The following is a 72089-nucleotide window of genomic DNA, read 5'->3' as shown; positions in this document are numbered from 1 at the left end:
TTGTTGAATTCCTTTTGGATCATTCCTCCTTCAAAATATTGCTTTCTGATTGAGACAAGCAGTGTTATGGTATGACCCTTTGTTGAAATAACAAAGAGTCTGGTGGGACGCCACTTAATCATGTATTGTATGCCATATAGTATGAAAGACTGGCCATCTTGAATACAAATATGGTTGTCTCACTCATATCTAAATCATCATTCATTTTTCTTCTTCAATTTTGATTTCTTGATTTATGAATCCTTCCGATTGTTTCCTTGTACTGTTATCCCTTACAAAAAATTTCCAATCATAATCATATACACAAATTCCTTCTTGTGTAAGGTCCATTCTTTGAATATTTCAAAAGGAAGTGAAATGAACCCGTGTAGCAGATGGGGTTATATGATAAGTATGCATAATTGCAAGCCAATAATTGGTGGACATATACGTGTCGAGAAGAAACCCTTATACCAACGACGTGATTGTTACGAGGACATCAAATTAGAAGTGGAAATTTGTATACATGATACGTTTCAAGTCTAAGATTTTGGCGTGAATTGAAGTGGTTAGTAAACCGTGTGAGGTAAATTAACTAGAAAAATAAGAAAGTAAAGCCGCGCATAACGGATAAGGAAAATGATTGATTGGAAAGTAGAAGTGAATGAAGAAATTCTTAATAATAACCGAATAATCGATTAATATATTGTGAAGATGAAGCATACTTTAATCATGTGAGAGATACTTGTCATGAAGGTTCAAGATCGAAGAAATGCTAGTTACGAATAAACTTCAAAGGTGTTCTTCAAGGAATGGTTGGATTTTCCTACTTAAGTAAATGAGTTATGGTAAATTTGATACTCGTAACTGAGTAGTGAAAGAAGTTCAGTATGAAAAGACATAAGGGGAGATGAAGATATGGTGATTCAGCTGCAAGGATTTTTAAGAAGTGATGCTTTTAAACCAAAGGAATTCTTCCACAAGATTATGAGAGTGTTGGCTGAGACCATGTATTGGTTATTAGAAGTTGAACGAGTTAACTAATAAGAACAAGTGTATATGGTCAAGGATAGATGAATTGTTAATGAGAGAGCTTGAATTGAAACATGAACTAGAAGAATTTTTTTTATAATAGTACTCAATAGTTGTATTCGGGTATAATCAAAGGATATGAGAAAGGGTATGATATAATAAGAATTGTTCGCTATTATCTTAAGTTGAACTAAAATATAGGTTGTACTGGTTAGTATTATATGTGATGGCGAAATGGTGAGTTTAGAATATGGATGTTGATTGGTCTACTTGTGAGTTGATTGTTGTTTGATTGATTGTTGGTGTCGGGATGAGTCCGGCTGGTAGTCAATAATATAAAGGAGATGCTGCCCCAAATTTTTGGAACATACCCTACTCTTAAAGATAAAAATTATACTTCCGTATGTTATTGATATTCATGTTAATACTCCAAATGATCGTGATCTCGGTTCTTGAAAGAGGTTGTTACAGCCAATCCGACTATATATAATTGGTCTTTGATGTCATTTAGCTAGTCATCACTTGGTATAATTGATCAATTAAGTAAGTTAATTGGTTAATTTTACCAATTAATGGTCAATTAGATGGAAATCGAGTCCAATTAGATTAAGTCAAAGTTTGATTTGATTTTCAAATCCGAAATCAATGCAATAAGGAATTTGGAGAAGGTAAGGACACCAGTGTAATTCAGAAATTGCTGAAGTGTGTGAGGTTTTACTTGGATGAATATGCCCTTTATAATGAACAAGAAAAATAAAAACTTATTTGTGTGGACAAGTGAGAAGAATGTTTTGAAGAACTAAAGATTTAAGATAAAGCAAAGAGAAGGAAAGAAGAATGAAGGTGGAATAAAGAAGAGATTGATAACCACACCAATATAGATTTTATTAGACAATCAAAGAGATTTTATCATCTGCAAAATTTTTTTATTGAAGGACGTCTTGTTTCCAAATTGTTTTGATAATCATACAATAAATGATTTATCAAGTATTTCTATTTTGGATAAAATGTGAGATACAGTTTTAGTTCAGTTTCTGATTGATATTGATACCTAGGTGGTTGTTAAATATCAAAAATGGTATTAATATAGATGATTGATGTTTACTTCAGTATGGGATATTGTGAGCATTAAAGTTCGTATTGATATCAAATTTGATTTGACATCAAAATGAGTATTAATATCAGGAGTTCGGTTGTGAATATGCTATGAGAATGAAGAACAAAAATAGGAAAGAAAGTGGAATCAAAAGGATGATAAAGAAACTTTATATGTAAGATATGGGTAACATGAGGGACAGAAGTAAGGTGAAAAATTTAGGAAACATTTGTAAATTGAGATAAGGAATGTGTCCCAGGAGTACGATTAAGTACCGAGGGCTAAAAGAAGATATCTAGTGACTAGACATAAAGATAAAATGGGGGGAAAACATGTAGATAAATATTATACCTACCCAAGAGTTAAGGCGGGACATCAAAGACTAGATGGATACAATTCTCCAGGAAACGTCGTAGTGAAGTCACCTGAGAACCAAAGTTTGTCCAATAAGTGGGTTAGTTGCTGCTGGAAGAAATGGTGGTACATCATCAGATCCAGAAATTGATTGTAAATGATCGATATTATTTGATTTGAGATTTGACATGAGTATTCAGACTATGATAAAATTATGTTGAACCAGAATAGTATATACCACTCCTAGATGAACGGGCAGTAAGTAAGGAAGAAATAAAAGATAGTAATTATGGCTACGATAACTCAAGGGATTCAAGCTACTCCGAGAATATGATACGAGACATAGATGTCAAAGAAGACTTTCTGATAGTATGGCATAAAGAAAGAATAAGCGTTATATGTGACTAGACGTCAAGGAAAAGCATTACATTCAGTTTCATATTAGAACTCCCTCGAACCAAAATAAATGATAGTATGGGTTAGAATATGTGGGTGATGCCTCCAGACTAGTGTATTTTCTTTTAAGAAATAAGAGTTTTCGCTCGACAAATATACTCGATTGTGATTCAAGGAAATTAGGGTATGATGATACGTTTGTGCGTCAATCGTATCCAGTCGAGATTTCCCTGTTAATTCTTAACTCCAATGTAATTTCGAAAACGTCAGCAATCGAATATGCCATGGTTTCAGTATATCATTCGCAGATGAACGAGAAGATTAAGAGAACGACTAAAGAGCCTTGAATGCGATTGGAAGCGATTACAAACTAAGTTAATTGAACAGAGAAACATGTGGGAATGGGGCTCAATAACCAGTAATTATTTCAAACGTTCATGAGCACGAATTACTATAATTAGAAAGAAAGGAGAATTAATAGGCATCATGCTGGTCCTTTTCAAACGGTAAAATAGGCAAGATAAGTGTAAGTGAGTTGGCTTCACCGTCACACGTATATATGATTTATAGGGTGTTTATATTTGTATATTCAGGAAAAGTAATTAAGCTCCATTATATAAAAAATGGAGACTTGAGTTGAGTTATAGTAGTAACTAATAGAATATGATATCAGCAAGAGGCTGATAGGTAATGAGTGGTGTTGTGAGTAAAGTTTCTGAAAAGTTGTAAGGTTGATGGATCAACCTGAGAAAATGGATGGAAGATACTTGAATATATCATCATCTGATCCTTAGTGCGATTCTGAGGACATAATCCTTTTAAGGGGGAAAGATGTAATATCCGGGACATAACGTGTAATTATTTTTATTCATAAATAATTATTATGTGGTTATATTGTGATTTTTGGTGAATTATCTGATGATTGGTGTTGTTATGTGGATGTTTATATGTGGTATAGTATAAGTATGTTAATTTTATTATGTCCAGAATAAAATATAGATAATTAAGGTATTTTTCTGGAAATTTTTGGAGTGTTATATGATTTTATATTGATTTAAGAATTTATTAATTATTTTCTGAATAATTATAAAATCATTTTCTAAAGCCGGGAATCGTCCAGCCTCAACTGTTTTTACGTTTTTATAACCCAAAACTCTTCTGAAAACTCTTTCCTAACCTAATCTGGTAATTTTGGACATTATCCATGTTATGACTTTTTCAATCCGGATTACGGTTTGACCCGTGCACGGTCCGGCATAATATTTTCGATACGCTAACCCTTTTCGATAACATTATCTTCGTACAAATCATTTTATAAAAGCCCGGTTTTGATAATTATCCAAAACAACATAATGCTTATCCAAAACAGGATAGTGCTTATCCAAAACAGGATGATGTTTATCCAAAACGTTATCCGATAGGATCGTATTTATAGTCACTTAGCGACTAAGAAACGTATTTATCGACCCAACACGATCCAGAACATACTAATATTCCGTAAATATAAATAGCCAATACAGTATTGTATTTTGTAAAAATAATCATTTACAAACAGTAAAATTATATAGTTTCCAGAGAAAAACCTTAAAATTCATCGCGTTCTTCATAATTAAACGCACAAACGAAGGCGTTAACGAACTCCGATTCGGGCGTGCAATATATCAAATCGAAGCTACCGAAAAGTTCTTTTATAATCAATCATCCATTTCAATGCAGAAATCAAGGTGATTTTCTTATTTAATTAATTTAATTTGAATTATTTAGTAATTAAAATAGGAATTTTTATTCTTGATGTTGTTTGTGTGATTTGATGTTAGAATCATGTAGATCTTTTCTTCCTGGTCATTTTGGTATATTATATGTCAAATTTGGAGTTCAATAACATGTAGAAAAGTTGGTTTGATATTTGGATTTGAATGTTCTTGGTGTTCTTGAATAAAGTCACCGCAAAAATTTATGTTTTGGCCGGATTTTTAATCCGTTAAATCTAAGCATGTTTGGAGACTATAGGGATGTAGATCGTCTCACCAACAATCAAACCATGTAAAATATTTGTCTGTTGGAGGTCGATTGAAGGTCGTCGGAAAATCCAACCTGCCGGCGACGTAAATTTCCCGTCGGTTTTCCGGCCGACTGGAATATCGTTTACGACCTTCGAAACTACGATAAGGTTCCTGGTCTCCAAGGCTTTTAATCTGTATGTTTTGAAGCATTTCTGGGCAGTTGACAGGTCACCGGAAAAGCTCATGGCCGGGGACCATGGCTTCCCAGCGACGAGGGGGAAGACTGTAAAAATTACAGATTAGCCCCCGAGGTTTTGCACAGTTTATATTTCTGATACTCTAATTTTAAAATTGTGCAAAAATCATATTCCTGTTTAGATTATTTATAAAAATGATATTTTATTTTTATAATTATTTTCAGAAAATGTTTTTAATTCCAAAAATTAATATTTTTAATTTTGAAAATAAAATTTAGTTGATAATTAATTATTTAATTCGTCAATTAATTTAAATATTAATTGATTAATTATTTTAATTAGTTATTAATTAATTTTAATTTATTATTTAATTAGATTTAATTATTTATTTGGATTTAAAAATTCTGAAAATTAGTTTCGAGTTTTAAAATATTATTTTAAATTATTTTCAAGGCTCGATAATTATTATAAAATTATTTAAAGTTAGATTCGGGTGTTTGAACCCTATAATAAAATGATTGGGAGGCCCATTTTAATTCCGAAAAATGTTCAAAAATTCGTATTAAATACTTGGAAAATTATTTTAACCCCGAATCTTCTTTGAAAAATTATTTTGATCGAACATCTTGTGTGTTATGCGCTACGTGCTATTTGATTGATATGTTATATGCCTATGTGGTTATTGTTTGACGGTTTTTGCTGTAACTATCAATCCGTAAATAGGATTTGGGTAAAACGAAGGGTAGATAAAAGTTTATGACGTCTATGTGACGATTAGAATGATATGAGATTGAGTATTGATAGATACTTGTGATGTCTAGCTGAGTAAGCAAGGCATAGAAAAAAGAAAGTCAGTGATCCGTAAATAGAATTGAAGCGTAGAAAGAGAAGGAAAGTCATTGTCGAATAAAAGCAAGGCATTGAAAAATAAGGAAAGTGATTGATAAGAAGAACTGTTAGATGAGTACAAGTAAAGTTGGAAATCATATATGATAAGGCAAGTACTTTTGCACCTTTCTTCGAGATATATTGTAAATATTTCTAAACTTTCTCATAACATGTTGCTAGTATTCAAAATAAATCTTGTTTGATATTGCAAGCGCTTTAAACTATTCAACCTTGAACCTTGATCGTATCATTGAGCTTGAGCCGTAAGCTTTATTTCTTGTAAACCACCAATGGTTGATTTCCCAAATATTAAACAATACAAATACAATACTACCCCACAAATACATACACACCATAAACCAAGGATTTCAACAGAATTTCTTGAGTATACAGAAACTTATACACCCTGGAATACCCTATCACATCAAAGATCAATACCCTGTATTATCATTGAACCATTGTTCTTCAGATACCTGATTCTTCATCAGGCTTGAATCCGTTCTTCCTATCTACACCTTGATACACCCTGGTGATACCTGTGAAATGTTTTATGCTCTGAGATAAATGTTTTATCAATGTTAATCATGATTCTATTTTTATTAAATTGCCATGGTTATCATATTGAATTGTTTTAGAATTGGATGGTTTTATAAATGTGGACCTGATTCGTAGTCAGACCTGATTCGTGGTCAGACCAGATTCGTGGTCATATTAGGCCAATGTGTGCCTTGGATCCAGTATATAAAGTAAAGGTGGGAACCTTGCTCGGGATTAGTGCGTGACTGATCAGCAGCCTAACCTTGGTTTCTAAAAATGAAAAGAATATCCAATTCTATTCATTGCTTATCCAGAAACTTGATTCTTATTAATCATTTCAACTGATCATTGTTGAACCTCAGTTATTGCTATAATGACTTGCTGAGTTGGTTAGCTAACTCTTGCAAATCTGTTTATGTTATTTTACAGTTGAAAAGGAAATTGTTGGTAACAAGGATTCCAAGTCCAGTGTCCAAGCTAGGATTCCAGGATAAGATGGACTGAGTTAGAAGGAGCTTTATAATGTAGATGAGTTATGTAAGATTGTTAGGAGTATATCATTATCAGATGTAAGCGGAACTAGTTGGGATTTGGTACTATAATAACTCGTGTATTTTCTTTTTATTTTCAATATTTAAAAGTGTATTAATTGAATAAATAATTAAATAAAATGTGTGTATTGATTTTTGGCAATAGTGTGTATATTTTTATTAATTATCTCTGATATATTGATATATGGTATGGATTTTTTGTGATTATTATCGAGATATGTGGTTTTGTTATTACTTGTAAAAGTGATTTTATTACAGTTTTAATTTCATAAATATTTGGATTGTCTCTAAAATTTGTTTCATAATTTTATAATTTCAATAATTATTTTTAGGATTTTATAAAATTGAGAAATCAATATTTCACTAATTATTTATCTTTAAGTAATTTTCTGTGTATGTTTATTTATAAATTCCATATTTAATTCCCGAATTCTTCAAAAATCATGAAATTCATATTTTATTAAGTTTACAATATTCTGGTAATTTTAAAATTATTTTAGAAATTTTCGGGATTAATTTCACCCGCTCGTTGTTTCATTTATTTGTTAAAAAGCGGATATAAAGTGTACCTTAAAAAAATTATTTTGAAATTTCGAGAATTATGTCTTTAATTACTTCAGGATATTTTTGATATTTTAAGACTAGTTTGGATTTATTTTGATATGTTTAAATCGCATTTTGTTTCGTTAAAATAAGAATTCGGGATAAAAATCGGGTCCCTCGGTATTCAGGGATACGTGTTAACAACTTATAATAAGAAGTTAACACGTATCCAATTTTGCAGGACACGTGTTAAAAGCATTTTATTCCCCAAAACATCAATCTCTTGTCTCGGCTGTCTCTTGCTCTGTTACTCTCGGTTTCTTCTTCTTCTTCGATTATCGAAACAACTCCTCCTCTTCATCTCGTTTCTTTCCCTGTTCTTCTTCTTCCCTTTTTCTCCGGTGTTCTTCCGGCCTTCAGTCCCGGTAATTACTTCCGGCTACTTTTGTTTCGATTTCCAATTGGTTCGTTCTTGTAGTTATATATATATATATATATATATATATATATATATGCGATTGCATGTATATATGTGTGTGTGCTCATGTGTTTTGTGTGCTTGTGTGTGAGTTCTGTGTGTGTGTGGTGGTGGATGCGGCTACGCCGCTTGTGGCTCTGTTTTTGCTCCGTTTGGTTCTGTTGGCGCGTTTGGCGCGTGTGCTTGTGTTGGTTGACTGATTTTTTTTGTTACAAATTTTTGCAGAGAATAATTTGATTAAGGATTCGTGAAATAAATTTATGCGGGAAAATTTTGGTAATTAATCGGCGAAGTTTTTGGTTGGAATCTGAATTACCGGGTACCCCGAGAATTTTGTCGTCGTACCGCGATGACTCTTTACGAGCGGACGGTGGACGGTGGACGGTGATGACTTTATTCTGAGTCCTAAATTTCATAAATAAATAAAATGATTTGTATAAGATGTTTTCGGAAATAAATTGTATGTTAGAATTGTACGTAAATAAATAAGTGATTGTGGAATTGGTGTTGTAATATCGAAACTTGTGGATTGATGTGATTGTTGACGTCGATTGTAATCGACGGGTAGGCTTATAAACAATAGAGTTGTTGCCAAAAAATTTCTAAAATTTACTTTAAATAAGAGAAAACGTACTTTATTATATTAAACATTGTACCCCTATTTATATATGGACTACGTGATCATGTGATTGTGTGTATAATAGCTATACGAGTCGGGTTATCGGATTGGGTTAGTAGGGTTGAGGATATCAAGCATGTCGGTATAACTGATTAGGGTATTCTGTATTTGTAGATCCCAGTCGAGTTTCACCAAGACCGAAGTCAGCATAAAAGCTACTTAGGATTCCCGAAAGCATTGCAAGGCAAGTACCCCTGACCATTCTTTTATGGTTCAGTACGTACGAATAGCTAATGTTTTAATCTCATAAAGGAACAGAAATGTTTTAAGTTACGTATCCCCTGTAGTTATAAATCACTGTTTTCAATTTGTTTTGGGGAAAAGTAACTTCGAAAGGTACCTATCTCGAATGAAATGATTTGCGAACTAGATTTTATATGTGTGCTGTTAAAATGAATGGTTTTGAAATGAGATTGGTACATGTGTTTTGAAAACTGGATAAAATGATCAGATATGGGATACATAGGGCTAGAGTAGGCCTATTGAGGTGGCGTAAGAGGCTAATTCGGTTGCGCGCAAATTATAACCGATTAGTCCAGCAGTTCAGAGACCTAGCTAGTCTCTGAGTTCCGGAACAGGTAAATGGGATGGCAGTTAGAGCCGTCTGGTGTTGATAGCCTGATCAGCTGTCTTCACATATCCATTATGTATCTGATTTGGCTTTGTGATTCCCGTAAGGGTATAAGTAATTGATACAGTGGTTTTATAAATGTGAATAACATGCTAAAATTAGATTCTGATACTTACACAACACACTACTATGTTGTTTTATTAAAAGCATGCTAGTCAGTGATATCCAGTTATCTCAGCTTTTCATTATATACTGTTGTTCACATGATTATAGCTCTGTTCTTATCTTTGGCTACACTACTGTTTTTATTCTGTTATTCATATGTTGGTATTGTTGAGCGACTATGCTCACCCTTGCAACCTGTTATGTATATATGTCATAGATTCCTAGAAGACCAGTCAGACAGACCCGTGTTCCCGCCCCTTCAGGACTCGGCTCCTCAGAGTGTTAGGTCACACACACTGTAGAAGGGGGTTGAATACAGTGTTTACTACAATCAAATCGAATATAAGAACTCAAGTAACAGAACACAGATTTTATTCAACACAATAAACTCTGTTACAATATGGAAATGTCCTCTCTCAGTGATGAACAAATTATCACGAGAGCTGCTAGGGTTATATTGAATAATAACTTCGATTAAGATAACACATATAGTGTAAACCCTATGCCTGTGTTTATATACTACACAGTTACAAGATAATGTTCAAATTGATATAGAATATAATTCTGCTTCCTAAAATATATCAACAAGTTATCTTTTCTTCCAAGTATTCTATTCTTTATAGAATTCTTTCTTCATGCATATTTCTTTCTGTCTTAGTCTCGATATTCTTTCCTTTCAATCAGCCGTCTGCCTTATCTGAAAGTCTCCTTAAATCCTGATATTATCTCATGATAAATATCTTCTGATAACTTAAGTTCTGATATCTTAAGTCCTGACTTCAGTATAAGTACTAATTTCCAGTTAAGTACTGATTTGTCCTGTTAAGTAAGATCTGAAAACTTAAACACAAATCATATTAGACATGAAATCACAAATATATCTAACAATCTCCCCCAACTTGTAAATTAGCATAATATACAAGTTTAACAGATATTTGATGATGTCAAAAACATTAAGTACAAATACATGAGAATTTGACTAGATTACTACAACTTACAGTCCTTTCAGTTTTTCCATCCTTAAGATCTGATAACAGCTCCAGTCTGTATACACTTCAGAATTTAAGCAGTTGTAGATCTTTGACTTGGCTTCAATTTCTGATCTCTTTGATGTTAGAAGTTGTTCTGAGATAGTTCTTCAAAAGACATCTCTCAGCATATTCAAGTTCATTGACCATGCTCCTTTTATCATTTATCAATTCAGCTGTATCTTCACCAGTTTGAAAAATAGCTGCTCTGAGATCATTTATCTTAGCTTTTCTTATCTCCTGATCTAGTCTGATCAGATATGCCTTGTCAGACTCTAAATTGAATTCCACAGCTTTATAACCCAGAAAAGTAGTTATGATCTTAGCAGAGTTAGGCTTCATTTCGACAATATCACCTTTGTGATCTCTGTACTTGGGACAATATGTGCTGTCAGACTTTACAAAATAAAGCTTCTTCTGTCTTTGAATTTGTGACTTTAAATAACATGCAGCACTATCTGTTAATCTATCTTTCACTTGAAGTAGGAATAGAACATGTTCCAGTTCCTCAAAATACTTCATTGGTATAGCATTCTGCCTGATATGGTATACCCTTCCATCTGTCATAAAATATAACAAGATATGTTCTTTCAAAAAGGTATGGTAAACCATTTGTACAGATTCAAGTCGATTCAATCTTTCAGGAGTTGCTCCAACACCTGGTTCACTTAAGGAAGTTGGATCATTGGTAGTGTTATGTACTCTTCTTTCATCAGAACTACCCAATCCAGATTTATATCTCTTGCTTCCTTTCCTGTAACAACTCTTGCTTCAAAACCACTTGTTGCAGTCTTCAAAAATTGAGTATGTTTAGCTTTGGTGAATCCTGGTAGGAGTTTCTTTGAAGGTTTAACATGAGCAATGTCAGAGGTATCCTTTTCCTTAACTTCTGATATCAAGTCAACTTAAGCTATGTCAGAGGTTGCTTGCTTCACTGTCATATCAGAACTTATTACATCTTGACTCTGAACAACATGAGCCATGTCAGAGGTTGTTTGAAAAATCTTCTTTGAAATCAGAGTAAGACTATCATAATCTTCTTCATCAGTTATTTCTTCATCCATGACTAGCATATAAACCTTTACAGGTTCATCAACTTTTTCTTTACCCTTGGACATTGGATCAATTTCCACTTGTGATTTGGCTTTGGTTGCCTCATAATTTGTTCTTTCCTTTATCACAAGACCCTTAGGCTTTGGAAATTTCTTTTCAACAACAGAAGCTTTAGATTTTGTCTTGACACCTTCTGCTTTGAGTCTAGCTTCTTCTTCCTTTAGACTCTCAAAGTCTCTTTAAGAAATAATTGCTTTGAAATTTCTTCATCAAGTTCCAGATGTTCACCAGAACTTATCCTTTTACCGGTATCAGAACTTATTCTTCTCCCAGTATCAGAACTTGTTCCTTGACTTGTAATTCTAGCTTTACTTGATGAAAATCCTTTGCCTTGACCTTGACCTCTACCCTTATCAGGGTTTCCCTGGTCATCATTTCCATTATCCTTTCCCTTAAGTGTCTGAATAGATTTGCATTTGGACTTAATCATTTTCTCCCCCTTTTTGGCATCAACAGGTAAAAGAAGAGAGACAAGCAATTACACTGAGGATTGGATCTCATTGACTTGAGTTTGCTGAGAAGCTTGATTCTTTAAAATTTCATCAATCTGAGTTTGTTGCTTCTCCTGAGTTTTCTCAATGTAGGCAATTATATCAAAGGATGGCTTGAAAAATCTGTTCTTTTCAAGTTTCACATTCATATCTTGCTGGATCAAGGTTTCTTGAATTTTATTCACCTTGGCATGAGTTGTTGAGTGTTGACCCTGAAGGTGCCTAGTACTCAATGCAGTAACTCTCAGCTGTGCCTTGAAATCATCATTTAACAGCATTTCATCAGCCTTTTCCAGATGCTCAGCAAGAATCTTTTCAGAAGGAACAAAACTAGCTGAGTTCCATTCTTTAGTCCACTCCTTTCCTCTAGGAGTTTCACTCCAAGGTAGTGGTGCTTCCTTAACAAACTTCTTGATTAGATCAACTTTATTAACTGTTTGTTGAGTTGCATGTCCTGATGGACCAGCTGCATCAGCATTTAGATTGGTAGCAGCTTCACCGGTAGTTTCCTCATTGGCAGCATCAGAACTTGCAGATCCTGTAGTATCAACATCCTCTGATAAAATAGCAGTATGTGAGGCTATAGAAGCTTCACCATCATCCTCTAAATTCTGATCTGCAGCTAGGTTCTGATCAACATCCAAAATTGGTGTTGTTAGTGGAGTGAGTTGAATTGGTGAAGCTTCCAAGTACAAAACCTCAGGCACAATCAAGTTATGAATATCAATTTCAGCACTTCTACCTGGGTCTGCAGTATGTACTTGTTCAATTATAGGTGACATAGGAGGTGTGGGTACTTTATCTTGAGCAGTTTCTGGTTGTGCAGAAGGAAGTGATTCAATAACAATTAGTTCTGTTGAGATCAGAGATTCCTGATCCCCTTCCTTAGCTGCTTCCACTACATCCCTTGAATCTGACTCAACTATGTCCCTGTGAGCTCTCTGTTTCTTTAATTTCTTCAAAGATGGAGACACTGTATGAGCTTTATCATCAGAATTTAACTTTCTAAGCCTTTTGAGGGGCCTAGAACTCCCAGTTACAGTATCTTTCTGAGAAGAAACCTTCTCAGCTTCTACAACAACAGGTTCTGATGTTTGAACCTGTTCCTCAGTATCTGATTCATCTCTCAGAATCATTCTCCTCCTCTTCTGTTGAGACTGAGGCACAGCCTTTGTCCTCTTTGGTTTGGAAGATGAAGGCTTCACAGTATGTAATGAAGGTTGAGGTTGAGAAGTTTGAGGTGTTTGTGTAGAGGTTGTAGGTGCTGATGGTTGAGGTTCTGATGGTTGGACATCAGGATATAGTTCAGTGTATTTAACTGGATCATAGGTTATTAAGGCTTGTTTGACAGATAAAGGAACTTGGAGGGGTCCTAACACAACCTTCTTATTATCAGTAGATAATAAGTCATTAAAAGCTCTTTTAGCTAGTCTAAATGATGAAATTAATTCACTAGCTGATTGGGGCTTATCATCACAACAAAAACTATAGATAAGCTGACAGAATCCAGCAAAGTAAATAGTATTTCTGTCTTCTGTCATTCTATCCCCAATGAAACCTAAGACATCACTTGCATAATCAAAATCGGTTTGGTTAATGAGAGCATACCCGATTTGTTGGCTGAATATGGGGATTGCATCAAAATTAGAACATTTATTTGTAAAAGCCTTGGTTATGCAGTCAAAGAAGAAACTCCATTCCCTCCTTATGTAAGATCTCTTCAACTGATCCAGCTTTGCCAATGTCCTCTCATACCCCAGACTGGCCATCATGTTTTGAAGAACTGGCTCCTCAACAGTAGAATAAACACAGTTCTCAGGCAGCTGCAGTGCTTGTCAAACCGTGCCCAATGTCACGACATGCTCATCCTTCCCTGATGAAAAAATTATGCTTGGGGACCCTTGAGTACCACCATCATCATATACTCCGTTTCTCCATAACTCCAGCACTTGAGTACCAAAGTCTTTATTCGGTTCGGTTAGAGCGTACCCAATATCAGAACTAGTACGAAAGTCTTGAATGAAGTGAAGTTCTGACGGGGCTTCTGACTTGTTAAGAATAGCGGAGAAGTTATTAGGAACAAACTTAGCCCCATTGAAAATTACGTCTTTTGGTGCCATCTCTGTAAGAAATTAAGTGAATAAGAGTATGTTTGCAAAGTGTTTGTAAAAAGTCCTGAGAGAAAAACAACTTCAGAAAATAAGAGAGAGAGAGAGAGAGAGAGAGAGAGAGAGAGAGAGAGAGAGAGAATAAAAGAGATTTAGAATAGAAAAGTAAGTAAAAGATTAGAAAATCTTTTATCTCTCATATATATACTCTCTCCACTCAATAGTTGTATTTTTGAAGCATGGGATACACTTTACACCTGGCACCATGTGAACAGTCAGTAAATGGTTAGAACAAGAGTTAATGGACACGTAAAATAAGCAATAATTATTGTGCACATGCAGTTTTTCAGGACATACACGTTAACCACTAACCCATAATGATTATGACCATTTTATCTCACATAAACCAATATTCTGTAAAAATATTATCATTCAAGTAATGACCAAAAATAAACCAAGTAAATAAATACTTCCACGTCAGCATCAGAACTTGATTATTATCAGGATTTAAAAGTCATCAGAATATGGCTCATTAACTCGAAAAGTGAATGTTTATTCATGTAATTCTTCACACAAATACTGATATGGTTACATCAGAACTTAATCATCAGAACTTCCATCAGAACTTGTCCTCAAAATTTATGCAACTGACTCTTAAACTGTTCATCAAAAATAACATTGATCACCACAGTAATTTTCATCATTCATATGGAGTGTAAGTGTGTGCATTAAGCTAAATATCAGACAAAGAGTAAAGTCTGATTCACTTCAGTACATCTAAGAAATAAGGCATAACTAAGAACTTTACTCAAAATTTGTCATTATTCTGAAGCCTACTATTGAATGAGTTCATGCATGAGTCCACCTCAACTGTTTTGTGCTCATTTTATGCATCTTTTGAAATTCCATTTTACAGTGGCTTCTCGGTGTAAGTGAGTCACGACTACTTATCAGAATTTATGTTGTTATCAGAGTATTTCTCCGGTAATCATAGATAGTGAAAAGTCACCAAGAAAATATTATTGTGCTTTTCTAATGCATATTACTTAATACCAGCAACGCACTTGGGTCTTCCCTTCCATATTTTTACTCTAGATCTCAAAGGAGTATCTGATATTCATTTATTTTCTTTTTATTTTCTTTTTCTTTTGATAAGTGAGGCTTATCAGCACTTAGTACATCCATCAGATTTACTAACATCAGAGCTTAACAGATAAGAAGCACTATTCTAGTTTTTGACTTAGTAATAAGATACACAAAGTAAACTTCAACTAAGCTCAATATCAGAATTTGCTTGTGTTAAAAGATTTCCACATAAACAATTACTTCATACATGGGATGTTTAGTATATTAAAGACTACTAGGTCAGCATCTAGCACAGTTATCCTCATTGGATTGAATAGTCACAGAAACATTCATATCACTATCAGAGTTTAGAAATTCACATCAGACAACAATCAACACTTAAGCAAATTTCAATTTAAGCACAGAATACACAAAGATAGTAATATCTGTAAATACTGATCATAAAGTCTGATGTATCAGAACATAAACTAGGCAGATTTAGAGAAAGAACTTGAAACCATTCCAAGTTCATTTACCAATCTTGTAAAAGTAGCTTCACACAGTGGTTTTGTGAAGATATCTGCTAGTTATTGATCTATTGGAACAAAATGCAATTCCACTATACCTTCATCCACATGTTCCCTTATGAAGTGGTACCTAATGCTGATGTGCTTTGTCATTGAGTGTTGAACTGGATTACATGTCATAGCAATAGCACTTTGATTATCACAGTAAATAGGGATTTTAGAAAATTCTAACCCATAATCCAGTAACTGATTCTTCATCCAAAGAATATGTTCACAACAGCTTCCTGCAGCAATGTATTCTGCTTCTGCAGTTGATGTGGAAATTGACTTTTGTTTCTTGCTAAACCAAGAAACCAATCTGCCTCCAAGAAATTGGCAGCTTCCACTTGTGCTTTTCCTGTCAATTTTGCATCCTGCAAAATCTGCATCTGAGTAACCTATTAGCTTAATGTCTGATTCTCTAGGATACCACAATCCCATGTCAGCTGTATCCTTAAGGTACTTGAAAATTATTTTCACAGCTGTTAAGTGAGGTTCTCTTGGATCTGCTTGAAATCTTGCACAAAGACAGGTAGCATACATGATATCAGGTCTACTTGCAGTTAGATAGAGTAGAGAGCCAATCATACCTCTCTAATCAGTAATATCTACTGATTTACCAGTATCCTTATCCAACTTTGTTGCAGTGGCCATAGGAGTGGATGTATTTGAACAATCTTGCATTCCAAACTTTTTCAACAAATTTCTAGTGTACTTAGATTGACAAATAAATGTTCCTTCTCCATTTTGCTTGACTTGAAGACCTAGAAAATAGTTAAGTTCTCCCATCATACTCATTTGATATCTTGACTGCATCAGCTTGGCAAACTTCTTACAAAGTCTGTCATTTGTAGAACCAAAAATGATATCATCAACATATATTTACAACAAAAGTAAGTCATTTCCATGGTTGAGGTAGAACAATATTTTTTCAATAGTCCCTCTATTAAATCCACTTTCCAGAAGAAACTAAGCTAAAGTCTCATACCATGCTCTTGGAGCTTGCTTAAGGCCATAAAGTGCTTTATCAAGCATGTAGACATGATTAGGAAATTTGGGATCTACAAAGCCTGGAGGTTGTTCAACATATACTTCCTCTTCCAATTCTCCATTAAGAAAAGCACTTTTCATATCCATTTGAAAGACTTTAAACTTCTTGTGAGTAGCATAAGCCAAAAATATCCTTATGGCTTCCAATCTAGCAACTGGTGCAAATGTTTCATCATAATCAATTCCCTCATGTTGAGAGTATCCTTTTGCAACCAGCCTTGCTTTATTCCTTGTAATTATGCCATCACTGTCAGTTTAGTTTCTGAACATCCACTTTGTACCAACAACAGACCTGTTCTTTGGTCTTGGCACTAGGGTCCAGACTTTATTTCTTTCAAATTCATTTAACTCTTCCTACATTGCTTGCACTCAATCAGCATTTTGAAGAGCTTCTTCCACTTTCTTTGGTTCAGTCTGAGATAGAAAAGAATGATAGAGACATTCATTTGATGTAGTTTTTCTAGTTCTGACACCTGCATTAGGATTTCCAATAATTAAGTCAGGTGTATGTGCTTTAGTCCACTTCCTTGCAGATGGAAGGTTATCTCTAGAACTGGATGCTCCCCCATAATCCATGCTGTCTCCATCAACATTTTCTGATGCTCCCCCTGAAATTATGCTCTCTGAGTTGGATCCTTCAGAATTTGAGTTTCCAGAACTTGGCTCATCAGAACTTGATGAATCAGAACTTAAAGAGCCTGTTATAGGTTCTGATGCTTCTTGAAATGTGGTTGGATCTTCAGTATGCTCCCCTTGCACAGGTGCATCTTCCTTTGGTGTAGTCACCACAGTTTCAATAATATCATAGTTTAATCCATCAGAGTTTGCAATATCAGGATTTAGACTGTTAGGATTTACAGAATCAGAATTTAACACTTCATTTTCGAATCTCAGCTGATCATGATCATTGAAATCTTCAAGCCCAGTAATTTTCTTATCATCAAAAGAGACATTGATAGATTCCATGACAACCCTTGTTCTTAAATTGTAGACTCTGAAGGCTTTTGTGGAAAGTGGATATCCAACAAAAATTCCTTCATCAGCTTTTAGATCAAATTTGGATAGCTGTTCGGGATGAGTCTTAAGAACAAAACACTTGCATCCAAATACATGAAAATACTTCAGATTTGGCTTCTTTTTCTTCACCATCTCATATGGTGTCTTTCCATGCTTGTTAATGAGTGTAGCATTCTGAGTAAAATAAGCAGTCTGCACAGCTTCAGCCCAAAAGTAGGTTGGTAACTTTGCTTCATCAAGCATAGTCCGTGCAGCTTCAATAAGAGTTCTATTCTTTCTTTCAACAACTCCATTTTGCTGTGGAGTTCCAGGAGCAGAAAATTCCTGCTTTATTCCATGGTCTTTGCAGAACTCTTCCATGATCAAAATCTTGAACTCAGTGCCATTATCACTTCTTATGATCTTCACAGAATTTTTGACCAATTTATCCAGTTGCTTGACATGATAAATCAAGATAGATGCAGTTTCACTTTTTTTGTTCAAGAAATACAGGGGTGTATCTGGTGAACTCATCCACTATGACCATAACATATTTCTTCTTTACAATAGACATGACATTTACTGGACCAAATAGATCAACATGTAATAGGTGATAAGGCTCAAGAATTGATGATTCAGTCTTGCTCTTGAATGAAGATTTTCTTTGTTTTGCTTTCTGACATGAATCACAAAGGCCATCAGGAGCAAATACTGATTTTGGCAGTCCTCTCACAAGATCTTTCTTGACTAGTTCATTTATATTGTTAAAATTTAAATGAGAGAATTTCTTGTGTCAATCCCATCTTTCTTCAATTGATGCTATACTCAACAGACAGATTGCAGAACCATCATTACTTGTTGAAAGCTTGGCTTCATAAATGTTATCATGCCTGTATTCCTTCAGAACAACTTTGCCTGTAGATTTGCTTACAACTTCACAGTGTTCTTCAAAGAAATTCACATGATAACCTCTGTCACAGATTTGACTAACACTCAGCAGATTGTGTTTAAGTCCTGAGACCAGAGCTACTTTTTCAATGATGACATTCCCAAGATTGATATTGCCATATCCCAGAGTTTTTCCCATATTGCCATCCATAAGAAACACTTGGGTCAGCTTTCTCCATAAAGTCTGATAGCAGGGTTTTATTTCCAGTCATATGTCCTGAACATCCAGTGTCCAGAACTAGGATGTTCTTCCTGTTGCCCTGCAATCACAAAGACCACTAATGATTAGTTTTAAGGACCCAGACTTGCTTGGATCCTTTGGCCTTATTAAGTTTGTTAACATTTGCAGCGGATTTAACATCAGAGTTTATGTTAACAGTTTTCTTATCAGAATTTGCAATATCAGACTTTGCATCAGAACTTACACTAGAAGGAATAATGCTAACTTTCTTTACAGAAGGTTTTATTTGATAATAATCATAGTACAAACTATGATATTTCTTACAAGTATAAATGGAATGCCATAAACTAGCACAATGAAAACAAGGATTTTGTGGCTTATATCTAACAGACTGACTCTTAACTCCTGACTTTGAGGGTAAGGAGTTTATGTTCTTATTCTTCCTGCAAAAAGAAGCCAGATGGTTAGAGTTTCCACAGTTATGACATGTTTTTCTAGGAGCATTAGGAACAGACTTATAATTGTTACTTTTGTTCACACCTTCCTTTCCATTCCTATTTTTCCTAGGTGGCTTTACCTTGTTTACATTTTTACCCTGTTTCAGCTTATGCTTAAGCTGCTTCTTAGTCATTAAGCCTATGTTAACTTCAGTTGGCTTATCCTGTTTAGGTTTTTCAGAAGTTAATTTCTCCTTAACTTCTGATTTCTCAATATTAGTCTTTGCAGTTACAAACTTAACAGGATTTACCTTTGGTTTTTGTTTAACAACTATAGGCTCAGTTTCTATAGTTCCCTTACTGTTCTTATCATCTCCATAACCTAAGCCCTCTTTCCAGTTTCCACTACTCAACAAATTCTGAATTGTTCGGCCAGAGTTAGTTCAAGTCCTGATAATCTCTCTTTCATTTTCTAACTCAGTTTTTAGAGATTCATTCATTTTAAGCACTTCATCCCTAACATAAAAGGCATCATCTCTATCTTTCCGAGTTTGATGGAGCATGACTAACTCTTTTTCTAAATAATCATTCCTTTTCTTAAAAGCCAGATTTTCAGAAGTTAACCTATCACATGTTAAAGTCTGATCTCTATAACTAATGAATATGGTTTTAAGATAAGATCTCAACGCAGTAATATTATCAGTATCAAAAGCAAGTGTTGATAGAGGTACCTTCAATTCAGCAGTTTCAAGTCTGCTATCAGAATATGCCATTAAGGCATAGTTTACCTCTTTTTCAGAATCTGAAGTGTCTGAATGGTTTTTCTTGCAATCAGGAGAGATATGGCCTTTGTCAGACTTTCCTCCTTTGACTTCAGTTTTTCTGAGCCCTTTCTTTTTAGGACTTCCACCTTTCCTGGAAAGCTTCTTCTCAGAATCTTGTGTCTTAGTGGGCATGGATGGAGTTTGTGTTCCTTCAGACATGATTGTTTTGGGTTTTTACTGTTTGTGTGTTAATAGATAGGCTCTGATACCACTTGTTAGGTCACACACTGTAGAAGGGGGTTGAATACAGTGTTTACTACAATCAAATCGAATATAAGAACTCAAGTAACAGAACACAGATTTTTATTCAACACAATAAACTCTGTTACAATATGAAACTGTCCTCTCTCAGTGATGAACAAATTATCACGAGAGCTGCTAGGATTATATTGAATAATAACTTCGATTAAGATAACACATATAGTGTAAAACCTATGCCTGTGTTTATATACTACACAGTTACAAAATAATGTTCTAATTGATATGAAATATAATTCAGCTTCCTAAAATATATCAACTAGTTATCTTTTCTTCCAAGTATTCTATTCTTCATAGAATTCTTTCTTCATGCATATTTCTTTCTGTCTTAGTCTCGATCTTCTTTTCTTTCAATCAGCCGCCTGCCTTATCTGAAAGTCTCCTTAAGTCCTGATATTATCTCCTGATAAATATCTTATGATAACTTAAGTTCTGATATCTTAAGTCCTGACTTCAGTATAAGTACTGATTTGTCCTGTTAAGTAAGATCTGGAAACTTAAACACAAATCATATTAGACATGACATCACAAATATATCTAACAGTAGTGTATATCAGGCCACATGCGGTCTGATGAGTTGCTGAATAAAGTTAGAGTGTGTCAGACGTTGAATAAAGGGTTTGTAATAATGTGAACCTGAATCATACTTGAACCTGGATCGGATCTTGGTTCGGGGTCAAGTTAGTATATATTAATAATAATCTTGTTGTTTATATTTTTGGTAATTGTGTTGAGTGACGTCAACTCCTGACCCCGGGGTTGAGGCCGTCACAGGTATGATGTAATAAAAGTTAAGGTTGTGGCTTGTTTTCATACTTTAATCTGTTGTGATCCTTGTTTATGGTAAGTAAGGTCTTTACATATATTACTTTCACAAGCAGGTATATATAATGAGTGTGTGTGTTGTGAACCCCAAATTTCTGACCCGGGTTTAGAGGGCGTCACAATTCAAATTAGCATGTAACATCTTACATCTCTTAGGCTATGTTTGGAATTGTTGTTAAAAATTGTTGTGCTGTTAAAAAAAGTGCTGTTGAAAATCAGATGAATGTTTGGTAATATTTTTAATTTCTATATGTTTTGATGTAAAAGACTATAAAAAAATATTTTTAATGAGATTTGATGGTTAAATCAACATCCGTTTCCCGCAAAAGCTGAAAATCAGCTTTTTTGAAAAGTACGGGGGACCTTACTTTTTCAAACGGTAACTTTTAAGTCAAAAGCACTTTTCAGAAAACAGCTTTTTAATTTACCAAACAGTTTTTAGTCATTTTTTCGGTGAAAAATTGTTGATATCTGCAACAACAATACTAAACACACCATCGTAATTAACTAAGCAAACAGTTCCATTATTAGGGTTAGAACCGATCAATTTGTATCGATAAATACACTTAGACAAATTTGAATCATCAATTTTGTCATAATGATCCCACACTAGAAAAACATTTTTTTCTTTCAAGGTAAGAATTATGACTCTATTATTATAGTATAATTTATAATTATTTGGAATATGCCTAATCAAAGGAACCTTTTTGGTTAGATGTTCATATTCCCCGCAATGTATTATATAGTTTTTAAATTTTTTCTCTCTATATTTTGTATATAACTATATAAGTAGCGGTTATTTTATTTATAATAGAAAGTTAGTAAATTTAGTTGTTATGATAATTAAAACTAATTAATTTTTTCACTTGTATGTGATTTGCAGTTTTATTTCGGACAAACAACATTACTTAGTTATTGATTTTCTCTTTTCGATCATTATATATTTATTTTCTAAATATTCAAAAATATTTATACTATACTATAATAACCGGAATGGGGTATAATTTGGTTCAACTGTTATTCCCTAATTTTGGTTATGAAGAAAATAAATAAATAGTGTTATATATCTGTTAAACTACTAAATTATTAAGCTAGTACACACATAGTCTACTTATCCTACTAAAATAGAGCTTATCTTATTATTAAAAAAATAAATATATAGTGTTATATATCAACTAAACTACTAAATTGTTAAACTACTAAATATAGTATACTTATCCTAATAAACTACGACCATTATCCTATTATTTTTATTATAAATTTATAATTATTATATAATTATATAATTTTTATAATATAACGGAATAAATAAAAAATTTAAATATTATCGTGAACCCGTGCATCACACGAGATTTAAGCTAGTATTTATAATAACAAACTTGAACGAAAGAACACCCTGAACCTGGCAAAATGGGTCTGGATCCGAAGAATCGAACCGAAATTCATAAAACCGAGATCCGATCCGAGATGCGAATCATACAATCTGATAGTTATCCAATTTTAATCCGAATTAGACCTGAACCGAATCACATCCGATCCGAACCGATCCAAATGGTCATCAAATATATCATGATCCGAAAGCGGATCTGACGAAATTAATTCGATCCGAAACAGAACCGGTTATCCGAATTAACATGTCTCCCCGAAATATCTCGAATCTCGATACAATTTATCAACCGGAGACGTGTAAAAAAAAAAGATTTCCCTCCACGTTCAGTTGTACATCGCTACTGCTCTTTCAAATTTCCTAGGGTTTCTCCGCCAAAATGCCACCACTCATTTCCGCCATTTCCACCACCACTCGACGTCGCATTTACTTCAAATCTATATATAAGGCCTCTAGATTCATATCCACAGCTTCGATACCACTAGAATACCCTCTTTCCCACCCAATTTACACCATATGGGGCTCCAACACTGCCGTTGGCAAAACCCTAGTCTCCGCCGGCATCGCCGCTTCATTTCTCTCTAATTCCGCTTCTCCTTTCAAATTCCTCTACCTTAAGCCGGTCCAAACCGGTTTCCCCTCCGATTCCGATTCTCGATTCGTGTTTCGAAAGTTTTCCCAAATTTTTCGACATCGGAAATGTAATCGGACTGTTTTCGCGTCTGATTCGATAATTAGAGTGTCGGCGCCGGCTGCGGAGGTTGTGTTAGGGAGTCGGTGGAGAGATGAGAGCGAGAATTTTGCGAAATGTGAGAGTGGATTTTGGGAGTTAGGGAGTCATGAGGAGAGGAAACTGGAAGGTGAGGGCGGAGAGGAGAGTCGAGCGTCAGAATTAATTTGTAAGACAATGTATGCCTGGAGGGACCCGGTTTCGCCTCATTTGGCAGCTGAGAGGGAGAATGCTGTGGTCGAGGATGCGGATTTGTTGGAGATGTTGAAGAAATGTTTGTATATTGGTTCGGAGGAGGGGAGTAGTGTGGCGGGAGAGGATGAGGTTGGTGTTTTTAGTTTGATAGAAACTGCCGGTGGTGTTGCAAGCCCCGGGCCTTCTGGTTCGCTTCAATGTGACTTATACAGGTGGTGATATCTAATTTTCCTCTGCGGTTTAGTATTTTGCTGAGTAGTGGAGATAGTTTAGATAATTAGTGGGTTTTAATTTTAATTTGTAAATAAACCATAATATACTGTGTACAGAAAATCATAATGTTTTTTGCTAAATCAGAATAATTATGCAGTAATAATTAAGTATATGAATAGCGTATCATGCTAAGGGAGAATGATTTTTTTTGATAAAACTGTCTCTACTTTAAGGTTCATTGACTAACCTAGCTTCTGGATTTTTAATGATGCCTTTTAAATTTTAGATGATTAAATATCTAAAATTTTCATGTTTCATATCAATTTTTTTGTTGGCATAGTTTTCTTCTTACTTTCTGTAAATTTGCACATGTTTGGTTTAAAATTGCTGGAGTTATCTCCATATGCTAGTGGACCACTGAAGTGGCAGAATTTATGAGCTAAGTATCAAAGAACTGAAGTTGTACTTCTCTTTGCATGATTCCTGTGTACGACAGCTAAGGCAATTATGCAAAAAAAAAAGGGAACTAAAGCTGACTTACAGGGTAGAAAATAGAAGTACAGATTAGATATATTTTTTATGTAAAATAGGAACATACTTTTTATATCGTTATCATTTTTACGTGGTAATCAAATGACATGTTTATGCAGGCCATTCCGCTTACCTGCAGTCCTTGTCGGGGATGGCCGATTAGGTGGTATTTCATCAACCATTTCAGCATATGAGAGTTTGAAGCTTCGAGGTTATGATGTTGTTGCTGTAGTTCTTGAAGATCAAGGTCTTGTAAACGATGTCCCACTGTTATCTTATCTGCGGAACAGGTATGATTTTTTGTCAATTTAATATGATATGGTTGATAGTTTCAAAGCATATTAGAATTGGTATGTAATTATCTTTCTGAACATTTATATATATAATTGGGAAAGTTTGTGACAAAATCTACTTAATGCGGCAATACATTTCTATATGTATTTTCTTCCCTGATTCCTGCTGGTTTGTTATATTAATTGTACATCGGTTTATTTTTTTATAATATTTTAATATTCGATGAACTTCATTCTTCATGAATTTTCAAGGGTCCCTGTTCTTGTCGTTCCACCCATTCCAGCAGATATGTCAGACAACCTAATGGCATGGTTTGACGAATCCTACAGTGTTTTTGGTTCTCTAAAGGAAGTAATGTTGTCATCATTTTTGGAAAGAATTCAGAGATTACATGATATGCCAAAAAAAGCACTAGAAGTTTTTTGGTGGCCGTTCACTCAACACAAACTTGTACCTGAAGATAATGTAACAGTAATAGATTCTCGTTGTGGTGAGAACTTTTCAGTTCACAAGGTATGCATATTGTACAGGCTAACTAATTGTGCACTACTATGTCTTTACTAACGAACCGAACTTATCTGTTCAAATACTTTGACTGTCCTCTGCTTCCTCCTTTTATAATTTACAATAGCTTTTGTAACATCTCATAGCAACATTAACATTGATATGAATATAGGCTAAACATCAAGATGTCATGATACAACAGTTTGATGCTTGTGCAAGTTGGTGGACGCAAGGACCCGATGCTACTTTACAGGTCATTCTTTGACATCTGTTCACATATTGTCACTTCCTGCAGTTTACAAGATTCTTGCTGTCCTAATACCTCAATTTGAGTATCGATTTGTATTTGTCTTGCGATATATGTGTACCTATGCACATGCGTATGTACAGTTCTCTGCGATTCTATTCTTCGTGAATTGTGTCCATTCCAGTTCTAAAGAATGCGGCTATCTTGTCATAAGAACAATTATATTATATAGTGATTTTTAGAAAGAAAATAAAAATCATCTTATATTGTAAATATTCACGAAATAAAAATAGTCATACTATTATCTGGAGGACCTTGATCAGCTCATCAGCATGCAAGTTCTTTCGGTTTAATTCTCGGTGTTTACTCTTTAGATCAAAATAAAAATTAGGTATAGCCCATTAGGCTCCAAGGAGCTTGGGCGGCCCAATGTTTTTTTAAAGGTCAACAATGTCATAACACTGAAGCTTCATCTTTGTTTTAGATATCTCATCACCATTATACTATCAAAATTACTGCCTATTATGTATACCTGTTAGGCAATGAAGATCTTCTATCATTCTCACTTGTTTGCTTGTCAAATTAAGAATGAATACCCTGTCTTTATATATTCCACGGGTATTTATGTATGTTCTGCTTTATTATTGATGTGTTTAGGTGGTTTCAGATTGAGTTGGCAAGAGATATGGGTTATACTGCTGCAAGATTTGGGCATGTAATGTTTCCTAAGAATGTATACGAGCCTGTTCTAAAATGTGCAGAACTCTTACTTGAAGGTGTCGGAAAAGGTTCGTTATCTTATTCCTTTTTATACTTTAATTATGCGAGAAAGATGGCGGGGGCATTACCTTATCAACCATTAAGCTTTTATAATGCAATTTGACTAAGCTTGTGAATTAGTGTTTTTTTCCTCGTGATGCTAGCTATTCTCGAAGTAACGAAATGACACAGATGTCCAATTGTAGTTAGCTGTTCATCCTCTTACAAATATTTTAATTAGTCACCTCGTAACCTTTGTACATTAGTTAAATCACAAGTTGGATATAGATGTATTAATGTATCTAGAAGTTCTATAGCATTTCCAGTTATATTTAGTCATTGGTTCTCTAGTACTCTAGTCTCCGAAGAATGCTACTGACTAAAACTTCAGCATAATATGCTTTCTAATTGTTACTAGACCAGACACTTAGTTGTTGACTTGTGGCAGCAAGTCCTCTCTAATTTATTGACTAGCAAATCGCTGTTTGAGTTAGATGGTTAAAAATGTCATCAATAATAAAATTTCATATAATAGGAAGGGAAAGACTTGAAACTACACGTATCAGAGTTGTGAGGGAGAAAGGTCATCCTAACAAGTCATGGGTTTTACGTGTTGGTGTTGTATATATTGTTCAATTCTGTCGCATACTTTGTAGTGAACCTCATGTTTCTCTTATTGATGTGCTTGGGTCATAGTCAAATAGTCACCATCCGATCAGTCTATAGTAGACTCAAGGTGTCGTGGCAACTCAATCATAATACCTAGTGTCAATTTAAGTACATGGTGACGGTAGCTCCATTCGGTATAAAAATTTGATGTCAGTATTTTTTGGTTGCAAGACTTTGCTAGTTTTGTATTAGTTTATGTTATTGTTGTTGTAACTGTTCATATATATAATCCCTGTATTAGTGCCTCATACTACATTACTCCCTTTTCTGTGTATTCCTTTGTTGACTTTTGTCCTCAAAAAGGAATGTCTAAAATGGAGAAATATTTCTCTCTGACAATTTAAACAAAAACAAAAGAGAAGTACCAATATCTTTTCTTTTGGCTGTCTTTTGCAAATTGTAAAAAAATCCGTATTCTGAGAAGTACCAATCACTTAAGAAACTTCCTGGTGTCCATCTTGAAGAAGGTTGATTCATTATTTTTTCAGCATTGCTAGAATGGTCAACTAAGTTTCTAAAGTAGTCCGCTGATGCTTTGTTTACAGGATGGGCTTCTCGTGCCTACTTTTCAGACAATGGATCTACAGCAATTGAAATAGCTCTCAAAATGGCATTTCGGAAATTCCTATTCGATCATGAAGAACATGTGGCTTCTTCGGTGTCTGACATGACAGGAACACATGTTGAGCTCAAGGTAAGTCTACTTCTCCCTCCAATTTTTACCTAACCAAAAAATACCTAATACAACTGCTTGGTTCTATCTCCTACTTCAACGCACATGCTGCATGATTATTAATGACAATGAGAAAACCAGAAAACCGAAAACTTGTCTTTATTTTTCATATTTTTTTGTATCTTCTGTACAAGTGACATGTCTGGAACAAATTTAAGGCGAAAAAGGTGCTTTCTGATTAGAAAATAAATCTTTTCATTTAATTAAATTTACAGAAGTGCCTAACTTGAGGAAAATACTAGTTTAGGGTGGTATGTTATGCACCTTGACCTTCGCAAGGGCTATTGCTGGTGGCAACTAGTCATTTATTACTTTAAGAAAATCAAGACCATATTCTCATTTAATATTCTCCATAATTATCTTATTCACTTGATGTTCGTCTATTTCAAAAAAAATTGAGTTACATTCATTTAAGGAGTTTACCATTCTGCTGTGTTCTTTTTATATGTCTTGTAAATATCATGCATTATTGAAGTTGATAAGAATAAATTTCGAGTTGTAGGGAAATAGATTACTGTACATTTTACATTGATAGCACTAATGCTTTTGAATATTTGCAAAATGCTTAAATCAGGTTTTAGCACTCAAAGGATCTTATCACGGGGACACTCTGGGTGCCATGGAGGCTCAATCACCGTCACCGTACACTGGTTTCCTCCAACAACCATGGTATGGGCTTTCATTTTTGAACGTGGATCTTTTACTGCATATTTTGGGATTTGAAATAAATAATTTCTGCCCATTAAATCTTGTATGTGATTAAATCCTGTTTTTGCAGTGTAAAGTGATTAGGTATCTGATTATTTTTTTACTCTTGTTTCTGTTCCATCAATCAATTTCTTCAGTATAGGTTTTATTCACCCACAAACTTTAGTGCTACTTGACGATGTTGGTCTGCTTGAATTGCTCCAGGAGTTTTCTTATGAATGTAATTTCCTAAACATACAATGGCATTTTAAAGCATGTTTGTCTGCATAAATAAAAAAACTGTTTTTCTATTTTAAAAAATAGAAAATTAACAACAAATGAGGTTTTGCTCTCTTTTCTGAAAACTGTTTTCAAAGAACAGAGTTAACAAAAGTAGCAAAACAGAAAACATGAAAATATTGTTTCCGGAATATGTAAAATTGTTTTTTAGTTCTAAAACTCTATAGATATAACTCTTAAAGCTTCCTCTCAACTATTCTGCCAATATAACTACTTTGCATCATTCCAAACAAAACGTGACCCTTGTTTTCCAAAAACTGTTTTTGGTACAAAATTTGGCAACACCTATTAATTTTTAAACCTACAAAAAACATTTTTTACGTTATTATATCTAAAAACATAACTTTCAAAAGTAATAGCAAAATGCAATACCAAACAGCTTTAGTCTTCCGTTTTCTACAATAAAACTATAAAAGCCAACCCATTGCAACTAGAAAATTGATATCGCAGAAGGTATAATCACATTTACAGAATCACCACCAGGAGCAAATACTCTTTACTTTATTGTGAGACAGAATGTTAGGCTCCTAAGAGAAGTCATATCATCAAATTGAGTTCAGTCATGTTTAGTTGGATGTGTGTCCACACAAGATGAGATAGAATGCAAAACAAAGACATTAAGACTTAGGTGGAGGTAGCTCTCATAGAAGAAAGGATGCACGAGCATTTTTTGTAGTGATTTCTTTGCAAAAATTGTGGTGGACCAATGGATACTTAGTCGAAAGTTGTTCGCAAAATTTTGAAGACAGGGAACTAATTATGGACCTAGGCGAAGAGAAGCCTATAATTGATTATTCGCATGACCAAATTTGTGTGATCTTTGTGTGTGGTTCATTTTAGCCCACCCCAATGTTGTCGGAAAAAGGTTTTAGTTACTAGTTACTTGTGTACTTAGGTCTAATTTTTTGTACAAGATATATGTTGCAAGCAAAATAATTTCTTTGATGAGTGTTTGATATAATTTAATTAATTTCGCAGGTACTCAGGAAGAGGGTATTTTCTAGACCCCCCATTGGTTCATATTTGTGACGGAACTTGGAGGCTGTCCCTTCCTGATAGGTTGCAATCTTATGTAGGTGAAGAGGCAGATATGTGTAAGTGTAAGTAACTGGTGTCTCTTCAAATTTTATGGTCCATTCATCATACTATAACTTGCAATCACACCTTCTCCACAGTTTTTGGCTCTCGTGATGAAATTTTTAGCAAGAACAGGGATGATTCTAGTCTTGCTCGCTTTTATGCATCACATATTTCAGAAGAATTACTGGTTCATTCGGGAGAAAACCTGTCATATCATATTGGAGCACTAATTCTAGAACCAGGCAAGTCTGATTTTGTATACTACTCAATACTCTACAACAGCTTTGGTTTCAATAAATAATTTTCAAGTTTAAATATTATGTTACGTAAACTTTGTCAAGTGATATACTCTTCAATAAATTTCTTCCCAGTACCTGTGTTGTTCAGTTCATTATTGGGTACATACCATATACCTAAGACCCGTATAAGAAAGGAAAGAATGCAAAATATTGCATTTGATTAATTTTTTTTGTAATGCTATATTTTAAATTTTTGACTGCCTCCTCTTTGTCAGTGGCTCACACCACACGTTAGAAGTTTTGACAGTGAACTGTATATGAAGGGTTTTGCACATCTGAGAAAAATTCTCTTGCAACAGAGGTAAAACTTAACAATTATAAGTATCCCATTCGTAACCTGAACTAGTTGTTCACCTTTAACAATTTCATGAATTAACTCGAATTCTGATAAATAATTCCTACATATGTTTACAAGATAAAGTTATAAAGACTTGTAAATGGAGTATACAACCAAAAAATCAGGGCATATATAACTACTTATTCTTGGGTTTTGGTACGACTATTGAGATTCCACATACCGATCAATCCGGATCCATCTAGCATTTGATTTACTCTGTTAGGCTCTTTGTTAATAATAAAGCTTGTTTACAAATTAATTTTGCATATACAAAAAGGATCTAATCTACACAGGGAGAGGGTTGTAAATATAAAATTTGGGTATGACCTCATATGCCATGTACTTGTATGAAAGGTGTTACCAATTGATAAATGCTGTGATTTGAATATCCTTATTTATATACAGATTCTTGCATTCAGAGTTTTGGTGAACGCTTAGATATACAATGCTGTGTTCATTTTATTTTGTAATTAGTACTTCTTGAGAACTTTTCATTCGTTGACCTTATGTTACTTACATGGTTGCATTTGTTTGGCAGTAATACAGGGAGCTGGGGGAATGCAAATGATCGATCCCCTCTTTCAGCGTATTCTTGTTAAAGAATGCCAGTATCGTAAGATTCCAGTTATATTTGATGAGGTTTTTACTGGTTTCTGGCGTCTTGGAGCAGAGGTTGGTTATCTACTTTGATGGTATATGTTAATGGTTAAGATGTGTTCTTTGTCGGGATAAGTGTAGTCTTGCTTCAGAAACAGAACACCTGAAAACTCGATTTAGTTTTAAAAGAGTCACCGTAGTTGTTTTCAGTCAGCTATGAGTTTAATGCTTATCAGAGCTAGGAACATTCATCCTCGTAAATTGCAGTGGACATGCACCCATCAGATGCCCCCCTGTAAGAAATTGTATCTGTGTTGAGCTCAAGAATTACGCAGCTATGAGGGGGGCATGTAAAGATATATATATATAGTTCTACACAGGGAGAACAAATCTAGACGCTCACTGTATGACCTTGATGAGAAACGTTTTCATATTCAATTGGTCTTATATCTTACTCCCTCCGTCCCTTTCAATTGTTTACATTTTTTAGAGAGTGTCCGACACGCATTTTAAGGTGCATATAAAGTATAGTTCTGTAATTTTTTTTTACAATTTTGTTTTTCTGAATAAAAATTAAAACATTCAACTTTTATTCAGAAAAAGAAAATTGTAAAAATAAGTTACGTAACTATAATTTTTATGCACCTTAAAATGCGTGCCGGACACTTCCTCAGAAATGTAAACAATTGGAAGGGACCGAGGGAGTATTTATTTTTTAAGTTTTTGTTTTGACATGATGCTTTTGTGAATTTTAGCAATCTGATAGGAAATCATCTTTCTTTGCAGTCTGCTGCAGAGCTACTTTTATGCAAACCAGATATAGCCTGCTTTGCAAAGTTGATGACAGGTGGGATCATACCCTTGGCAGCTACATTGGCAACTGAGGATATTTTTGATGCATTCGTTGGTGATTCGAAGGTAATTTTAAATTTCTTTTGCAGGTAGAATTGTTTGCTCAAACAAGTGAGAGACTGATAAGAAAGCTAAAAACTGATTCGATGACTAAAATACAACTACTACTAAGGGTATTACAACCTTGTAGAAGATATGTAGATCCTGAAATTGTCTGTCTTTCACTAACATTACCGTGGATTATTTTCTGAAGTTGGGATTTGAATGTCGAAATACATAGTCTTTCCCCTTTCCCCCTTGGTCAGTTTTGCATGTTTCCCTGAAAATTATAGCTAATAACAACAATTGATTTAATAAATTTTAGTGCTTGGTTGTTCTTTCTACATTGCATAATTAAGAAAATATTAGTGCTTGGTTGTTCTTTCTACATCGCATAATTATGATGCTTGCATTTGCTTATGTGATGGTTGCAGCTTAAGGCTCTTCTGCATGGGCATTCATACTCTGCACATGCTCTGGGTTGTGCTGCTGCCGCTAAATCGATTAACTGGTTTAAGGACTGTCGGACAAACCATAATTTGAACCCAGAAGGAAGTTCTCTGAGAGAGGTATGTGTTTAGCACGTGTAATATATGTCTCCTTGTTGCAGATATGTTTCCCCGTGTTATATATGTATAAACTAGTTTTCGACCACGAATACTTAGTGCAATGAAAAGTAATTTATGTTAGCCACTTAATGGTTAATGTAGGACACATTTATCTTTGACTTCTCAAATTGTCCGTCTAATGCTTTTACAATAAAACTATGAACACCAAGCTTTAGTATATTTAGAGTTCGATTGGTACTTCAATCATTTTTTATTTTAATGATGATATTTTTTAGACACGGGGAAGTGGATCAGTGGGCACGCCAATAGATTGTTTCTGGGATTAAATAAAAACTTTGATGTTACACTATAATCCCTATGGTGCAAGCCAGCAACATCTTGGTTCTGGTGAAGCATCATGTTCAATAAATTTTTGTAACAGTTGTGCCAATATACAAGAGTAATGTCATTTGTATTTATAAATTATTTATATTTTCTTTTTAAGAGGGTCTACTTTTGCATTTTTATATTTTGCAATTGTTTAGCAGCTCATTCATTTTCTATTTTAGAACTCAAGAAGGTTGATCATTACTTTGTCAAAACCCACGGTTTATGCAATTTTGCGTAGGTTTTGTTTGTCCGGTCAAGTTCTCATATGTAAAGTGCCAATGGTCATTAACAAGATTTTTGGGGCTCAAATATCCCATTTTTAACTAAAATTCAGTTCCACCTTTTCCTTATATAAGTCTCGTTGAAACAAAGAATTGACATGATAAGGACATTAATGAACAGGGCAACTGGCGTTGTCATTGATTAGATTTCATTTTTAACTTGTATTTATTTTGGAATAATAAAATCATTTCCATGTAACTTGTGAATATTAAGAACTTTTTTCTTGTGGCGATGTTTGCCTGTAATAGATTGACTTTTTATTATTTTCTGCTAAGAAATGTCCTTTGTCGCACTGTTTCTTATTTTTTTTGGTTACTGCAGTTATGGAATATGGAACTAGTGCATCAAATCTCATTACATCCAGTAGTCCAAAGAGTGGTTGCGCTGGGAACTCTGTGCGCCTTAGAACTGAGAGCTGAAGGCTGCAATGCTGGGTAAAACTCCTCTTTTTTGTGTTTCTCAAGTTCCCCTGTTTCTTCCTTGACACCTCCGGAAGGCCTCATAAATTTCATATAATTCTGCTTACAAAATTAGGCAGCGATGACATAGTCACAAATTTGGACTCTTGCAACTTTTGCTTTTATCGTCTATTTTTGGTTTGTCCGAGAAGGCTGATACAAAAAATTTCTAAAACACTTTCAACACAGGTATGCATCTGAATATGCAAGCACGCTACTAAAGAAGCTTTACGAAGATGGTATATACATGAGACCTCTTGGAAATGTAATATATCTTATGTGTGGGCCTTGCACATCCCCAACAAAATGTCAAAGACTATTGGAGATACTTTACAAAAGGCTTGAGGAGTTTGGCGAGGAACAGAGCGTAGGAGTTGCATCACTTCAGTAAATTGTATTGCACTTATGCACAAAAGGTCCACCGGGCCGGGTTTTGACCGGGCCTTAAAAAGTCCGGGCTTTGATCGGGCCGGTCTTTTTAGGTTTTGATTTTGACCGGGCCGGGCCGGGCTTTCTAAAAATATCAGAGCCCGGTTTGGGCCTTTGAGGCGGGCCTAACCGGGCTTTTTTCGGGCCGGATCGGATCGGGCCGGTGTTTTTCTAATTTAAATTGGATCGAGTTTTATTAGAGATTCTGAAGACTACATATGTTAGTAACTAGATCATCATAAAAATGTATTAGTTTATATTGAATATTTTATGAAAACATTACTTCGTTGAAAATATTTAAGTTCGGCAAAAAATAAATATGTGTATAGAATAATATGTTTTATCATTATTATCCAAATATATATAATGTATTTACTATATCTTCTTTCATTATTTATGCAATGAAGTATATAAATAATATTATTAATTATAAATATGTAAATATATATGTGTTTAAAGTATTATTTATATTTATAGTAAATGTGAATTTATAAATATATAAGAAAATATATTAGAATAATCAGATTTTAACTGGGTTTTTTTCAGGCTTTTAATCGGGTCGGGCTGAAGGCGGGGCTTTGCCTAAAAATATAGGACCCGTCAAGGTCCGAAGCCCGGGCCGGGATCGGGCTTTGACCGGGCCGGACTTGACCGAACTTTAACCGGATCGGGTCGGGCCAGATTTTCGAGCCCAGACTTTTTGTGCATCTCTAATTGCACTATTTGTACTATTTGAGTTTTTATTTGGCAGTAAAGAAAATGCATGACTTGTCTTTTATTATACCCTTGGTAGTTCTCCAGCTGATAGTTTTGCTTAGTTACTTAATTAGGAAGATCATGAATGCTTCATTTCTGATAATTAGAAAGATCATGAATTCATAAACTATTTTACCGATCACTTTCACTAATATTGAATTTGCTAATTTCCAACTAAATTAAAGATGCACTCAATTTCGTCTTGCGTATAAATTATATTTTGAAATCACGTTCATTGTTCGTTCAATTACAATTTGAAACGGATTCGAGTCAAACTTCCGGTCGTTAGCGAGTCATTTGACTTATTTCCGATCCCATGTTTGAGCTTTGTATTGTACTGTAATTGATGGAAAGAATAGAAATACTTTTAATTCCATGAAGAAAAGTCCTCCCTGGTCTTTGACTTTTAGAAAATAGAGAGCAAGAAGCCCATACATACATTTGTCATCCAAAACCCGTATCCATTTGCATCACCAAAGAGTCCTACATTTTTTCAGTTTAATCTTACGTCCCCTTTCTTACGTAACAAATACTAATAATTTCACATATAATTAATTAATAATATTTTATTTATTTATACATTATAATGAAAAATTATAAACAAAATAAATAAAAGAAAATTAAAGAGGGATTAGCACTACACAACTACTGCAACTCCGCCTAAAGCCTATTATAACCCTCTCCTCAGTCGTCATTCAAGACTTTCTTCTCCTCTGCCAAACACTCGTAAACTCATCCTCTCTCTCTCTCTCTCTCTCCCTCTCCCTCTCCCTCATTTATCCGTATGTAACTTTTCTCTTTTAATTTTATTGTTGAATTCAATTATTAACTTACACACACGAACTTATCTGCTCTTTAATAACAAACACACACACACACACACAGTTGATCTATGTGTTTGTGATTTGTTATATGTGTAATTGACTAGATTCACTCAGTTCAATTGCTACAGTACAGATCTTGTTTATTTGTATCTTTTATACAGGACTGGCTTGAGTGTGTGTAATTGTGTGTAGATGAATACTAGGTATATGGAAAGGACCAACTCTATGAGAGGTAAACGCAGTTTAGAGAATGATGATAACGATGACGATAAGGACAAGCAGCAACCCGAGCGCAAGCGTCCCGCTTTAGCTAGGTGTTTATTTATTCTTTTGATTTTAACTTGCTTTTTGTTTTTTGTTAATTGCTATTGTATCTTGTTTCCCCCTAATTTTAAGATTGATTGTGAATTATGACTTTTTTTTATAAATTCTAGTTGTTTTACGGGTTTTTTTTTGCTTAATTAGAAGTTCTTGAATAAAACTTAGATGAGATGTAGTTGATTTATATTTTTTGGTGTAAAGATCTGGTTAAGATTTTGGTTTATAAGTTCTTGTATCTTAGAAAGTTGGAAATATAGAATTTTTCTTTGTTTTTTAGTTTTTATTTACTCTGGTGTTTGTGGAAAGTTTGTCTTTTTGGTCTCAACAGTGTTGTAGGAGCTTTATGATTTATTTTTTGAAACAAATATTGGTATATATTTTGGGCCAAGGTCATATTATTGTACGGTTTTACTGTTTTAGCTCAAGAAAAGTAAATGGAATATTTGCATTATTTTTAAACATATACTCTTGCAGTGTGATTGTGGAAGCTTTGAAGGTGGATAGTCTACAGAAGCTTTGTTCGTCTCTGGAACCCATCCTCCGTAGAGTGGTATTAATTCTTGCTATACTACTTTCAAACCAGCTACTTCTATTTAAAATGAAAGGAAGGAGAAATGTTTTTGTCCTTTTATTATAGGAAGTTTATTCTCTTATAAGCATTCCCTGATGGTATCTGTACTATTTTAGGCACTGTAGTTTGACTGAGTATTGTTTGTTTCCTTGGTATATTCAAACGCAGAAAGTGACTTCAGAGCTCACATAGAAGTTAAAGTGTTTTATCTGAAAAGGAAGGAGAGCAGTTTTTACTGTTTTTTGTGTCCTTACCGATCGCATTTTCCACTAATGCAACAACCACTGATGCTTTGTTGTGTAAATACTAAATAGTTTATTTATTTTTATTTTGGTTAATAGTCAGTAGATAACATGCTTGCTAGATTGAATTTTTTGAAAAAAAAGTCATTAGCTAATCACGCAAGTATCTTTAAATGGTCGCAGTTCTAAATTATTTTCCAGAGTTGAGAGTCGACTTAGTAGCCAAGTGTTTTTCATTCTGCACTTCTCTTAATTCTTGTAGTTCTCGTGCTCTGATTCGTCATGATTTTTGTGTTGGAGTTAGTTTTCCACCCCCTTACTTTTCACGGTAAAGTGTAAAATGTTGGAGGTTAAGTTTCATGTGTATCTTATAGTGTTGCTGAGATAAATAATGATAATTTGAGATCTTAGAAGAGTATAAATAATGCAGGACTTTCCAGAAAGAAGAAACCCATTTGAGATTGGTAGGATCAGTATGACAGATTTTGGAAGTCCTCAAGTTCAACAATGAAGTTTTAGTTGATTTCAATAAATATATGATGATTAATTTAGAATCTCTATTGGAATTCCAGTTGAAGTTCATACATGGATTTAGAACCAATGTTGATTATAATTGCTTAGCAAGTTGTAGGAGTATAAATAAGCTTGCCAGACTTAATTATTTTTCAATTTTCTTTTATGACAAGAATCTAAATTATTAAAATTTTAGCCTTTACCCCTGCCTTCATTTGGTCAGAAGTTCTAATATTACCAAAATTAACTCTTTATATGTTCATCCTATGTTGTTCCACTGAATTTCACAAGTATTTATGCATAACCTTGAGAACTTAAATTGCTTTCATAAATATTGATGTTTTGAATCTTACCAGTGCTACTGTGCTATATAGGTTAGTGAGGAGGTGGAACGTGCTCTTGCAAAGTTGGGACCTGCTAGACTAAATGGAAATGGAAGGTTTGGATTACTCTCTCCATCTAGTTATATATGCCGTTGTAAATGACTGGAAATTTGTGTATGAGAGTGACATAAACCCTCTCATTTTGTAGACATATAGTTGTGCATATATTTTTAGATATCTGAGGACGTGTAAGCGCGTTTAGTTTTGTTAACACGTTTATATACCTGATTGAGCCCTTAAATTTAGGACTAGTAGACAGGATTACCTATATATATAATAAGTCATGTAAATAATAAATTTCTAGTTTCATTCTACATTTGCTCAATGCTGTGATTCACATTGATTGTAAATATGGTTTGTTTTTTAAGTCAACATTCGAACGTCATTGTTGATGTTTAAGACTATTTACAGATAAGCTGTTGAATTTCCTTTCTTTTATTAATTTTAGTTGGTTACCAAAAATATTCTAGATTCCAATGTGATTTCTACCTCCCAGTTTTTTACCCGGTCTTTAAGTTTCACGATCTCTATTTTTTAAGGTGCAGAGTCTTTACTTCCTTTCACAATTAGTGATTAGCAATTGAATTTACAGTTCCATGCTTTATTTGTGTGTTCTGCCTTCCTTTTTCAAGCTTGAAGAACTTTATTACCACCTGTAAATAATTTGAGATCCTTTATTTCAAAAGCTTTAATTTCGATGCATCCAAATTCACCAAATTAAAACATGCCATTTTTCAAGAGCCGATTCAGATATGGAAACCTGTGGATTCATTATTTTTAAATCCTGAAAACTATTGAGTAATTTGAGTGGCTCTCATTGGAGTAGTTCTGACATTAGTGACAAGGATAGCATTCGTCTTTTCCAAGATTAATGTTTGTAGCCGGAGATTTGTAAATGAATTTAGTTAACTCCGCAGGACTTTTCAAACTTTTCAATTGGGCAGGTTATGTTTTTTGATTTTCTGAAAGGCCTAATTGACATTTCTGCTCTGTGTATTGTAATTTTCTCATGACTTTTTAGATGCTTTATATACATATTCACTTACTTTGTACTTGGGTTTAGGTCTTCACCAAAGCGTCTTGAAGGGCCTGATGGCAGAAATTTGCAACTCCACTTCAGGTCAAGGCTTTCTTTACCCTTATTTACTGGAGGTAAAGTTGAAGGGGAGCAGGGTGCTACTATTCATATGGTCTTAGTTGATGCAAACACCGACCATGTTGTTACATTTGGACCTGAATCAACTGCAAAGCTAGATATTGTTGTACTGGAAGGTGATTTTAACAATGAAGATGATGAAGATTGGACTCAGGAGGAATTTGAAAGCCATGTAGTAAAAGAACGTGAAGGAAAGAGACCCCTGTTAACCGGAGATTTACAGGTGACACTCAAGGAAGGGGTAGGGACTCTAGGAGAGCTTACATTTACTGATAATTCAAGTTGGATAAGGAGCAGAAAGTTCCGACTTGGCCTGAAGGTTTCCTCTGGATATTGTGAGGGCATTCGCATACGTGAGGCAAAGACAGAAGCTTTTACTGTTAAAGATCACAGAGGGGAATGTAGGCTGCTCTGTGTTTGTTTGATCTGTCCATCATGGTTTTCATGTTATTCGTTTACGTGATAATTTTTTTATATATTTCTTTTTATTACTTTTGTAGTGTACAAGAAACACTATCCTCCTGCCTTAAATGATGAAGTATGGAGATTGGAGAAGATCGGAAAGGATGGATCATTCCACAAGAGGCTTAGTAAATCAGGAATATTTACAGTTGAAGATTTTCTTAGACATGTTGTCAGAGATCCACAAAAACTAAGAACTGTATGTTTACATGTTCTTAATAAGAAAGCTGCACATGCGTTGTAATTGTTTTCTGATATCCTACCTTGCCTTGCAGATTCTTGGAAGTGGTATGTCGAATAAAATGTGGGAAGCTCTTTTAGAGCATGCAAAAACTTGTGTTGTGAGTGGGAAACTTTATGTATATTATCCCGATGAGACAAGAAATGTTGGTGTTGCTTTCAACAATATTTATGAGCTGACTGGGCTTATAACTGGCGAACAATACCAGCAAATTGATTCTCTAACTGATAGCGAGAAGGTTAATCATCCTCTTTGTACAGTCTAAATAAACTCCATTTTAATATTTTAGTGACAACGGCATTAACTGTAGTGTCCTATCTAAATTTTCCTGACCTGGTACTTTCACCTTTTCAAATTCTATTTTTATGTATTGTGGCATACTTTTTTTTGTTCTGCGGCAAGTACATTGCCATCAAGTTACTAAATTAATATTGATACAAGTTGTCTTGCTGATTTCCTATACTGATCAGTCAGACAGTCACTAGTGCATATAAATACATGTAGACACTTGTTTTCTGGTATATTTTTAACTAGGCTCCGAAGTACTTTTTCTTAATTTATATATTAGTATCTAATAAATATATTAAATATGGATCTGTTGACAGGTATATGTGGATACTTTAGTGAAGAAAGCCTATGAAAACTGGAACCAAGTTGTAGAGTATGATGGAAAATCACTCCTGAGCTTCAAGCAACTTAATAATGCATCTCAAAACGAACTCCCAATGCGTCCAATAGAGTATCCTAATGCTATGGGTCAGATGACTCCACAGCGGTTTGCTGTTCCAGTTCCTTCTCAACCATCTACATTGGATCCAAGCCTATTGATGCCTGGTGAGCATGCTTATCTTAATTTTCAGTTGCCATTCATTGAATGCTTTGGTACAAGTCAGTCAAATGTAACCTGTTCCCCATGTATATGTGGCATACTAATTTGTAACATAGACTTCAGAACACTAAGTAAACAATTGTTGGATCTTAAATGTGATTTTGGTGTTCAGATATTATAGTCGCTTGAGAGAAATTGGTGTAACATATATATAATGATGAAGATCACCTGGGAGATATCCACCACGAACTTAAAAGAGTCTGCTATTCCCCTTACTAAGATAATAAGAAAGATAGTCGTGTGAGAAACGATTCAAACCAAGATCTTGAAGTTTATTTGTGTGACCTGTTCTGAATCATTGAATTCTAGGTCTGGATACCAGATTCGAGTGTATTAAGTATTAACCCTATTGGCTACTTGTTGATTCCTGCAAATTGATTGGTTATGTGACTCAGATAAATGTCCACACAGACTAATATGTGATAAATGAGGATGTTAATTTTATTTATTTTCTTGCAGATACCGGTTTTAATGACAACCTGGCAACTCGATACGCAAGTCAGGCACAGTACGAAAACTCAGGTTCTCGCCCTCAATATGGTAGCACTTCGTTTGTTTCACAAGACCAGCAAATTAATCACTCGCACCAGATGCAAAGTAATAACTATGATAACAGGGTGGGTCTTGCACTTGGCCCGCCACAATCTTCATCATCATTCCAGACGCTCCACACCTCTGCTCAGCAGTCCAATCTTAACCCTTTTGATGATTGGTCCCAAAACCAGAACAAGGGCGTTGATGAATTCCTATCGGAGGAGGAAATTCGTGTTAGAAGTCACGAGATGCTGGAAAATGAAGATATGCAGCACTTGCTTAGACTCTTTAGCATGCAAGGTCATTCCTCTGTAAATGGCCCTGATGATGGCTTTTCTTTTCCATCATTCGCGCCATCACCATTACCAAATTTTAGTTTTGACGAGGATCAGAATCGCCCTGGAAAAGCTGTTGTGGGTTGGCTGAAAATCAAGGCAGCAATGAGATGGGGGTTCTTTATTAGAAAGAAAGCGGCTGAAAGGCGGGCAAAGATTGTACAATTAGATGATGACTGATCTTCAGGAGAACATGTCAGGTAACTGGATGGTCTTTGCTGCATGTACGTTTCCTGGTGGCAGGGATGCTTTTATCAGTCCAGGATATATCCAGCTCTAAGTCCACAAAACCATAGTCTTTGATGCGACTTTAGAACTCAGATCTGTGGCAGATATCAAATATTTTCAATGTACAGTCATCTTTACAGTAATGTTATTTGCTCATTTCTGTCGAATCTGGTTTGTATATGGGCACTTCTGGACCCAAGAGTGATTTGTTGTTTTCTGTAGTTTTTGTTCTATACAATTGTTTTGGCTTACTAGGATAACAATTGTGATTCGCACATCAACCTGTAACCAAATTTATCATGGCTAAATAATTGCATTAAAATATAACTATCTGATTTGTAGTGAAGTTCGACCTCCTTTCCGGTAGATTCATGTTTCCTGGGAAATGAATATTGGCATCATTTTAGTACCCCAAGTGTTGGTCCTCTTTTTTCTTTTGTACTTTATTGTTGGAAAATGCTATTGCACTGATACTTGAGACGAAGTAATCTACGAAGCTGGGTTTGGCTCTAACATTACGAAGTGCTTTAAAGTTAAACGAAAATGATACAGCCAGGTTTTGGACAAGTGACCTTCAATTGTGAGATTGATAATACAATGAGTTGAGTTGAATGCAATTATATTTACTTTTCACTCTGTCCGAAAGCCGGTATAATTCACCCGTAGGTGAATGAAGCACAAGACTTGACAAATGACAATTACATCCATTGAGAAAGCAGATACAAAGTAGAATTTTACATTTGGAAAGAAAAGTTGCAAAATCAGAAACTGCCACAAACGTTGGGCATAGGAAGATAATAAGATTTTTAGTTATTAATTATTATTATTACATGAGATCAAGATAACTTGTACAACACAATTAATACGGGGATGATTATATTGTATGCAATCTAATTTGGTACATACTTAGTGATCTCTTTCAGTAGCTCCTCAAAATTTTGAGATGAGCTACCATTAGGTCCAACAGCCTTGAATGCGAGATCCTTCAGCAATGTGATTTGTTCTCTGACTTCTTCCCCTTTCTGTTGCGACAAAACTTGTTCTAGGGCGTGTACAGTTCCTTCTTTGGTAAAAACACCACCACTAATTTGCACACCAATTTTCCATACATTTTCAACCATCCATGTGTTTATTGAATGATCTCCAAAGAACGGTCTGCAGATCAGTGGCACGCCAGCTGCGATGCTCTCCAACACCGAGTTCCATCCCCCATGCGTTATAACAATTCCTGCAGCACTATGAGACAGAACTTGTACTTGTGGTGCCCATGCCACGATTTTTCCAGTTTCTCTAGTCCTTTCCAAAAATCCTGGTGGCAAATGTTGCTTCAAGTGATCTTTCATTGACCATATAAATGGAGTTCCACTTGACTCCAGGGCTCCAGCTAATTCAGCTATCTCATTTGGAGGAAGCATCGCTACAGTTCCAAAGCCTATGTAGGCCACAGAACTGGGGTTTTGCTTGTCTAGCCACGGTATGCAGCCATATTCATCTGAATATTGTAATGCTGGTGGTGATGTAAGGTTAAAAGGTCCTACATTAAGAATCTTGTTGAACTTTGAACTAAGATCTTTCATGAGGTCAGGGTCTAGTTCTTCGAATGAGTTCATTGCCAGAACACATGCCCCGGGTAATGTTTGCCCCATTTTATGTAGCATTACAGAGAAAGGAGACTCTAAGTTCCCAAACACCACTCCACCAGGCAAGTCACCTAATCTTAGTTCAAAAAATCCAGGAATGAAGTTTAGCTTTTCATTCATACGTCCTTCTACACCTACATCAAAAGTGCAGATAGATCACATTTCTTGACTAATATAATATTTAGCTTCTACCTTTTCCGAAGAACAAAACAACAAAAAAATCAATGAAACTAAAAATGAATACATATTTTAAAGAGTAATTGGCAGTTTGTAACCCATTTTTATTTTCATTTTTGCGATTTGGGTCTACATTATTTTCTCCGTCAACTTACACCCCATAAAATTAATTTCGCTTCTATTTGCACCCCATTGACGACTTTCCATCCATGTTGACCGTTAACTTTAACGGAATCGGGGGCATTTCAGTAAATTACTAATTAAACCAGAAGAAAATAAGAGTATTTGGCACTTTGTAACCCATTTCTTTGGGCGTTTTTTCAATTCGGGTCTATATTATGTTTCCTTGCAAGTTGCACCTTTAACTTTGAATTTCGCTTTGTTTTGCACCCCGGACCGTTTTTAACTTTTAATCAGGGTTAAAATCAAAACTTTCTGGTTTCCAAGAACAAATCGCCGGATCCTTAGATTTCTCAGTCCAAACCAACAAATAAATACATGAATCGATTGTAAATAGGGCTGAGCAAATCGAACCGAAAAACCGAACCGAACCGTACTAATTCAGTTCGGTCCTGATTTTTCAGAAATTCGTTCTATTCTGTCCGGACCAAATAGACCGAAATAAAATTCGGTTTGGACCGATTCTTTTAAAAAATATTTCGGTCCAGACCGAATAGACCGAATAGACCAAATCATAAATACTATAATTTTATATTATATATTTACATATATCTAAAAATTATAATCATAGTTTTTAATTTGTAATTATACTCGTACACTCTTAGAACTCTACTTATCATCTTACTTTAATTATATTTTAGATTTCATATTTTTTGGTTTGAAATTTTTAATAAAATTTTCTTTTTTTAAAAAAACTCGGTCCGTTTGATCCAAAACCGGGCCGAATCGAATTATTTAGGTTTGGTTGGTCCGGTCCGGTCCATAATAAAATTTCAGTCTGGTTCGATCCAAGAAAAAAATGATAATTCAGTTTTTCGGTCTATTCGGTTCGGTGTGGTTTTGGACCAAACCGACCGAATGCTCAGCCCCATTTACAAATAACAAGCAAAAGATATTTGTAATATCAAATTTCATGAAAAATGCCCGAAAATCAAACCCCCAATTCGAAATAAGAATCCTAGAATCGAGTTTAATTTTTTATTTAGCGAATATGGACCGGCCTATTAAATATTCGCTCCATTCATATCCGCTAAAACATAATCACTGATCTGGTTTGCTTAACATAATCACCCTATACATATTTCGAATTGGTGGTTTGATTTCCGGGCATTTTTCATAAAATTTGATATTACAGGTAGTTTTTACTTGTTATTTGTAATGGATTAATGTATTTATTTGTAGGTTTGGATTGAGAAATCAAAGGATCCGGTGATTTGTTCTTGTAGACCAAAAAATTCCGATTTTACCCCTAATATAAAAATTAAAACGGTCCAGGGATGTAAAACAAAGCGAAATTCAAAGTTAAAGGTGCAACTTGCAAGGAAACATAATATAGACCCGAATTGAAAAAACTTCGAAAGAAATGGGTTACAAAGTGTCAATTACTCTTATTTTCGTCTATTTTAATTAGTAATTTACTGAAATGCCCCCGCTTCCGTTAAAGTTAACGGTTATCTTGGATGGAAAGTCATCATTGGGGTGCAAATAGAAGCGAAATTAATTTTTATGGGGTGCATGTTGACAGAGAAAATAATGTAGACCCAAATCGCAAAAATGAAAATAAAAGTGGGTTACAAACTGCCAATTACTCTATTTTAAATCAACAAAATGGTTAAATTGACTTCTACCTATTAAGTTAAGATGAAAAAGGAATTATACATAAGACTGTTCCCTAGTCACTTGAAAGATAATACTTCTTTTAAAAGATTAACACTTCTTTCAAATACAAGTGAAGCTCAAATGAGTATCAACTAAGGTTATTTAAAATCTGCAGATATGGTAAAAAATGAAAAATTCTAGGCAAATTCAGTTTCCATGATCTCCGTAATCTTCTACGCGGGCCAAGATTATTTAATGATAAATTTATGCATGCACAATGGGAATAAGCAATAGCAGTATAAAAAGCAAAAATTACCTTCTAGTCCAACAGTTTGGCGAATAAGATCAGTATAAATGTGAGTTGAAAGAGAGCAAGCCCCGGAGGTCCAAAGTGGCACCCATGGCACACCAATCTCTTGTGCCAAATCACATGAAAACCACAAAAACGCGTCCGCAACCAAACAAGTGATCTTGCTACCAGAATCCGCAGCTGCCTTCTCCACACCTCGCCGGAACTCATCCGCAGCCACAGCCAAGAACAAGCTAATATCCTCTTGAGGTTTCCCAGAGAACACATATCCGGCCTCCACGCCATCATAAACATCAAATGGAGTTATATTACTAGCAACAGTTGATAAATCTGAAAACAATGTGTGGTTAGACTTGGCTGTGTTTAAAAATGTGAACTTCACATTTGGAGCAGCCCTGGCCAACCGTTGTACGAGGCCAAAGAGGAGACCAGCGTGGGTAGCAAACGGAAAAACAAGAACGGCTACATGGGGTTCCATATTTGTACTACCCATTTGTGTTGTATGAAGTGAAAGCTACTATAACTGATATTTTCTTCTATGACAAAGATAAAGATTTAGCACATGCACACAAAATCTAAGAATGTTTCAAATGATGTGCATTTAGAGGAACATATTTATATGTTGTATTAATGTTGTGATCAGCAGGGCTGGTGTTGTGGTGGGTGGTAAAAATGAGTAAATCTAACAAACTGGCAAGTTAAAAGGCTACTCTCCAGTCAAACCTCAAGTTAGCTAGCTTCACTCACCGGGTAGTTGAATATACAAGATCTGAAAATGCGATAATTTAGTAACTAAAACAACTAATGTCAATGAATCAACATGAACTGGCAATTTTTTTTGATAATTTAGCTTATTACTTTTTTTATGATAAGTAAACAATACTATTAATAGAAGGCTCAAACATTAAAAAAATAATCAAAATTTATAAAACACATAATAATCCAATTACATATTCCCCATAACAATTTCCTTAGTAAAACTATCATCGTTAATCTTGGATTGCGAAATATCCCAGCTACATCCTTAAAATGTACACCGTTTTGCATAGAAAATTTAAAAATAAACTGTAGCAAAAAGAGTATCATAATCATTAAAGCATATATGAATTTAACCGTAGAAGCATATTCAAATTTGTCAGAGAACCAATTTCATAGATGTCACGTGACTCTATAATAAGTAATACTGATCAGTTTCTTTTACAGGCAGGATACAGTAACTTTGACCTTTTTAGAAGTAAATTTAACTCATTAAACCATAAAAATAAGGTTCTGTTCTACAAAATTTTGATTTTATCTGCAATTACATACTACTATCATTTAGCAATATTCAAGGAATTTTTTTTGTAGCACTTGCAATTTCTTCTTCTTTTTTTTTTGATAAAAAGTAGTTAATGTTCAATGCAAATAAAATAAGCTTATGAAGACTCTGGTTTCCAAATGGAAAGAAAAGTACGAGACCCTGCGGGAAGGACAACTAAATAAACATTGCCATGGTAAAGTTTTTTTAACAACCTATTACATTGTTTAGAGAGTGTCCGACACACATTTTAAGGTACATATAAAGTATAGTTCTGTAATTTTTTTTTACAATTTTATTTTTCTGAATAAAAATTAAAAAATTCAATTTTTATTCAAAAAAAGAAAATTGTAAAAATAAGTTACATAACTATACTTTTTATGCACCTTAAAATGCGTGTCGGACACTTCCTCAATTGGAAGGGACTGAGGGAGTACTTTTTTATCATTACATTACAGAAAAAACTGGAATAGACATCACTCCTTTTACGGCGATTATAAAAAACCGATATAAAAAATATTTTTTGATATCGGTTGGTTTTAAACGGATGTTAAAAATTATTATTCATATCGGTTTAGGACATGATCATTATCTATTACTGCTTTTTTAAAAATAAAAAAAAGCACAGGGAAAACTTTACTTATAAAAAGTTTTAGTCCCCCTTTTCTTATCTCTCTCTCCTCTCACATCTCACTCTCTCCTCTCACAGCTTACACTCTACGCGACCTCACTCTTGTCTCTCTCGTGTATCTCCATCACTCGCCTGTCACCTCTCTTTCATCTTAGCCCGATACAAGCCCTAATTTCGGTAACCCTCAAACAATTTCTTAATCGAGTAAAAAAAATTAACGTGCAGCCTGAAAAGTGTTATACAACCCGAATCGAGCCAAGTTTTACACGAATCGAGCCTTGTTTTATACGAATCAAACCCTAAATTTGTAAGTATATTTTCAGTTAAAATTGATTTTTTTTTCATCTTTCGATTCGTGTGTGTCTGTGTATTTGACAGATTATTTGTGCATTTGTGTATCTTTGTGAATTTATGTGTATAAATTATTTGTCATTTATGTGATATGTGATTTTGCTGATATTTTTGTGCTAATATTCTCGTAAGTATTTTAGTAATGTTGTTTAAAGCGATTAATTAGGACTAATATACGAGGTGGTTGTGTAATTTTTGAAATGCACTTGAGTAGCCTACATGTCAGTTGTGTGCGGCTGCAATTTTAGTTGTGTATGAGTTCGCGTACCTTACATCTGGATTGGATTTGTTTGTGGTCATGTCTCTATTTGTTTGGTTTTAGTTAATCATTTCATAAACGTAGACTAATCGAGTATTTACACTTCTCTTATTACATTAAACAAGTAATCACATGTTATTATAAATTTAGGTAGATGTACAAAACAAAGCAAGAAAGAAAATATAAGTTGAACGGAGCTTTTCTTGTTCATATTCAATTTGATGTACTTCAAGTAATAACTGGAATTAGTTGATAAATTGTGAAATGAGCAATCATGGTAATTATCAGAATAAAATTATGAGTTGTTATTATATAGTCAAAAATATGATTAACTGTTAGTAAATTATGAGTTTTTATTTGATATTTGAAATTATGATCAGGTAGGTTATATGGATAAGTCATGGATATTTGCAGATAGGGATTCACTTGGGGTTGATTTTTTTTTGATATATGCTGAAGAAAACTGTAAAGATCCTAAGATGATACTCTGTCCATGTCGCACGTTGCTGCAATTTTAAGAAATTCTCCGTAAAAATCATTATAGGTCATTTATATGAAAAGGGTTTTAGTTTATGGTACGTTGATTGGATTTGGCACGGAGCTAAAGCTACCTGTAGGTCATCAGCTGGTAGCACAATACCACCTCCGTGTTCGGAAAATATTGAACAGAACATTGAAGAAAATGTTGTTGCATCACAGGTAGGTGATATCTGTGAAGCAGCATATAACAACTCGGGTAATTTGGGTGATGATTGTGATAAGGATTCAGAGAAGTTTAAGAGGTTTTTGGCCGATGCCGAACAACCTTTGTTTGAAGGCAACAATTGTAATAAATTAGATTCGATGCTCAAGTTACATAACTGGAAAGCAAGATTCGGTATTAGTGATAGTGCCTTTACGGATTTACTTTCTTCTATTGGCTTCTTACTTCCTAAAGATCACGTCTTGCCAAGTAATGCATACACAGCTAAGAAAATCCTATCTGATTTAAGTCTTGAGTATATTAAGAGCCATGCGTGTCCGAACGAATGCAATCTATATAGGGGTGTAAATTTTGATTTTGTCGAGTGTCCCAAGTACCGCATATCTCGATGGAAGTTAGGAAGGGATGGTAAATCGAGAGTTAACATCCCGGACAAAGTTATGTGGTATTTTCCAATCATTCTAAGATTTAAACGGATGTTTAAGTCTAATTCTACCGCTGAGCTTATGACTTGGCATGATAACCAAAGAAGTCAAAATGGGCAGATGCGTGATCCAGCCGACTCTCCTTCATGGTGGTATGTCGATTATAAGTGGCCATAATTCGGTAGTGAGTCGAGAAATTTTCGATTAGCCATGGAGGCAGATGGTATAAACCCCTATAACAATGGCTTGAACAATAGTTATAACTAGGGCTGCACAAGAGGCTAAAACCGGACCGGACCGGCCCGTACCGGACCGGACCGGACCGAGGACCGGTTTTTTTGGATTATGTGGACCGGAGACCGGACCTGCTTAGTTGCGGTCATGGGACTGGACCGGACCCGAAAAAAACCGGCCCGGACCGGCCCGGACCGGAATAGACCTAATAGATAGGTGAAACATCTATTATTCAGTCAGGTTTTTTCTGCTAACTAATAGACCATACCATCCTTTTTATATAAACAATTCAATAGGATGGTGGGGTATTAACCCCAAATAAACAAATTAATGGATACACAATTATATAATATGAGCATTTTAAAATCCTGCATCTCAATTTGACCAACCAATACATGAGAGTAGAATGAAATAAAACCTTGCCTGCCATAAACACAACTGAAATTTGATATTTTTAATGAAGAAATGATTCAATGACTACAAAATCATTGAAAAAGTTATTCACTTTTTATTCCATATGCAGAAAGCAGAATTCAATCATTTGCATTTCAGCAAACATTTAGATAATATTAATAAAACGAGCTTAATGGTACCAGACTTGAAATACAAGAGATTAACTAGTGAATTGCTTAAAGAAATATGTGTAATGATCTAAATAACTACAGAATCACACTTCTTATACGTTCTCAAAGAAACTTATCCACATGATCCTGTACTTCTGTCCTGTTGTGTGGATAAATCTTGGTTCAGTCAAGACCATGATTGTTCTTTCTGCAGTTGCCTGCAGCCGAAGAGTTTAATACGATGCTAAGAAAATTTTACAGCACCCTCACTCTACAATAATAACCTGAAGCATTCATCTGCAAAATAAAAAAAAGTATTAAACATTACACGATGTTAAGAAAATTCTCCACATTAATCTTTAAGGTTGTATAACTAAAAGTCCAGGGCTCTCTTCCATGTTCTAGCACCTGAAAAATAACTCACCAAAACATAATTATGCAGAAAATGTGAACAACAGAGGAAGAGATTGATACTTCAAATTCAACGACTAAATATGACAACAATAAAAATGAAGTAAAATATGAAAATTACCTATTTTAGCTTTACCGAATACCTACATCTCTTCGTATTCGTCTGAGACATAGATCATGGACTCATCAGTTCCATTCTTTTGCATATCTGTGTAGTTAAATAAAATAAATGAGAACAAATAGTACAAGATAATAATTTTTTATATATCATATTAATATGAAATACTTATACCTTCTTCCAAGTCCTCTAACTCTTTCAATGATTCCTCGACATTCACAACTTTGTCCCTATCATTTTTCAACTTTGCACGAAGCCAATCTTGCCCACAAATAAGACCTTGCACTGTCTTTACTTTCAAACAAAATTTCACAAATAAATATACCAAATGAAGAAGCAAAAAACAGATTTATAATCCAAATATAGATATTAATCTATTATATATGACCTTGGGAGTTAGAGAGCTTCTAAATTGATCAAGGGTTCTTCCTCCTGTACTAAATGTCGCTTCTGAAGCAACTGTAGATACCGGCATTGCTAAGATATTACGCGCCATGCGTGCAAGTATCGGAAATCTTGGGCTATTAAGTTTCCACCACTTTAATATTTCTACATCATCTTCACCTCCTTCTTCATTCAAATACCGCTCAAATTCTGGCCTAGTACTCATATATTTTCCCTTTGACCCCGTTAATGACTGAAACTTCTTGACTTTATCCAAGATACTACTTTTCATTGATTTAATGTCACAAGTTTTAGGTTCACTTTGACTATCTGGCTCAAAAAGAGGGACACTAGTAGGCGTATATAATCCCTTATACTCATCAAATAATTCATATGCGACTTGTTGTATTTGACATAACAAAGTATCACCATCGTTTTCACCATACATGGCATGAAGAGTAAATTGCAAGCCAACAATTTTCACATTCGGATCAAGAATGGCAGCCACATAAATCAACATATTAAATTTCTCCAAATTACCCCAATATTTATTGAACTTGTCTTTCATTTTGCGAACCATTACACACAAGTCTAAATCACTTGCTTCCTCTAAACCTTTTAATGTTTCTAAAGCGGTACCAATGTCAAACAATGCACTATTAGCTGTTACACTCAAAGAAGCAGATACATTGTTGGTTAGAATAAAAAACCTTTCCAAAAAGATAATAAGTTTGCGAACAAGATCCCAATCACTATCCTCATGAGGTCCTATATTAATAGTCTCCCCGTCCCCGAGATCTATTTCTTTATGCAACCCAAACATGCCAAAAACAGACTTAAATTTTAAAGTTGTTTCTAACATTTCATATGTAGAGTTCCACCGAGTAGGTACATCAAGTGACAACAAGGATTTGCTTTCTATTTTCAGAACTGATACTAAATCCTTAAATCTTTGTAGCCTAGCAGGAGATTTTTTCACAAATTTAACAGCAGCTCGAATCCTTTCAACGGCTTGGAGATTATTTTTCAATTTTAAACCACCCCAAACAATAAGATTAACTATGTGAGCGATACATCTCATATGCAAGTACTTTCCATTACTTATGGCACAACCTTTTTTTTGCAAATTTTCTACCAATTTACCACAAGCAACATCATTTGAGGAAGCATTATCAATGGTCACAGTGAAAAGTTTACTATCTAATCCCCAACCATTTAAACAAACTTCTATTACTCTAGCAATCGCATCACCCTTATGACTAGAAATTGGACAAAAATTTAAAATTCTTTTTTGTAACTTCCAATCTTTGTCTATAAAATGAGCAGTAAGACACATATAATTGATCCTCTGATTAGATGTCCATGAATCCGTAGTAACACACACTCTTTGGCACGATGATTTAAGAAATTCTTTTAACTTCTCTTTCTCTTTCAAATAAAGCTGAAAACAACCGCGAGCTACAGTCATGCGTGAAGGTAATACATATTCTGGAAAAGCTTTAGACATCATGTAATTAAAGCCGGGTTTTTCCACAAAGCGAAAAGGAAGCTCGTCTATGATAACCATATAACATAATGCTTCTCTTAGTTCACTAGCATTTAAGACCCAATTTTTTAACCTCCCCTGCCCTGGTTTATCTTCAAGATGTTCTAAAATTAGTTTTTTTTGTTTCCCTTTTCCTTCATTAGCGGGATTTTTCTGACAAGCAATCCAATGATTTCTTATATTTTTAGTACCATTATTGTTAGGATCAGCAGCATAAGTAACAGAACAAAACACACATTCGGCTCGACGCATACCTTATTTGCTAAGATATATCTTAAAATCTTTCCAATACTCTGCCTTTTGTTTGGTGGGACCTGTAAGATATTGACGTTCCTCCGTAACTCCATCTCCTGCTCCTAAACTTTTATTCTTTTTTTTGCGGTACAGGTACTTCTTCACATGAATTATCCTCAGAAATAGGCTGTTGTGTTGCACTGACTGTTTCTTGAGTGGGGTCTGCATCGTCTCTTTTCCGTTTGGATTGAATGGAGCTCGACATCTAGTGTAGAAGTAATGAATACAAGTAGTAATGAGAACTGAGAAGTTGAGCATATATCCTCAACAACAATTTTATTCAAATAAACTGTTTATTAAATTCTAAAGTTCACATCAATGTTCACATTGGAAGCAGCAAAGATTATTTATGCTGTGTTGCTTATACTCGGCAGAATCAAAAGAAACAGATCAGAAAATCCAATTTTAATGACTGATGTATTCGTAGTTACGTTCAAGACTTTAACTTCTATATATAAAATGGGGCATCTATGTAGCAGGAAGGGATTGTTCAGTCCTAAAGGTGGAGGCTATCATTGTTCATCGACAACCCCTGCCTTTTAAAATTTAACTCGGTGTGACATTGATAATAGGACAGAACAAGTTTCTGGTCCTGGATAATCTATCTTGTTCAGTAATGTACAAGAGACATAGTTATAGTTAGTTCAACGACAATAACTTGACTAACAACTTTCATATATCCATCACTTAAATTATCACATGTACAGATCAGATGTACTTGTTAGTCAGGGATATCATAATTAAAGAGAAGGATTCTTATTCAACTTACAAGCAATCACAACTTCGAGCTCCACAACAACAACCACAACTAGACTAAATAGCACATCGAAAACAAATTGCTCACTTGTTTATTCTACCATTGATTGTTAAAATTCTCATGGGCTAATACATCAAAAATAATACCAATAAGTAAAACTTGTACAAACAATTCAGATAAAAACACCTAAATATTAACCCTAATTTCTATAAATTAAAAGAGAAAACTTACTTGGGTTACCTGAAAATTGAAGGGTTGAACTTGAATATTTGATTTGAAATCCTAACTTCCTGTGGGTCGTGGCTATGATTTTGATTTTGCAGCGTATGTGTATGTATAAGATTAGTATTGACAGAGATGACAATTGACAATTGTTATTTGTTTGTGACTGTTGTACTTGAACTGAGTCTTTACCACGTCCACCCACGGCCACGGCCCACGACTTCTCTATTTCTATTTTTTAAGAATATTAAATTCAGTGAAGTATTATTTAAGCTAGCTACCGGTCCAATCTGGGTTTTTTCCGGTCTTTCCGGTTTTGGACCGGACCGGACCGAATACACATTTTTTTTTAACATATTTGGACCGAGGACCGACCCGGATCAATCCAGTCCGGTCCGGTTTTTGGACCGGCAGACCCGGTCCGGTCCGGTTTTCAGGTCCAATACTTTTTCTTGTGCTGCCCTAGTTATAACTGATGGCCAGTAGTGTTGAGAACATATAACCTTCCTCCGTGGTTGTGCATGAAAAGAAAGTTCTTGATATTAACAATATTAGTGTCTGGTCTGCAAGAGCCATGTAATAACATTGACCTCTTTTTGCAAACACTTATTGATGATCTCAAAAAGCTTTGGGAAGAAGGTGAACCAGATGTGTACGATGCTCATACTAAATCTTCTTTCACTTTGAGGGCAATATTAATGTGGACAATAATTGACTTTCCCGCTTATTGGAATTTGTCCGGTTGTGTCAATAAGGGTTATATGGCTTGTCCAGTTTGTGGCGACGATGTCGTAGCCAAGTATTTACCTCATACCAAGAAAATGTATTTCCAAGGTCATCATCGATATTTACCTAGGCATCATCCTTAGAGAAAAATACGCCTTTTAATGATGAGCAAGAGTTAAGAAATTCTCGTCCACCCCATTCCGGAGAAGAGGTATTAAGGAAGCAGGAGTGGATAAAATTTGCTTTAAAAAATGCAGTAAAGAAGTCCAAAAAGGTGGACTGTCCATGGAAGAAAAAGTCAGTTTTTTTAGTTAGAATATTGAAAGTTTCATCATATTCGTCATTATCTTGATATAATGCATGTCGAGAAGAATGTGTGCGATAATCTTATTGGGACACTCCTAAATTTGAAATTTAAAACTAAAGATATCGAGGCATCCCGATTTGATATGGTCAAAATGGGAATTAGGAAAGATTTGGTTCCATAAAAAGTAGGAGCACGGAGAACGTACTTGCCCCTGCTGCTTATACTCTTTCAAAGGAAGAAAAAAGAAAACTGTTAAAGTCATTGTCATCAATGAAACTTCCCTATGGACATTCATCAAACATCGTAAATTGTGTCTCGATGCCTGATATGAAGTTACTTGGGCTAAAGTCTCACGACTGTCACGTACTACTTCAACAGCTGCTCCCAGTTGCAATTCGTGGAATTCTCCCAAAAAATGTCCAGGTTAGCATCATTAGGCTGTGTTTCTTTTTCCATTCTTTGTGCAGTAAAGTTGTTGATGTATCAAAATTGGATAAATTGTAGTCAGATGTGGTATTAACCTTATGCGAGATGGAGAAAATATTCCCTCCCTCTTTTTTCGATGTAATGATACATCTTACGGTCCACTTGGTTAGAGAATTGTGTTTGTGTGGTCCGGTATTTTACAGATGGATGTATCCATTTGAACGGTTCAATAAGGTGTTAAAAAGTTATGTGCGAAACCATTTATATCCGGAAGGTTGTATAAATGAAAGCTATCTCGAAGAAGAATTTGTAGAATTTTGCAGCGAGTTTGTTTGACAGAATTGCACAACTGCAGATTTTTTGAAGGACCAAGGCAAACTTGATGGTCTGTTATCTACTGCAATAATAAAGTCAGTCGAAGAAAAAGATTGAGATAAGGCACACCTACATGTTCTTCTAAACAACTCGGAAGTGTATCCATACATCACGTAAGTTAAATTAATTAACCCTTGTCTCATTCTTCTTTTTAGCGAGTATTTATGGTATTTTCCTGATTAAATATATTTTTTTTTCTAGGATGCACAAGGAATTTTTAGAAAAAACCTAACGAAGGAAAAAAAGACCGTGTAGTGTCTAATCGGAGAGCACACATGGTTATTTTCTAATTGGTTTGAAAAAAAGGTCAGTGAAATGATAATGAATGGAAAAGATGTTCCTGAAACGATAAGATGGCTTGCAGGCAAACCGTCTTTTTCCGTATAAACTTATGAAGGCTTTCTCGTTGATGGGGTCCGATACTTCACAAAAGACCGAGACAATGCACGGGTGGTCTAAAACAGTGGCGTCTCTTTAGTTGCTAAACGGTCCCAGTGAGTAATGCCAAGGATTTAATCCCATGAAGAGTGATATGGCATTTTATGACATTATTAAAGAAATTTGGGAGTTGGATTACCGTGCATTTAAAGGTCCGTTGTTCTTGTGCAGATGGGCAGATAGCGATAGAGGTGTCAACGAGGACGATCTCGATTTCACACTTGTGGGCCTTAGTCGACAAGGTCACAAAAATGATAAGTATGTCTCGGTTAACCAGTCAAGCAAGTTTTCGATGTCGATGATCCAGTCGAATCTACCTGGTTAGTTGTATTAACTTCCACGAATCGAGATTACCATGAGGTATATAATGACGACGATTTAGGGGACACAACACTAAAAAATCCTCCAATCCCTAAAGTAGATGTTCCTGTAGATGATGATGCAGATGAGCCTAGTCTTGGCAATCAAGTCGAGGGAATTTGAATAGGCTTTTCCTTTCGGTGAATTAAAGTACGCCGATTGACTTAAAGTACACCGATGGACTTAAAGTACAATTTTCCAAAGCAGATTCACCGAAATCTGCTTATCGGCGTACTTTAATTCAACGAAAGGAAAAGACAAAAGGAGCAGATTGACCAAAGCAGAGTTTGTGAAAATAAAGAATGACTTTGAGAAAAGAAATAAGGATCTTATGTTGCAGATTGCTGAGCTGAAGAATGAGATGAAGGAAATGGCTAGTGCATCCAAACTCCACTCACCGATGTTGTCTGTTAAGGCAAGTTGTCGATAGAAGAAAAAGAAAGATTTGGTGAAACGAAGCAAAAATGTGATCTTACCGCTGTACATAAATTGATGGTTGAAAAGGACAATAATGATAATGGTGATGATTGTGTGGATATTAACCATTTTGACCCTCCACCCGGGAAAGGTAAAAAAATATTGTACGTATATTTCTCAAGATTTTTAATATTGTTTCCAGACTTATTATTTGACAATGCTTATAAATGTAATTTAGGATCCGCGAAAGTGCGAGTTGGCAGTGAATGTAATTGAGAACAAGGTAGCTTTTGGTATGGTTTTCTCCGAGGATGGAATGTCTACCTTAGTCCATGAAGTGCCTCTTCATCCGGGATATACTCATGTCCAAGTAGACGGAACCATCAAGGAAGACGCCTTAGTTCCGGTACCAATAGTTGGTATGATATGATCATCTTCAGTCCCCCCACTGCTGAGGTATATCTTGTCTTAAAATTCAGAGAATTTTAAATACATCTTTTAAAAACTGTTAAGGTTTATGGACAACTTGTTATATTTGTTTATTTATTTGTAGAAAAAGAAAAAGGAGGAAGTGAAGCCAAGGAAATCAAAGATTCTCAATAAGTATCGGAAACTTTCTACTGAGATGAGGAGTATGAAACCTGCTGACAATGTTCCTCGACGTTTTATGTTATTTTACAGACATGCCATGGTCATATTGAAAGAAAGTGCAGACTCGATACAAATACCGTGTGGTGCTGAGGTGTTTGGAGTTGAAAAAAAATCATATTTTTATTGTATGAGAATGTTATGGCCTTGTTGGAGTTTAAAATGATTGGCCAGGACATAATATCCACATATATGGCATATGTTTTATTCCTTTTTAATTCGTTAATAATGTCCCATAATTTATATCTTTTCGTGAGAACAAATTATGAAAAATGTTTTATTTTTATTTGTAGGTATTTGTATACCGAGGTTCGTAAGAGAAAATAATCCGACATGTATGCATTTATTGATCCAGCGGCCACTTATAAGCTCAACGATGATTTTCAAGCTTATATTATCGGACGGATGAATACTAGCGATTCTCGCATATTCCTCATGCCTCATAATGAGAAGTAAGTTCTAGCGTGCCCACAAGGGTTGACTTAGTTGGTTAAAGAGGGGATAACTATCCTCTTGGTCACAGGTTCGAATCCCACGGGAGGAGAATTTATGATTATGTCTCCTGAACCAGAGCATGTCACTTAAATACGGTTTACCTTGGTTCACGTGGTTTGCAGGCCATTGCGTGAACCCGTAGGGTTTACCTAGTGCGCAACCGAAGGGTAGCGGCTGCGGATTACCTATGATAAAAAAAAGTAAGTTCTAGCGTTTGCATAAGTACAAATTATATTAGTAGAAACTGTCTCTATATTTCATAAATTATTATTTGATTTATTTAATATTAAAACAGTTATAATTGGATTTTGATTATGATTTGGGAATCAGAAATCTTCATTCTCAACACCTTGGCTCATCCGACAAATTTTCCAAAATTGGAAGCAGCATTAACGCGGTAATGTTTATTAAACTTTTCTATATATATGTATGATGTCAATTTTTATTTAGGTTTTTTTACATTTGACGATACTGCATACTAATTCTATACAGAGCGGTTAGATCTTATAATGCTAAAAAAGGATTGGTAAACAAAAACACCAAGATTAAGAACCTTAGCGTAAGTATTAATTTGTGCACATTTATCTTTAGTAGGGTTGTGTATATTCTTCCTTTTTTGGGAATGATTGATTGTTAATTTTTTGTTGGATCAGGGATCCCCAAAACAATCGGGTGGATATGAGTGTGGGTACGTTGTCATGCGTTACATGAAAGACATATTCGAAGATAAGGAAAGAAATTCATGACCAAGGTAATAAATGTACCTTTAGTTGCAATCTGCAAGCACCTAACTCATTGCTTATTTATACGCAGTATGCTGATTCTGCTATTTTTGTACTTTGTAAATTTTACAGTGGGCAGCTAAGGCTCGAAAGTCCTACACAAGGGAGGAACTTGATGAAGTACGATTCAAGGCTCTTCAATATGTCCAAGAGTTTGTTTAGTTCTCATCTGTGACCAGGGAACAATATTTTAGTTTGATCATTACATAGTTGGCTAGTTGGTCTTGTAATCTGCTACTGTAATCTGCTACTACGTATTGCTGGTTGGTGTTTGATCTGAACACATATTGAATGGATTATGGATATGTAGGAAATGACTTGCGTAATTAGACTAGGTATGGCAGATCATGAATTGTGGATATGTAGGAAATGACTTATTGTTGAAATGATCGTTAACGCTAATTATACTTTTGAGATATATGCGACCATATTATGGATGGTTTGCAATGTTATAACTTTTGTTGTATTTCTGTGCTTGTTTGGTGCTTGTTAGTTTTAAAGTTTTTGGTATTTTTGTATTTTTGGCAACTTTTGGTTTACGATTGGTGACTTTCAGTATTGGTATATGGACTATTTGTTAATTTGGCTAGTTGAATATTTAAATATAACATATCACTTAAAATGTGCAAACCGATATCTATAATAACAAAAAAACAGCAGTTACAATGTGTTATTTTGTGCCAAAAACTGATGCAAGTAATAATCAATAACGTCGGGTAGAGGAATTATAGACTGATGTTAAAGCAAATAGACTACAATTCTGAACCGATGTCTTTGTTGAATTAAAAAAAGACATACTTTTTACATCGGTTAAATATGTATATTCAAGCATTGACATAAGCCCGATCAAATGACTGTTGTAAAAGACAAACATATACATCACAACTTTTAGCAAACCGATGTCTATGTAGCTCTTTTACATCGGCTCTGCATGGATGGTGATGTGAATTGTTGTTATAAACATCATTTTTTTCTGAAATAAACAATGTAACAGGTTATGATCACACTATGTATGATATTTTTAAATTGCTTATAATCTCTTAATTTTTAAACTAAAAAGCTGTTAAGACCTTATTTAAGGTAAAATACATCAGTTTCTTACAAAGAAACGATGTGTAAAAATGATTTGTAAAGAGATCTTTAACAACGGCTAGAAACCGATGTTAAAGTAGGGTATCTTTCTCTAGACCAACGAAGATATTGGTTGAATTTTTTTTTTACATCGGCTTAAAACCGATGTCTATTGACACATTTGTAGCTCCTCCCTTACAATTAAGAGCTGAATTATTGATGAAGTTACCATAAACAAATATTGCTATTCATTAAAACCGAAACTTTCAACCCACCATCTTATAACATGCCAACATTTCTATCGACTAATACAACTCATGAAGATGTCGATTTTTAAAAATGTTAACAAACTTGAACAGCATTCTGGCAGTAAATTTTAAAGTAATAACAGTACTAGAGAAGCATTGATCAGAGGTGAAGGCACTCCCTAGACTCGCCAATTAGTGACAAAACAGTGGCTGCAATATGTTTCGGACTAAGCCCGGCTTGTTCAATCTGGTCACTGTGAGCACCGTGATCAATGTATCTGTCTGGTAGCATCATTGCCCTCCACTACTCAATTTCAAATTACAAATATATTGTTAGTATTATAAACTGCTGGATTATTCTTAAAAATGTAAAAACTACTCTGTAAAATGTATGCGTAGTGTTTCATACCTTGAGATTCCCATCAAGTAAGCCATTTAAGCTCAAGAATTGTGAAACATGACATCCAAATCCTCCAATGGATCCTTCTTCAACAGTGACGAGTACTTCATGTTCTCGGACCAGCCTTTTAATCAGATCTCCATCAAGAGGCTTGCAGAACCGTGCATCCGCCACAGTTATTAAAATGCCAAACTCTTCTAGAAGCTGAGCTGCTGCCAGGCAACTTTGTACAATTGTTCCATATCCTAAAACAGCCACTCGACTTCCCTCCCTTATCAACCTCCCTTTCCCAATTTCTAGAGGAATCCCTTTGTTGTTTTCTGGAAGAATTGAACCAATGCCATTACCTCTTGGGTACCTAAAGCAACTAGGACGATCATCGATAGCTGCAGCTGTTGCAACCATGTGCATAAGTTCAGTCTCGCAAGATGGAGCCATGACCACCATGTTAGGCAAACAAGCCATGAAAGTAGTGTCAAATGCCCCACAATGTGTTGGACCATCTGCACCAACAAGGCCAGCTCTGTCCATGGCAAACCTGACCGGGATTTTTTGAAGATCTACGTCGTGAACTACCTGCATTATAATAATCACAATGAACATTGTTGTTCATAATATTACGTAAATTGTTATAATGCTAATTTAAGAAAATTCTGCTTCATTTATTAGTACCTGATCATAACCCCTTTGGAGAAAGGAAGAGTAAATAGCACAGAAGGGTTTGAGGCCTTCAGTTGCTAAACCAGCTGCAAAAGTGACCCCATGTTGTTCTGCAATCCCAACATCGAAACATCTAGTAGGAAAATGTTTCTGAAATGAGTTAAGTCCAGTTCCACCTCCCATGGCAGCATGAATGGCTACTATCTTCTCGTCATGATTTGCTTCCGCAATCAAAGCATTGGCAAAATATTGTGTGTATGAAAGTGTATCTGATTTGCTCTTGAGCTGCTTTCCACTAGTAGGATCAAATTTTACCACACCTGATATAACATATAAATATGAATTGGTTGCAATAAAGCATATAATGTATGATATGTAATCATAACATGCATGTACCATGCATTTTATCAGCAGCAATTTCTGCAGGAGGATATCCCTTTCCCTTTTCCGTAATAAGATGAATAAGAACTGGCCCTGGTTCTGGCATGGACTTCAACTTCTGGAATATATATACAAGGTCTTCCAAATTATGCCCATCAACAGGACCAATGTAGTAGAGTCCTAGTTCGTCAAACAAAGTAGCCTGATCACCACCAGCTGCAAATCTCGCAAATGAATCAAACTTTGCAGCAACTTTTTGTGCCTGATCGCCCATTTGTTTTGTCAATCCCTGTTAATAAGATAGAAAGAGTAACTCTCCGAGTGTCAGAATATGTAGTTGCAGTAAATCGGCTAATGAGACGATGAATAAGGGAGATGTACTTTTGCTGTTTCACGAAGAAGGCGCAGTTTTCTACTTGACTGTAGCCTTGTTAGTGCTTTACTCAGTGCGCCAACAGGAGGAGCAGGGCCATCCACTGTGGCAGTCGGAAGGGAAACTTGTCCATTATCGTTTAAGACAATGATGAGATTAGAGTCCAGGTAACCAGCATTGTTGATTGCTTCATAAGCTTGTCCAGCCGTCATTGCACCATCTCCGATCACGGAGATCACAGTGTTGCTTTTCCCTAACAAATCTCTGCCAACCGCCATTCCTGAAATGACATATAGTTCATTAGTGCAAAGTATACTTTAAAGTCTAAATGTTTCTTTGTTATGTTTTTTAGTTCTCAATTTTTTAAAATGATACCTTTCTTGCCTCGATAACAAGAGATTGTTAGTTGAGTTTCAGAGTGTTTCACTATAGATATGGAAATATGTACAAATATGCGCGCAATTAACCATCATGAACAACCAGAGATTTGCAAGGAAAGATCATTTAACTAAGCATTTTGGGGAGTTTGTCAGCTTGTTTAACTCTACTTGGTTACAATAATTTAACAATCAGAAGTAAATTCTTGCATGCTACTTCATTATAAATCTAAGAATTATGCAAAAGTAAGCGTTATTATCATAATATACGGAGATTAAGTGGCGGAATCAGAAATCCGAATTGAATTAATGCTATTAATTGCTTTTTATTACTACTACTTATACTGCCACTGTTACTCCTTTTACTTCTTACTGCTATTGTTTGTCTATGTTTAAAGCTGGGATTTTTATGGAATAAACATGTGTAAATCTGACCTTCCTTATATCCAGCTCTATGAATGAATCATTAAAATAGATGTGTTTGGGTTGTAACTGTGTAAAGTTTGTTATTTTCCTGAAATGGTGTCCTAACTTGGGAGTGATAACTACAAGTAATTACCCAGGATAGTTGAAATGTTACGACTAAATTGACCAGCTACCTAATTTGGAATATAAATCCTTATAGTATTCATTTATATCGGTCCCCAAAAGAACAAACCACCCCAAGCAATTTGCATGACGTGAATCATCGAGTATCTAGTAAGGAATACGATACGATAAACACGTGTTTCCTATAATAATTACCATTTTTCATCTTTGAAAATTTTTTAACATGATAAAAGTGAATTTTTTAAAATTAAAATATAAAAAATAGTGTCTCTCAAAATTTACTTAGGAAACCACTTAAATAAAAGTTTATGAACGGGTTAAATATCAAGTATGTCACTTGCTACGTCCAAGTGTATCAAGTAAGTCATTGATTACAAAAGTGACTCAAATGAGTCATTAATTTGAAAATTTGTATTAAAATTATCACTCTATTATTAGTCGAAATTCTTAAAAATATTATATATTGAGTTTCGCACATTTTTTTTGAATGATAATATATCCAAATGAAAGATTCTGAGTTCTAGTATTTTAGATAATATTTTTAAATTTTTAAAAATTTATATAATATTTATTTTTATTTAAATCAAATAAAACAATCAAAAAATTAAAATAAATAGTTGATAAAATTCTAAAAATCTAACAATATTATCTAAAATAGTAGAACACGAAACCTTTCATTTGGATGTAATATCATTCATAAAAAATGTGCGAAACTCAATATATAATACTTTTAAAAATTTAGAGTGATATTTTTGATACAAATTTTAGTGATATTTTTTATACAAATTTTTAAATGAGTGACTCATTTGAGTCAGTTTTGTAATCAATGATTCAGTTGATAAGACGCAGTAAATGACTTGATATTTAACGCACATTTGCTCCTGGGAATCATCACACTTGTATAATATATTGTACAAATAGACCGGTGGATCTGGGAGGCTGCTAATTAATTGTCAATATTGGTGTGATATGTGATGCATGCACTATTTAATTTCAGGCACAAGTCAAATTGTGTATGCCAGTCGCTCAAATATGTTGATGGCTCGTGTTTCTCATATTCAACATTAAGAAATTATGTAGGTAGCGTTCAAAGAATATAACCCCCCCTGTGATTACATCTACTTCAATTATTAACACAACGGTCCAAGTATGGAGTTTCAGCCCCCATCTGTTTACTATCACGTTTTGAAATTACAGTCTCTTCCTTTTAAATATATCTTGTTTTACTTTTCTACACTCATTTATAAGTATTTGATTAAATAGCTAAAACAACATTTTTCCGTAAAAACTACATTTAATTAAAGCATGTAAAATAGATTGAATAGGTACCTAATCCAGCAGAGATACTGGTAGAACTATGGCCAGCTCCAAAAGCATCATGAATGCTCTCATCCCTCTTTGGGAAGCCAGCAAGTCCGCATGTTTGTCGAATCGAATTCATTCTTGACCTCCTTCCTGTTAATATCTTATGCGGATACGCCTGTACAAATAATCACACTCAATATTTAAAATGCTTTCAACAAAGTTTCATTAATGACTTTCCATTTCTCCGTACCACAATATTAATTGATGCGAAAGAACAATTCTCCTTCCGTCCCACAATATTAATTGAAAGCAGGAAGTTATACCTGATGGCCTACATCCCAAATGATTTTGTCTTGAGGAGTGCTGAAAACATGGTGTAGTGCAACTGTTAATTCCGTCACACCTAAGCTTGAACTCAGGTGTCCTCCTGTTTTCGACACAGTGTATACTATCTCTTCACGGAGTTCATCCGTCAACTCTTTCAGCTCCTGTTCATATTCATACTACATAGATTACAACATTTTGAAGATAATGTAGCTATTTTTTTGTTATAAGCTGATAACTATAATCTAACATTGCAAACAGTAGATATTTTTAAGTTGCTAGTAGAAAAAAAACATTAAACTGACACCTAGTCTATTTTATATGAATGATAGATTAATAATAATATCCACATGGTTAATTTTATCATCTGCACCACTTAGACTTAAACAATTGGAATGAACCTAAAAAAAATTCTATTAGTCAAATAAGGTCTCCTAATAAATAAGAAATAAATAAAACAAGCAACAAATGTAAATTACCTGGATAGAGAGGTTTTTCATGTGCATGGGATAATTAACAGTATCTAGCACTGGGGTATTTGGTTTCTCACCAGAGAAACTCAGAGATTTGGTGAACTCATTCTTATGAATCATCCCGTTTGATTGTTCTCCATTTACATGATGAATGTCCTTTTCTTCATTTTTATTACCTTCTGCAGCAGCTACAGCTAATCCTGCAAACTGTATATCAACCAAAAACATTCTATCAATCAATGATTTACATAAATGTGCGTTGCACGATAGTAACATCAAGTAGTCTTAGTCATCTCGCTTAATTCCTTATCATTTGATCATTGACTAGCACTAATTTTTCTTACTAGCACTAATTTTCTTGTATGATACTTCTCTTATTTCTGGTAGAATTTTTTCCTTGACTAGCACAATTGTGCAGACTAATTTTCCTAAACAAACAAAACATAAAAAAGCTAAACAAAAATAATTACGGCTCCAACAAAGGATATCTTAAATATTATTTATTAGAATTATACACTAAAATTTCTTCAAAGTAATACGGTTGAGATCAAAAAATATATTAATGTAACGAGATTATTATTTTACCTGAAAAAAAAAATTATGCATTATATTAGAACCGCAAAAAAATATTATTTAAACAAATTTATTACTTTATCGATTATTATTTCAATATAATGGATATAATATTTTATCATTCTTGTTGTGAGCAGAATAAGCTCTGAGAAAGTATACGTACGAAACCGATATAACAAAGGACCAAGTTTGTCTGTTTCTTATTCCTAAAATCTTGATAACTTGATAAATAATAAAATTGTCATTTACAATTTATTATATTTTTAATACAGAATTTTAATCCCACTGTAGTAATGACGGTATAGATTTAATCACAATTATTAACAATCTCGATAAATTAATAAAATTTATGGATTAATTTGTAGAAATTTACTTGCATATTCATCACAAGCCCCATAATATAGTATAATAATAATCTAAAACAGATACAGTTACTTCGTTTTATGATCAATATTTTTTTTAAGAAATGGATCAAAAGCTACCCAAAAGTTACCATCTGATAAAGTGAGGGACAAGTTGTAACCTCGTAATTCACGAATCACGATACAAATAGAAATGAGATTACATATATAGACAGTAAAATACAATGGCTGTGCATGAATGTGCGTGAAAGATCTAACCTTTTTCTTGTCGGAAGGTAAACAAGCGGTGGTGGGTGTTAGCCGAGAGGAGTAGTAAAAACCATGTGTGGAATGCTGAGGAACAAGGAAACTAGTTTTTACTATAGTAGCCATCTCTCTCTCTCGCTCTGTGTATCTCTAACAATTAAACGAGTAATCACAGAGATGAAAAGAAAAGAAGCTAGCAAGTGTAGTGCTTTGAGCAGAAATGAGAAGAGCTGTGCAGGGAATTTTATAGGGGGATTCAAAGAGTAAGCACACACAATTATGGATTATGGGGCCCATCTTAGAATTAAGTGGGTTACCGTATTTTTAAGATTTGGATGTATTATGTATTAAATTTGGATTTTAGGCCATTTATAATATTCATGACTTTTAAATGATTGTTATTAATTATTACATGAATTTTAACATTAAAAAAAGTTTGATAGAGTTTTACAGATTTAAATAGGAGTAATGTTACAGTATCAAATTGAATATATCAAATGATGGGACAAGGATGACTTGACCATTTGAAATAATTTTATTAGTGAATTTTTTGTGAATAAATGGTCTTCTATTATTAATTGTTTTGTAGCCAATCAGAAAATGACTTGTGAGCCCACAAGTGTTAACTCAGCTGTTTAAAGAGAGGATAAATATCCCCTTGATCACATGTTCGAATTTCACGGGTCTGAGTCAGAGCGCCATGATATTAGAAAACCATTTTGTGGCATTATTCTTTAAATAGAGGTCTCAACAGATACTTTAAGATCTCGTGAATTTTACTAAAATTTCAGAAAACATAAATACACTATCAAATCCGTCAAAATAACACCGTCAAAATTTGTTATTATATGAAATACAATAAAAATCTATGTAATTTTGAATATCATAAGATTTCACTTAATTTTTAAAATTCAAATTGAATAACACGAATTTCAATAGACTTTTTAAAAGCCAAATTGGGTAACTCCAGATTTTAAACCCTTTTTCTAATCCATATTAAATAGTAATAAATTTTAAAGATTTTTTTTAAATTCAAAATTAATACCTTAAGATTTTACAATCCACCTTTAAAAATTCTATTGAATACATGTATATAATTTTTATTGATCAAGGTAATCACTTCCATAAGTTAACAATAATATATTTTGGTATAAGGGTTTTTCTCTATGTGTCCATATGCAAATACTTAGAGCATTATTAGTAACTTCTTTAATTTAAATTCTTAACTCAAAAAATAAAAAGAAGAGTACATATATAACTCCGATAGATTCTTAGTGCCTGCTCACATTTCTTCAGGTCACAACCAGCTCTCGAAGACTACTATAACGAAAATCATTTTAGAATAAAAACTAGAAATCAAATTTTTTTAAAAAAATTACTTCGAAACTTAACACATATGATATGCAAATCGATCGTTAAGAGATGGAGAAAAATACAGTGAAGTCGGATTTTAAAAAATACTTACCATTTGACGGGAAAAATCAAATTAAAAACGGAGGTGAAAAATGAGATTGGGTGTGGGAGTGTGTAGATTAGTTTGTCGTGCTTTAGGGGGCCATTATATTAGATTGATTTAATGGATTAGATTAATTTCTAATTTAATTTTGGTTTCTATTTCATCATTCCCCTATATATATGTATATAATTGGAGTTTTCGGAGTTCATCTATTCTGCAAATAAAATATCTTATAAAACGTGTTATCTTACAAAACATGTTTCACAAATATCATTACTTCAATAAAATCTCACAAATCTTATATATTTACAAGTACAATATCTATGTTCTGCAACATAAACATTTATGTTCTGCAAACTAAGCATGTTTTGTAGAAAAATATTAATATATATTACAACGTTCTACTTGTAAAATCTATGCAATCTGCAAGATTTTCAATAAAATTGTGATATTTGTAGAATATCATTCGAAAAATAATACGTTTTGCAACAATTTAAGCTATATTTTACATGCAGAACATATATAGACTCCAAAGACTCCAATAAAATAGGGGACTCCATAGAACCTAACCCATATATATATATATATATATACTTACATAAAAGAGAAGATGTAGACGTTTAGGTGCGACTCCCAATCGTCTCTTTATATTTTTCTATTTTTCTTATTTTTTTAAGTTTTTAATATCTTTATTTAATATTATTTTTCCTCCTTCTCTTAAAATAACTTACTATATTAAATTTTCCTATTTTTTTTAAAATTTTAGCCAATTAATTATTACAAAAGACAAATATCTAGAAATATGTATTATCTAAAAATATCACATTCATTATTGAGTAATAAATGATTTAATTTTATGATATTATATTTGTGAATAATGAGAGATCGACTCATTGGAGTAAACATGTTTAACTAGATAACGGCTTTCTAAACTTCTTAATTTATTACATTTATTCATTACTCAAAATTTTAGAATGACCAGGATTAGAAAAAAAATAAGGAATATTGTTTTAGAAGACCGCTGCAAAGCGGGCCGCACCTCTCAAATCGTCTCATTCTATTTTTCTAATTTCCCTAACTTTTTTAGTTAATACATAATTAAAAATTACAATTATCTTATATTCTCCTAAATATATTAATATCACCATTTGTAATATTCTTTTAAGATTTATATAACATTTCCATTAAGATTTTTGAAATCAACTTACCATCATAATATTCTCCTAAAACTTCTAATTTCTCTTTAGATAAACTTACTATCTTAATATTCTCATAATTTTTCTAATACAATATTTCTTAAATCGACTAACTATAATATGTTTTTCTAAAATTATTAAAATTTTGAAATCAATTTATCATCACACTATCCTCTTAAAACTTCTCTTTTTTCTTTAAATCAATTTACCATCTTGATATTCTCCTCAATTGCTTTATTTAATAAAATTGCTCCTCTTTTTCCTAAAATAACTTTCTATATTATTATTTCTAAAATTTGTATTTTAATTTGTAGCCAATGAAATATTACAAATACAAATATCTATAAATATGTATTCTCAGTTTTAATAATTATTATATTATTATTATACTTATGTAAAGGAGAAAACGAGAGCGGTGAGGTGCGGCCTCTCATATCGTTTCAATTTATTTTTATAATTTTCTTAAATTTTTATATTATTAAATAAAAAATATTACATTTATTATTGACTAATAATTAATATAATTTTGATATTAGATTTGTAAATAATGAGAGAGCGACTTATTGAAATCAACATGTTTAACGAGAATGACTTTCTAAATTTCTTGAGTTATTACATTTTTTTGTTATTCATAATTTCAGAATGACCAAGATCATATAAGAAATATAAAAAGAACGAAATATTAAACGCAACATAGTAAACTAGTTTTAGACAAAAACAATTTCTCCAATTTCTTTCTCTCCCCTCTTCTTTTGTCCTAAGTGGACTTTAAAATATAAAATTAGTGAGTTTAAAAATTATTGTTGGAGATAAACTTATATTGATTTAATATGAGTTAATTTTTTATATTATTTTCTAAGAGTGAACTAAGAGTATGTTGGAGATGTTTTTATTCAATTCAGCATTTAAAGTAGATTGTTGTACTTTTTATGAATGTATAGGTACATCATTAATAAGAAACTATAGCCAATTAAAATGAGCAAAACTTTATAAATGAAGCTGGAGACAATTAAAAAGAACTAAACTTTATAAAAATGAGAATTTAGCATGTGCACACGGTTAGGCACTTCATAAGTCTATCTATGCTATATTATATTAAATGAAATATTAAAATTTTGGTAGTTGGTAGGTCGATATTTGCTGAAATTAATTAATTACCTTACTTAAATAATATCAAAATTATTTAATTAGCTTACTTAATTATTATCGAGTAATAATAAAAAAATCTTGAATAACTAAATAACAAAAGTTTTCTCTTGCAATTCTTTTCCTCTGGAGTTTTAAAATAAACTAAATATAATTAGTTGGATCATGTTGATATAATGGGCCTAAGATTAAAATAAAATAATGTATAGTATTGATCTATTTTAAAATTAAAATCAAACTAAAAAAATTCTTACACTGTTGATCCTTATTTAAATTAAATTAAAATTCACCTAATCCGTTCGCTAATATAATTTAGACTTAAATTGAGTGGAATAACTAGGATGACCTTAATATTTCAAAATCTCATGAATTTTGCTAAGATTTAAGAAGATATAAATTATACTAACAAATTTATTAAAATCTACCATTTTATGAAATACAATAAAAAAATCATGTACTTCTAAATATCATGAGATTTTATTGAATTTTTTAAAATTCAAATTAAATATTGTGAATTTCAATAAACTTTTTAAAATATATATTGGAAACTCCATAGTTGAAAACACTTCTTCTAATTCATATTAAATATCATTAGATTTTTGAAGAATTTTATTAGAATTCAAAATAAATACCTTAAGATTTTCAGAATTCAATAAAAAAAATCTTTAAAATCCTCATTAAATACACATATATATAATTTTTTCCAATCGAGGTGATCATTTACAAAGTTTAACAATAATACATTATGGTATAATTGTATAAGTTTTTTTTGTGATGTGCCAATGTGTAAATGCTTAATTATTTAATTTTCTTATTTAGCTCATTTAGATTAGATTGTTATACTTTTTATGGATGCATGTGTACATCATTAATAAGAAAATAGAGCCAAACAAAATGAGCAAAATTTTATAAATGAAATTGAAAATAATTAAAATGAGCTAAATTTATAAAAATGAGTATGTATACATGGTCACACGTGGTATATTTTAGTATAATATTTATTGTATAGTACACAAAAAGAAAAAATAATAAAATAAAATACGTAAAATATATTAATAAATTACATAAAAATCTATTTTTTATTGAAAGATTAAACAATTCATTAATTATAAGGCATACGGCATCTAAAATAATAGTCAAAATTCAACTAATACATTATAAAGAATAAATTAAGTCTTTTTTGAAAAGACAATTTAACGATTCGGTGTAATTGTGAAGATTATATATACCTGATTTGTTCGTTCGAGATATCTATAATAACTCTAATATCATCCGTTAAAGGGTAGAGAAAACTGGATAGAAAATAATCATGATTAATATATCATATATCTATGGCCTCAACACGAAAATACAACCCAACTCTTAGACAAATAAACACAGTTAAACTACTACAAAGATAATTAAACTACTGTAAAGACAGACAAACATGTTAACATATATAATGATATTATATTATTGGATAGTTTCATTATTATAATAGTTTCCTTATTAGGATATTTTCCTTTATTATGTATGGTTGTTGGCTATATAAGCCCTTTTTCTATTATAATCAAGAACAAGTCTTATTATAATAAAATCTTACTTTTCTCTCTTCTCTTCATACTTTATCATGGTATCAAGAGCTATGGTTCGATCCGGGATAGGTTAATGATGAGTTATATCGGGTTGGGTTCCACATGTTGGTTCAAAACATGTGTTATAATTATTGTTTTCTTCTTCTTCTTATTCAAATCAGTTATTTTTTTTTCTGGGATGATTTTGAGTTTTAATCATGATCATCATTTTTTTTCGATTTGGTTGGATTTCTCACGGGTAAACAAAATTGATTTTGATTGATTTTTTTTGCTGGTTTTGGTTGGGACTCTCATACAACTTTTCTGCTGATTTTGGTTGGAACTCTTGAATAATTTTTCTGTTGGTTTTGGTTGGCACTCTAATACACACTCGGTCTCGATTTGATGATATTGGATCCTTGATGATATTATTTTTTCTTTCTTTCAATCTCATCTTCCTTTCTTTTTCTCGTGTTGATGATGGGGGTAGCCCTAGGCACATCTGTATACTTCTCTGCCTTTTGTTTTATTTTATTTGGTGCTCAAGGCACATTGGCCCTGCGAGGGATTGTTTAGTTTATTTGGTGCTTTAGCCCATTAGGGATTGATTTAGTTTATTTGGTACTTTAGGCACATTGGCCCGTCACGGAGACTGGTTTAATTTATTTGGTGCTCTACGCACATTAGTTTAGTTTATCTGGTACTCTAGGCACACTGGCCATTCGCGGAATTTGATTAGATTTGGATACAATTTGAATTGGGATACAGTTAAGTTGAGGATTGGGTACAATTTGTTGACTTGGATTCAGTTATTTGGAGTTTGTATTGGGTTAATTATGGAGTTTGGTTTTGGATTAGAATTCAGTTTCACCTACAGTTTTGGTATTGTTTTTTATGGTTGCAGATTTGTTACTTTGGTGATTTGACTGCTTTGTTTTCTCTTGGGT

At 33.8% G+C, this 72089-nt stretch overlaps 4 protein-coding genes across 8 annotated transcripts; 2 read left to right on the top strand and 2 right to left on the bottom strand.

Moving 5' to 3' along the window:
• Positions 1–23045: 23045 nt before the first annotated feature.
• Positions 23046–34299, top strand: LOC141721168 (bifunctional dethiobiotin synthetase/7,8-diamino-pelargonic acid aminotransferase, mitochondrial). 2 transcript variants are annotated; one of them, XM_074523937.1, is made up of 14 exons: positions 23046–23883; positions 24535–24705; positions 24961–25222; positions 25386–25466; positions 26128–26248; positions 27434–27582; positions 28196–28290; positions 29587–29702; positions 29784–29930; positions 30863–30996; positions 31708–31839; positions 32247–32381; positions 33354–33466; positions 33680–34299. In XM_074523937.1, exons 1-14 carry the CDS (start codon positions 23126–23128, stop codon positions 33879–33881), a joined length of 2616 nt encoding a protein of 871 aa, XP_074380038.1. In that variant the 5' UTR covers positions 23046–23125; the 3' UTR covers positions 33882–34299. The 2 variants fall into 2 exon arrangements, with proteins under 2 accessions (XP_074380038.1, XP_074380037.1); XM_074523936.1 differs by having other exon boundaries at positions 29587–29708.
• Positions 34300–35252: 953 nt separating this feature from the next.
• LOC141721165 (calmodulin-binding protein 60 C-like) lies at positions 35253–41753 on the top strand. Of its 4 annotated transcripts, none has more exons than XM_074523931.1 (9): positions 35253–35401; positions 35692–35813; positions 36295–36370; positions 37521–37585; positions 38593–39086; positions 39186–39346; positions 39423–39626; positions 39994–40222; positions 40737–41753. In XM_074523931.1, the coding sequence occupies exons 2-9, from the start codon at positions 35692–35694 to the stop codon at positions 41324–41326; spliced, it is 1941 nt and encodes a 646-aa protein (XP_074380032.1). In that variant the 5' UTR covers positions 35253–35401; the 3' UTR covers positions 41327–41753. The 4 variants fall into 4 exon arrangements, with proteins under 4 accessions (XP_074380032.1, XP_074380031.1, XP_074380033.1 ...); XM_074523930.1 differs by having other exon boundaries at positions 35302–35457; XM_074523932.1 differs by having other exon boundaries at positions 35328–35457; positions 35703–35813.
• A 410-nt stretch (positions 41754–42163) lies between these two features.
• On the bottom strand, positions 42164–45877 carry LOC141721167 (anthocyanidin 3-O-galactosyltransferase F3GT1-like). Its single transcript, XM_074523935.1, has 2 exons — positions 45287–45877; positions 42164–43148 (listed from the first exon to the last, which is right to left on the bottom strand). Exons 1-2 carry the CDS (start codon positions 45771–45773, stop codon positions 42265–42267), a joined length of 1371 nt encoding a protein of 456 aa, XP_074380036.1. The 5' UTR covers positions 45774–45877; the 3' UTR covers positions 42164–42264.
• A 13874-nt stretch (positions 45878–59751) lies between these two features.
• LOC141721164 (putative 1-deoxy-D-xylulose-5-phosphate synthase 2, chloroplastic) lies at positions 59752–66017 on the bottom strand. Its single transcript, XM_074523929.1, has 9 exons — positions 65804–66017; positions 64617–64817; positions 64137–64301; positions 63838–63988; positions 61591–61862; positions 61225–61498; positions 60841–61148; positions 60178–60744; positions 59752–60072 (listed from the first exon to the last, which is right to left on the bottom strand). Exons 1-9 carry the CDS (start codon positions 65915–65917, stop codon positions 59929–59931), a joined length of 2196 nt encoding a protein of 731 aa, XP_074380030.1. The 5' UTR covers positions 65918–66017; the 3' UTR covers positions 59752–59928.
• Between the last annotated feature and the right edge of the window lie 6072 nt (positions 66018–72089).

This window comes from Apium graveolens, chromosome 4, assembly GCF_009905375.1.
Source record: "Apium graveolens cultivar Ventura chromosome 4, ASM990537v1, whole genome shotgun sequence".
Lineage (NCBI taxonomy): Eukaryota > Viridiplantae > Streptophyta > Magnoliopsida > Apiales > Apiaceae > Apium > Apium graveolens.
This window is presented reverse-complemented; position numbering and strand designations above follow the sequence as displayed.

Excerpts from the sequence above, each read along its gene's own strand:
- LOC141721165 (XM_074523931.1), top strand. The coding sequence starts at position 35,692 with ATGAATACTAGGTATATGGAAAGGACCAACTCTATGAGAGGTAAACGC. Across the intron at positions 35,814-36,294 it reads AAGCGTCCCGCTTTAGCTAG|TGTGATTGTGGAAGCTTTGA; the intron begins GTGTTTATTTAT and ends ATACTCTTGCAG. Across the intron at positions 37,586-38,592 it reads AGACTAAATGGAAATGGAAG|GTCTTCACCAAAGCGTCTTG; the intron begins GTTTGGATTACT and ends ACTTGGGTTTAG.
- LOC141721164 (XM_074523929.1), bottom strand. The coding sequence starts at position 65,917 with ATGGCTACTATAGTAAAAACTAGTTTCCTTGTTCCTCAGCATTCCACA. Across the intron at positions 64,302-64,616 it reads TGAAAAACCTCTCTATCCAG|GAGCTGAAAGAGTTGACGGA; the intron begins GTAATTTACATT and ends GAATATGAACAG. Across the intron at positions 60,073-60,177 it reads TACTTGATGGGAATCTCAAG|TGGAGGGCAATGATGCTACC; the intron begins GTATGAAACACT and ends GAAATTGAGTAG.
- LOC141721168 (XM_074523936.1), top strand. The coding sequence starts at position 23,126 with ATGCCACCACTCATTTCCGCCATTTCCACCACCACTCGACGTCGCATT. Across the intron at positions 23,884-24,534 it reads CTTCAATGTGACTTATACAG|GCCATTCCGCTTACCTGCAG; the intron begins GTGGTGATATCT and ends ATGTTTATGCAG. Across the intron at positions 29,709-29,783 it reads AGAGGCAGATATGTGTAAGT|TTTTTGGCTCTCGTGATGAA; the intron begins GTAAGTAACTGG and ends CCTTCTCCACAG.
- LOC141721167 (XM_074523935.1), bottom strand. The coding sequence starts at position 45,773 with ATGGGTAGTACAAATATGGAACCCCATGTAGCCGTTCTTGTTTTTCCG. Across the intron at positions 43,149-45,286 it reads CCAAACTGTTGGACTAGAAG|GTGTAGAAGGACGTATGAAT; the intron begins GTAATTTTTGCT and ends CTTTTGATGTAG.